Source organism: Microcebus murinus, chromosome 6, assembly GCF_040939455.1.
Source record: "Microcebus murinus isolate Inina chromosome 6, M.murinus_Inina_mat1.0, whole genome shotgun sequence".
NCBI lineage: Eukaryota > Metazoa > Chordata > Mammalia > Primates > Cheirogaleidae > Microcebus > Microcebus murinus.
Window position 1 is genome coordinate 101013234 of NC_134109.1, and position 71537 is coordinate 101084770.

Below are 71537 nucleotides of genomic sequence, written 5' to 3' on the forward strand. Positions count from 1 at the left end.
TGAGGCAGCCAGCAGGGACAGGAAGTGTGAGACAAGATCACAGAGGTGGGCTGGGGCCGGGCCCTGGGCATTGCAGGCCAGGTGGGGTATCGGTCTCCCACCTACAAGCTGGGAAAGCTGTTGAAGGGTGACACATGGGAGAGTGATATGAACAGATGTGCAACTTAAAGATCGCTTTGGCTGCTGTGTGGATGGCCCCGCCAGATGCTGAGTCAGGACTGGGAGGGCTGGGAGCCTCCCGTCTGCAGTCCCTCCCCACCCCAGGAGACTCTCCCACACAGGCTCAAACCAGCTGCAACCTTGGCCTTGCACCTCCCTGCCTGGGACTCCAGCCTGGGTTTGTGCCTCCTACATGCGACCTCCTCGGCCCCTCCTCCCAGGCACAGGAGGTCCTGCCCTTTTTTTTTTTTTTTTTTTTAACATGTAAGAGATTTATTAAAAGAAACATCTGTGAGGGATAAGAGGGAAGGGATCAGAGTAAGGTGGGAGAGCCTGAAGACCATGATACAAGTACTAAACCTATGAAGGACAGGGAAAAGAAAGGACTGGGTGGGCAGTTTCTTAGACTGCAGAACAGTTCTAAGGAAGTTTTAGCTGAGTTGATGGTAGTCCTTAAGCCAAACTTGCCTATTATAGGAGTCCCAAATTATGCAGTATTAGTACTCTTGCCTTGCTCAGTCATTTGGCCAGAACCAGTCAGTTAGTATTTCTTGAGAGGTTTGCAAGAATTGATGCCAGTTAAACCTTCCAATATCCTCGAGTTAAAAATCTTTGTTATTTAAAAATATTCAGGGAAGAAGGCACTTATTCATCACAAATAAGAGAAAAAGCAGTGAACAATTTGAATCTGGGATCCTGAGCTCTGGGTCATCAGGTCTGAAACCTGTACTGGGCGAGGGAGCCAAGAAAGCATTGGTAAAATGACCTTATTAACCATGCAGAAACTTGAAGCCTCTTGTTTTTTTTGCTTTTTGTTTTTGAGACAGAGTCTAGCTTTGTTGCCCTGGCTAGAGTGAGTGCCATGGCGTCAGCCTAGCTCACAGCAACCTCAAACTCCTGAGCTCGAGCGATCCTACTGCCTCAGCCTCCCGGGTAGCTGGAACTACAGGCATGCGCCACCATGCCGGCTAATTTTTTCTATATATATATTAGTTGGCCAATTAATTTCTTTCTATTTATAGTAGAAACAGGGTCTCGCTCTTGCTCAGGCTGGTTTCGAACTCCTGACCTCAAGCAATCCACGCGTCTCGGCCTCCCAGAGTGCTAGGATTACAGGAGTGAGCCACTGCGCCCGGCCCGAAGACTCTTATATACTAAAACCCACCACCAACTTTGTTCCATAAATGAGCCAAGTTGGCTGAAGCGAATGGATTCTCCTATGGCACCGGCTCACTGCAGCTCACCAATCACTACCAAGGTCCTAGAGCCCTGAATAGGGTGTGGGGAAGAAAACCTCTCCAGCATGAAGAAAGGGAATGGTGCTAAATTCTACCAGGTGGAGACCATGGAGGAAATGGGACCTACATGCTTTGGCTGGGATTATGGGAGCCAACGAGGGACATATCAAATCAGGGTTCAGACAGTTCAACTCTGTGCAAGCTCTCCCAGTTGGGGACCTCTTATGCTGCTCCCTCCTGGTGAGCCGTCCTGCTTCCCCTTCCTTCAGTGAACCTCTAAATGTGGTGTCCCCCGGCTCAGTTCTCAGACTTTTTTTTCTATTTTCTGTCCCTACATGATCTCATCCATTCACTTGGCTTTAAAATACCCTTTATTTGCTAATATCCTCCAAATTGTATCTTGACCCAGACCCTTCTCCTAGAGCCCAACCATCTCCAGAGGCAAATGATAAAAGAAATCTGTTGCATGCCCACGCCCACCCCCAAATCTGTCCCTGGCCCAGGCCACCCCAGCTACTCAGCGCTCCCACTGGGAATGTCCTAGCCATCCCAGATTTCTCCCTGTCTCTCATGCCGTATATCTAAACTGCCAGCAAGTCTTCTTGTTCAGGTCTCAAAATTTCTCTCGCATCTGTGCACTCCCCTCCATCTCTATCATTGGTTGCCATAGCCATGGCATCTCACTGGGAGGGCTGCGCCAGCTGCCAGTGGCCTAGCAACTCCAGCTTCTGCTCTCACCCGCCTCTCTGTCCCTTCTCACAGCAGCCCGGGTGATTTTTAAAAAACAAATTAGATTGGGTTGCAGGTTTTTGAACAGCTTTATTGTGGTATAGTTGCCATGCAATTAATTGCACACTTAACATGTACAATTTGCTAAATTTGTTTTTTGGGTTTTTTTTGAGACAGAGTCTTCTTTCTGTCACCTAAGCTAGTGTGTCATCATAGCTCACTGCAACCTCAAACTCCGGGGCTCAAGCCATCCTCCTGCCTCAGCCTCCTAAGTAGCTACAACTACAGATGCACACCACCATGCCCAGCTAATTTAAAGTTTTCCCAGGCTGCTCTCCAACTCCTGGCCTCAAGTGATCTTCTTGCCTTGGCCTCCCAAAGTGCTGGGATTAGAGGTGTGAGGTAAGGCGCCCAGCCAATTTGCTAAGTTTTGACATACATGTACACCCATGAAATCATCAGTACAATAAAGATAAGAAACATGTCTATGTCCCTCCCAAATTTCCTCACACTCCTTTGAAATCCAACTCCCTCCCCTACCTCTCATCCCTAGGCAATAACTGATCTGCTTTCTGTTACTGTGGAGTAGTTTGCATTTTTAGAATTTTATATAAATGGAATAATATAGTATGTACTATTTTTTATATGGCTTAATACCTTTGAGAGTCATTCATGTTGTTCATTTTATCAGTGATTCATTCCTTTTTATTGCTGAGTAATAAATATTCCATTGTAGGACATTTGGATTGTCTGGTTTTTAGCTATTATATACAAAGTTGCTATAACCATTCACATATAAGTCTCTGTATGGGTTTCTACTGTCATTTTTCTTGGGCAAATACCTAGGAAAGGAATGACTGGGTCATATGGAAGGTGTATTTTAACTTTTTGAGAAATTGCCAAACTGTTTTCCAAAGTGTTTATAACTATTTTACATTCCCACCACTAGTGTGGAACAGTTTTAGTTGTTATACATTCTTGGCAACACTTGGTATGGTCAGTTTTTTAATTTTAGCTTTTTAAGTGGGTGTGCAGTGGTATCTCATTGTGTTTTAGTTTACATTTCCCTGATAACCAAGGAGCATCTTTTTAAATTTTAATTTTAATTTATTTATTTTAGAGACAGCGTCTCACTCAGTTACCCAGGCTAGAATACAGTGGCACAATGATAGCTCACTCTAGCCTTGAACTTCTGGGCTCAAGTGATCCTCCTACCTCAGCCTCCTAAGTAGCTTTTTTTTTTTTTTTTTTCAGAGGCAGGGTAATTTGTTACAGCAAACTTTCTTGCTGTTTTGCCCAGGCTGGTCTTGAAATCCTGGGCTCAAGTGATCTCCGATCCTCCATGTAGCTGGGATTACAGTTGCAAGCCAATGCCAGGAGCATCTTTTCATGTGCCCATTTGCCATTTATGTGTCTTCTTTGGCAAACCTTGTCTGTTCAAATTTTTTGTTCATTTTTTAAAATTTGTTTTTTTGTCTTCTTATTGAGTTGTATATATTTTTACATATTCCAGATTCCAGATATAAGCCCTCTGTTCTTTTTATATTCTAAGTATATACAGAAGTTTTTTTAAAAATATATTCTAGATACAAGTACTCTGTTGGATTTATGTTTTGCAAATATTTTATCCCACTAGTGGTTGTCTTTTCATTTTGCTGATGGTATCTTCAGAGAGCAAAATTTAAAATTTTAATGAATTGAAATTTATCAAGTTTTTCATTTATTGTTTTTTTTTTTATTTGAGACAGAGTCTTGCTCTGTCACCCAGGCTAGAGTGCTATGGTGTCAGCCTAGCTCATAGTAACCTCAAACTCCTGGGCTCAAGCAATCCTGCCTCCTGCCTCCTGCCTCCCAAGTAGCTGGGATTATAGGTGCATGCCACCACACCTGGCTAATATTTCTATTTTTAGTAGAGGCAGGGTCTGACTCTTGCTCAGGCTGGACTCAAACTCCAGACGTCAAGCTATCCTCCTGCCTTGGCCTCTCAGAGTGGTAGGATTACAGGTGTGAGCCACCTTGCCTGGCCTTTCATTTATTGTTAATTCTTTTTGTGTCATATCTAAGAACTCTTGGCCCAGGCTGGGCACTTCTTGAATAGAAGTGGTAAGAACAAATACTTCACTTCCTGCTGCATTCCCAGGCTTGGAGTGAACACATTCAATGTTTAACCATTAAGTATGAAGTTAGTGGTAGGGTTCTCAAGCATGCCAGTTATCAGGTTGAGGGAGTTCCCTTCTTTTCCTACTTTCCTGAGGCTTTTGTTGTTTCTTAAATCAGGAATGAACTTTAGATTTTGTCAAATATTTTTCCTGCGTTATTGAGGTGACCATATATTTTTTTCAGTTTGTGAATATGTGAATTACATTAATTGGTTTTCAAACATTACTCCAACCTGGTATTTCTGGGTATACACCACTTGATCGTGAAAAATTATTTTATGTATTGCTGGATTTTGTTTGCATTTATGTTCATGAAGGATGTTGGTCCATAAATTGTCTTTTCTTAGAATGTCTTTGTCTGGTTTTGGTATCAGGGTAAGCTGGCCTCGTAGGATGAGTTGGGAACTAGTCCCTCCTTGGTGTTATTTCTTCCTTAAATATTTGGTAGAGTTCACCAGTGAAAGCATCTGGGCCTGGAGTTTTCTTTGTAGGAAGGTTTTAAACTATAAATTCCATCATCTATTTCTTCTTGCATGTGTGTCATATTGCTGCTTAAAGCCCTCAGGGTCTTCCTCTCATTCTTCCCTAAATCCTCACTAAGGCTCACAAGGCCCTGCCTGGCCTGCTCCCACCCTCCTCTCCAACCCTTCCACACACTGCCTTCCCCTCACTGCCCACACTCCAGCCGCATGGGTCTCCCAAGTCTTCCAAGATTATTCCAAGCTCTTCCCTACGTCAAGCCCTGGGCAGTGCCTTTCTCTCTATCTGGAAAGCACTTCCACAGGCTCTTTGCATGGTCGTTTCTCAATCTCCATCCCCGGGTCTTGGGGAGGTCCTCCCTGACCGTTGTATCCGGGGAAGGGCTGCTGAGTACTGTCACCCACAGAATCCCATTTACTCCTTCGTAACATATCGTATGCAGATCACACTCCATCACTGTTTCACTTACTTCAGCTCCCTAAGAGCAGGGGTCTTGCCCACCCTATTTATGGCTGTACCCCTGTACCCAGCACAAGACCTGGCACAACGAGGCATTTATGGCTAAATTAGCTGGTTGGCCTATTGGTCAGTCAGGCTGCGCATCAGGAAGCAGTAAGTCTTCTGTGAGCCTGTCGGCCAGTCTGAGGTTTCTGGTCAGCGGGAGTAGGCTAGGCAGCCACTGAGTGTGCCAGCTGCTCTGTGGGGTAGGTCTGTGTGACTTAAGAGCCAGCTGTGAAGTCAGCCCAGGATTTTGAGGGACTCAAAGAAGTGAAAGCCCCAGGCCTGCCCCCAAGAAGCTTCTGGCCCACCTTTCCAGCTGGAATCCCACTGCTCCCCGGTCCTGGGCCAGGAAGAGCAGCAGGGTGGTCTGGAGCGAGTGAGGAGGATGCAGAGCCTGTCCCACCCTCTGGCAGCTGCTCCTCAGCAGTTCTGCTGCAAGATGTTCAAACCCCATAAAAGCCTCACCTGGTGGCTGTAGTCCTCAGGAAGAGCCTGTGGAGGTGGCACAGAGAGGGCTTTGTGGCTTCTTCCCCACCCACCTCCTAACCTCCCCCGACCTGAGCTCTCTGCTCACGGAAATTCCCCCACTGGACCTGGCTGCCTGGCCCCAGGAGACGGGCTGTGGTGCACGTTGCCACCATCTGCTCTTCACAGGGGCAAGACATCAGCCTGTCCTGGTAGGGGCTACTCCTTAGAACTGAACCCACCTTAGGTGTCCCTCTCCACAGACCAGGGGAGCCCCAGCTCTCTGGTGGAGGGGAGAGGCCTTGCATGAAAGCTGAGCACCGGGACACTCAATCCCAGGTTTCCTCAGGAACACCCGCTGTAGGGTCATGCACGTGGCTGGAGTCCCAACAAGTATGTGTAGGAGGGTGTCAGAGCCGCTTGTATGGAAGCAGCTGTTTGCAATAACCGGGCAGCAGCGCCGGGCTGCCAGCAATCACTAAGCTTCCATCCTGCTCACTGACAAACCCCATGTCTAGGAGGCCCCTCTTGTGGTGACATCATCCCCCTTGCACACTGCTAAGGGAAATGAGCTCAGAGCCGCCATCGGAGGCGGCCTGTTTACTTACAGAGACCCTGGCCGTCAGAAGCTCTTTGACCAGACATTCCCTGTCTTGGCCAATATGAAGCAGAAATTTCCTTAAACACATTACTTTGGCCACAACCCATCACTTGTTCCCTTGCTTTTAATTTTTTTCAGGAGGAAAATTCCCAGTTCTGGCCCCAAACAGAGCAGCCCAGGTATGATGAGGAGAGGTCACAGTGACCTCCAGGGGGCCTTTGGCAGCCAAAGTTATTCCCACCTCCCTGGTAATTCCTGCAGCTGGGAGATCATCAAACCAATTCTCCGAGACCCATGCATAAAGGGGTAGGGTCGGTGGGAAGCTGACAGCCAGCACGGTCTCTAGACAGACCCTCTCCCTGCCTCCCTCAGGGCCGCGGCCACACACAGCCAGCTTGCAGAGCATTTCCCCACTCAGCAACCCTGGCTGCACCCTCAGCCCTCCCTCCTTCCCTCCAGGTCAGGGATATTTCAGGAGGGCACAGGAGCTGCCAGTTTTAACAGGCTCCAGGGGATTCCCGATATGGTCACCCCCACTAACGCTGGCTGAGGAGCGCTATCTCCTGCCCTCCCCCAGCTCTCTCTGTGTTGTGCCTGCTAGAACTCAGCCATTCCAGAGGCCTTGAGGGGACAACGCTCCTCAGTCTCCTGGGTGCTGCAGCTCTCTAAGGCCACCTGTGCCAGGAGCAGAGCAATGCCTTCCCAGGAGTACCAATCATGGGAGACAGATGTCCTCCTCCTGGCTGGCTGTGCCCACTACTAGGGCTGGTCAGTGAGGCATGGATGTGTCGGGGAGCCTGAGGACTTACCGGACCCTTACCGATCCCCACTGTGGCCTGATCCTACTTCGCTCAGCATCCTGCAGCACCAGGGAGGGGCTCAAGAGCAGACTCAGATGAGAAGAGGGCGCTGAACCTGTGCTTCAGGGTACTTATGCATACATGAGACTGAGAAAATGTCAAAGGTCCACATCAGAGAATGGGGTGGGGGCAGCGGCCCACACAGACCGGAGTTGGCAACCTCTTAGAAGGCATTGAAAAAGGGCTGGGTTTCTCCCCTGCTGTCCCCACCCCTGACCACCACAGGGCCAGAACTCCCTAAACATATGTTTGAAATGAATTCACTTAGTCAACATGTCTACTGAACCCAAAGTCTGTAGAGTAGGAAAGCTGGGAAGTCTCTAGATAAGGACAGAAACTGATAGCTATGGAACAGCTACAGCGTGCCTGGCGTCACACTCAACACTTTACACACTTTATTGTATTTCATCCCGAGGAAGGCTAAGTAACTCTAAAGGACACTAAGCCCATATATGGCAGAGCCAGGATTCATTCCCAGTTCAGTACAAACCCAGAGCTTCTACAATTAGACATCTCCCAGTTTGACCTCTGAAAAGTAATTAACTCAGGAATCAAGTATATTCCTGTACACCAAACACGGCCTATACAGCTAATGTGTAGGTGACTCAACCCCTCCATTCTACAGACGGAAACTGAGGCCAGATTACAAAGTGAATCTGAGCTGTGCATAGAACCAGCACCTTGGACTCTTGGTGGGAGGTCAGCGTCCTCCCACTACCCCACCCGTCTCAGGCCTAGGTCAATCCAGGCAAGGGAAAGGATGGCAGGAAAGCTGTCAGTTCTGCCCTCTAGGAGACTGAGACAAATGAAAATGAGCAACCAGAGACACACACATGGACAGTCACACATGCAGACACGCAGAGATGCATACACATAGGCAATGACACAGGCACTTAGACCGGTGTACTGTAATGCTCTTATCTCTCTACTTGCCACAGTTTATTTCCATAAGGAAACAGGTGAGAAGGGCCCTTGTACTGGGCCAACTCTTTAGATGGGCACACTGTGGCTCTACTCTGGCCACAGCCACCCCTCTAAATTCCCAGTGCCAGTGTAGGGCCGGTCATAGAGCAAGCACTTTGAACATGTTTGTTGAGTCGATGAGCAAATCACTTTGGAATGAATCAATGAATGAGTGCTTCTGCACTCATAAATAGGCATACACGCTTTCAGAAGCTCACCAACATATTATTGGCAAATATATGCACACACTCCTAAAGACACACATGCCTAAATTTACATCTAGAAGACAAACTCGGGCCAGGCGCTGTGGCTCACGCCTGTAATCCTAGCTCTTGGGAGGCCGAGGCGGGCGGATTGCTCAAGGTCAGGAGTTCAAAACCAGCCTGAGCAAGAGCGAGACCCCGTCTCTACTATAAATAGAAAGAAATTAATTGGCCAACTGATATATATATAAAAAATTAGCCGGGCATGGTGGCGCATGCCTGTAGTCCCAGCTACCCGGGAGGCTGAGGCAGAAGGATCACTCAAGCCCAGGAGTTTGAGGTTGCTGTGAGCTAGGCTGACGCCACGGCACTCACTCTAGCCAGGGCAACAAAGCGAGACTCTGTCTCAAAAAAAAAATAAATAAATAAATAAATAGAAGACAAACTCATATTTATACCAAAGTAACCTCACATGCACACTCCCACAGACACAGATAGACAGAAATAGATCCATGCATCTGTGCAAAGACAGAGAGGCCCTCAAAGATACCCACATACTCGGGCTTACACAAATGTGAATGCTTACACACATGCAGGGAAACACACAAGTACACACTTTCCACCAAGGAGCTCAGTTCCCAACAGAAATACAGCCACCTACATGTGCAAACCCGGAATAGTCACAGAAACTCGCACTGATAAACTCAGCTGGACAAAGGCAAAGCTGTAGGCCCCAGACAGACGGGGAGTGGGACACCTGTCCACAGAGACCCCTGGGCTTCCCCTGGCTCCCACGCTGTCTGCCTCCCTCGCCCTCCTGTCTGCGGCCAGAGGGGGCTCCTGGAGGAATTCCTTTTGCAGACTGGCTGAGAGAAGCTCCTCCTCCTCCTCCCCCGTAGTCCCAGGCGAGAGAGTCCTCGGGCGGGGAAGCAGATGGTGTGGGGGGCTCTCCCTTCCCAAGGACTCTGCCCTCGGTTCCGGCTGCCTCCCAAAGCCCGACTGAGCCCAGGCTGGGCGCTGGACCCTGGACAGTGGCAGAGCCCATTCAGGTCCCGCCGCCCCAGCTCTACTCCCGACACGTGATTTAGGAGCACCTAGTGAACAGCACTTTTCCAGAAGCCTTGCTTCCTCAGGAAACAGCCCAACCACGAGCCTGATCTTCAAAACAGGCCTAGGATGAAAACACTGCTGCTCCTCTCCAAAAACATGGGCAGCTCCTCCTGCCCAGAGCCCCTAACACCGTTCCAGCAGAGCCTTCGCAGCATCCCAAGGCCGTAAGGCATTAAAGGCCAGAGTTCCAGTCCTGCTTCTGCTTCAACTCTCTGCATCCACTTCTATAAAATGAGCCATTTGGGTTTGACGACTTCAGATCTAGCTGGAATGATATAAGAGTCTCAGATTCCTCAGGAGCCCCTGAGCAGGGGTGGGGAGGGGCTCTGACCCCAGGGACAGCGGCCCAGTGGGGGCCTCCTCTTAACTGAGTTGTCATAAACACAGGCCATATGCTGGAATGGCTTGAGGCTGAGGTGTCTGGTGCTGGGGCAAAATGGTGACTCAGAGGAGAAATGTCCTGTCCAGCCTGAAGACAGACAGTGACCACCAATCTCCCTCCCAGCTGCTCGCCAGGTCCCCAGGCCTCTGCTGGAGGTAGACACAGGGCTACAGCCCCACCCAGCCAGGCGGGCAGAGAGACAGGAATGCTGCTCAGCACAGCTGGCCGGACAGGGGAGGCTGTTTATTCTCTGATGTCGGGAACATCTCAGACAATCAGGGGGATTTGGCTGCCGGCAGCCCCTGGATGCGAGGTCTCAAAGAACTTAATCAGAGCAGGCTGATGGCTCGAGCAGGCAGTGGGCTGGAAGGGAGAGGCTGTTCCTGCCCTGCCCCAGATGTGTGCCTCTGGGCTCACCTCCTGGGTCTGCAGTGACAGGGCTGGAAAGGTGACTGGAGACGAGCCCCAAGCTTTGGCTGACAGAATGGGCTCCAGGGTTAAGGGGACTTCCATGGTATCCACTTTTGGCATTGCAGGTGCCCCTGCTCATAAAACAGAGCAGAGCTCATGACCCCAGCCTGGAAAGGGAACCCACTTTCTGTCCACTGGGCCTGGTGTTGGCTCTCCAGCTACCCTAGGACACCAGACCAGGTCATCTTTGCTCAGACAGCCCCTGTGCTGTGGCCTGGTGCCCATCTGCCTTTATCATTCCAGCTCTGGAGTCAGCTCTGGTTCTACCTCCTTCTGGCCTTTTCACCTTAGGCAAGTCATCACTCCAAGCTTGTTTCTTCTGTAAAATAAACATAATAGTATCTGCCTTGCAGGGATACTGTGAGGATTAAAGAGATAATTCTTCCAATACACACAGCATGCAGGAGGCACTTGATACACAGCAGTGCCCTTTCCCCTCTTCCCTTCTCCTATTGCTACGGACCCCACTTCTGAGCTTCTTGGACTGGGCCCCTCTGGTGTAGTTTATGATCCCAACCCTGGTCACACCTACCCATTGCTGCTTCCAGACCGTGGAGGGCCCTGGGGTTTCCTGGGCCCGAAGCCTTTCTGGAGAAGAGTCCAAGCTGATCCGAGGAGGCATTTTGCTAGTGAGGCTGCAGAGGCCCCCCAAAATAGTGGCTTTTTGTGTTTTGTCCATTTCTAGTTTTGCACAAGTTTGAGCACCTCATGGGGATGATCCAGGGGTCAGGACAAACTTCATCTGTCCGAACTCACTAGTTTGGAATTTACACCTTTCCATAGTTAATAAAGAATTTACATAAAATATAATGAAGCACCAGGATGGATGGGTACCAGTGAAGACCCAGCCACCTTTATTCCCAACAGGACCCAATTTGAACTCTGGTAAATAAAGAGGAATTTATCGGTTACCTAAGTGGAAAGTCTGGTGTTAAGCATGACTAGATTTGGTACGCAAACAACATCACCAGGACTCAGTGGCTCTGCTTTCCACTGTGTTGACATCAGTCTGAGACTTTATGTGGCAGCTAGATGGCAGCAGAAAGGCCAGCGTCTCACATGCAAGACCAGTGGAAATGTCTCTTTCCCAGGAAACCCAGCAAAACTCATGGTTCATGTTGCTGAGATACTGTCATCTGATTGGGTCACATAGCCATGTCTGAAGCAGTCACTGAGACCAGGGGAATGCAACTACCAAGTGGCTTGGACCTGGCACTGCTCTACTCCTAGAGGGTGTGGGTGGAGGGGGAAGCTGGTCAACTTTACCAAGATCCACCGAGAGTTGGCTTCCCAGAGAGAAAGCTGGGGTAGAGTATCAAGAGGGTGAATGGACCCTGGGTGACAAGAACAACCGATGGCCTTATCTAAAGGAAGTCAATGGTCAAAGAACTTAGTGGACAAATACTTTTCAAGTAACCCTCAAGCCCTTTAAAAATATAATTGATGTCCTAGTTTTAACTCCGTATAAGCCTGTGATAGGCAATATGTTATGGAGCCATTTGGCACAGCCTGTACTTGCTCACGAACAGCAAAACCACATCTTTAACCCAGGCTGCAATCCATACTTCCAATAATTCAGACTGGCCTTGTCTCCTTCCTCCCTCACTAATGGACAGTTTGACTGAACTGAACAATGTCACCTGGGCTGGCTGGAAGGGCCTGGCAGCACCACATGCTGTTTTCATTGGGGTCCTCCTTTGGCCAAATGGGGATAGAACAAAGTTTGACTCCAGCAACCCTACCCTGTGAGCTGGCCCTAAAGCTCCTCTTACCCCTGAATCTCCAGGGATTTCTTTCACCACGATCCCCCCTCAACTCATTCCTGAAACTTGCTCTCAGGAAAGGCTTTATCATCTGTCATTTGCACATGTGTATGAATAAGCATCAAATCGATAGTTTACCCTCTCTCAGGACCATCTGCATTTTCTTTCTTTTCTCCTGCCTTAGGATGCATGGGTTGCCTGGAAGTGTGTGTAGTTAAATACTATGAGGCCGGGCGCAGTGGCTCACGCCTGTAATCCTAGCTCTCTGGGAGGCCAAGGCGGGCGGATCGTTTGAGCTTGAGGTCAGGAGTTCGAGACCAGCCTGAGCAAGAGTGAGACCCCGTCTCTACTATAAATAGAAACAAATTAATTGCCCACCTAATATATATAGAAAAAATTAGCCGGGCATGGTGGTGCATGCCTGTAGTCCCAGCTACTCGGGAGGCTGAGGCAGCAGGATTGCTTGAGCCCAGGAGTTTGAGGTTGCTGTGAGCTAGGCTGATGCCACGGCACTCACTCTAGCCTGGGCAACAAAGTGAGACTCTGTCTCAGATAAATAAATAAATAAATACTCTGAAACCACTCTCAACTAATAGAGATAATTTTTCTCTCTTTCTTCCAATGGTAGGGATGGACTCCTGAGCTAATTTGATGAAACATCACAGGTGGCCCACCCGAATAAAAAGCTCTGGTGGCTAGTAACAAACACCAACTTGCTATCTCATCATTGGAGTGTTTTCTCATTTCCCTGTTTTGTTTCTCAACTTCTACTCTCTGGGATCATTTCTCAAATCTGCATGCCAAACTTTCCCTCAGTCTTGGCTTTCAGGAACTTCAGACAAGACAGTAAATGAGACCTAGAACAATTGATACATTGAAAGTCTTTATTAAATGTAATTGACTCAAGCTCTATAATATGATAAATATTAAGAGACTAGTTTCTAAGCTTTTTAATTTTACTGATAAATTTTACTTCAGCACCACACGTGCACGTGAGAAAAATAAAAAAAAATTTTACTGATAACTTTTTTAAAAAATAAGGGACTAATATAGCATTGGCAACTTTTCAAAAACAAATATGAACATTTAAAAACAAAACAATCATCTTCTTACCATCCATCCTAGGCCCTAAAATTCTGCCTATATCTGAGTGTAAGGAATGCCACTTGCTAGGGCACTGGGCAAGTTATTAGGACCTTAGGCAAGTTATTATTACCCAGTTCTTATTACCCAAGTTCTTATTACCCAGGATTTCCATGTAAATTTCTGTCCCCTTAGACCTAGAGCATCCAAATATAAGAACACATCTATTCTGCATGGGAACAAGATACAGGGTTAAAATTGTATGGTTTCCTGTTCCACAAATGTTCCTAAGCTTCATGTGTGAGTTCAGGCATAAACCTAATTCTAGTAATAGACACGAAACCAGTACAGTTGTCTCTCCATATCCATGGGGAATTGCTTCCCAGACCGCCCCCGCAGATGCCAAAATTCAATGCTCAAGTCCCTTACATAAAATGGCACCATATTTGTGTATAACCTACATGCTCCCATATACTTTAAATCATCTCTAGATTGGCCGGGTGCGGTGGCTCACGCCTGTAATCCTAGCACTCTGGGAGGCCAAGGTGGGCGGATTGATTGAGGTCAGGAGTTCGAAACCAGCCTGAGCAAGAGCGAGACCCCGTCTCTACTATAAATAGAAAGAAATTAATTGGCCAACTAATATATATAGAAAAAATTAGCCAGGCATGGTGGCGCATGCCTGTAGTCCCAGCTACTCGGGAGGCTGAGGCAGTAGGATCGCTTGAGCCCAGGAGTTTGAGATTGCTGTGAGCTAGGCTGATGCCATGGCACTCGCTCTAGCCTGGGCAACAAAGCGAGACTCTGTCTCAAAAAATAAATAAATAGGCCGGGCGCTGTGGCTCACGCCTGTAATCCTAGCTCTTGGGAGGCCGAGGCGGGCGGATTGCTCAAGGTCAGGAGTTCAAAACCAGCCTGAGCAAGAGCGAGACCCCGTCTCTACTATAAATAGAAAGAAATTAATTGGCCAACTGATATATATAGAAATAATTAGCCGGGCATGGTGGCGCATGCCTGTAGTCCCAGCTACCCGGGAGGCTGAGGCAGAAGGATCACTCGAGCCCAGGAGTTTAAGGTTGCTGTGAGCTAGGCTGACGCCACGGCACTCACTCTAGCCTGGGCAACAAAGTGAGACTCTGTCTCAAAAAAAAAAATAAAAAAAAAATAAATAAATAAATAAATAAAGATTAAAAAAAAATCATCTCTAGATTACTTAAAACACCTAACACAATGTAAACGCTGTGTAAATAGCTGTTATATTGTGGTTTTTATTTTCAATATTTTTATTGTTGGTTTTGGTTGGTTTTTTAAAATATTTTTGATCCACAGTGGGTTGAATCCACAGATGGGGAACCTATGGATTCGAAGGGCCAACTAACTGTATGAAGCTTTTGCCAAGTGTCAGCTTCATTCTTCTACTGACCTCCTGTTACTCTCTTCAGTATGAGAATAACATTTCCCTTGGGTGGTTTTATTAATAAGTATTACACAAAGTAATGAAGGTATATGGCTTAGAGCCCAATTCATGGTTTATAAAGTATACACACATACACACAAAGCCATTTTAACAATGCAACAATAATTTACTCCATACCTAGCCATAAACTGCTGGATGTTAAGACTCCAACAGGAGCCTTGCCTGGGTAAGGAATGTTGTTGGGTCACTAACGTCTTCCATGGGCATTTGATTTTTGTGCCACTCATTTGCTGGATTTCACACTTCACTTGTGAGTGCCTGAGTACCTGGCCACTCCTCCTCTTGTAGACCTGCCCTCCAGCCAAGGTAACTTAGTTTACCTGCCAGCTTCCCTTCAGTTAATCAAACGCACTTCCCTGCCCTTTCCACTCCCAACAGTGGCTGCTTAAGACCCACAGTGAAAGGATTAGAATGGCTGTGATAATCCAAGTAGCTGACTTTGCTCATCTACTGTTTATCTATTTTGGGCAAAGTGGATCCACACAAAAGTAGTCTCTAAACAGCAATACAATTCCACCAGACACTCTAATTCCTATTCTAACATTTCAGTAAAGCTTCTCTAACCTGAAGAAGCCATCCTTCAATTATCTACAATTCAAAATTTTTCCAGGGTATCTATATTTGCTTTCCAGAATTGACATAAGGCTGATAATGTATAAACAAATAATTTGCACCTATTGTACCTGGGCCTTGCAAAAGAAACTGGAAGAGCAATACGACTCCAACTCCACATCACCTATGCTATTTTCTAAAGTACACTAAATATACTTTTCATTTTGATGAGTTACTTAGCAGGACTTGCTTACTCAAACAGTCAGACTTACTGAAAAATGTTCAAAATTCCTACCATTTTTGTATTATACTGGAAAAAAGAAACAATTTAAAAAAAAAAAGAAGAAGAAAAATTCCTACCATTTCAATGGTTCTTACTGTATCTAGTGTATATTTTCAAAATTCACAGAAATTATATGTATCAGATTTTTCTAAGTAAAATGTGTAGCCATGAGCCATATTCATGTAGCCATGAATATTTTCTATTATTTGGGGAACAGTTATTACTAAATAATAACTATCTAGTTGTCTTTACAGAGAACAAGTAAGAGATGAAGGAACAAACAATTCAAATAATTGAAACACTGAGAATAAAAAATCTATTTTTAAATTATTCTTGGTTATCAATGTGAAGGTCTTAAATGGGTTTTAATTATTGAAAACAAAAATATTATTGTCTGAGGCTGTTTGTGCTGCTATAACAAAACACTTGATGCTAGGTAATTAATAAACAATAGAAATTTATTCCTGACAGTTGTAGAGACTGGGAAGTCCAAGATCAAGGCGCCAGCAGGTTTGATAGCTGGTAAAGGCCTGCTCCTCAAAGATGCACCATCTAGGTGTTCTCATATGGCAGGGGGATGGAAAAGGCAAAAGGGGATGAACGCTGTGTCTTCACATGGAAAAGACCATCTGCACGTTAAAGCAAACAGACAGCTCTGCCCTCCCCACCCCACTAACCCCAAAAGGTACTTCTAGAGACGGAGCAAATGGGACTTCCTAAAATCAAGCAACAAATGTCCACACCCTCTCTGAAACCCCTACCAATTCACAATGCCTTGCCAATGCATTTTTTTCTCAAGTCTAACTTTAATCTCCTTTTACTGACATTCATTCAACCATTACCTTTCATTATGGCAGGGAAATTTCCTTTCCTTCATTTATTCACTCAACAAACTTTTCTTGAGCATGCATCATATCTTAGATATCTGGATATACAAAGACAACCCATGACCTGCCCTCAAGCAGCTTGCAGTTGAATTTTTTTTTTTTTTTGAAACAAGGTCTTGCTTTGTCACCCAGGGAGGAGTGCATGGCACAACCATCTCACTGCACTCTCGAACTTCTGAGCTTAAGTGATCCTGCTGCCTCAGTCTCCCAAGTAGCTAGGACTATATATGTGCACACTACCACACTCTGCTTATTTTTAGATTTTTTGTAGAGACAGGCTCTCACTATGTTGCCCAGGCTGGTCTTGAACTCCTGGCCTCAAGCAATCTTCCCGCCTCAAGTGCAGGGATTACAAATGTAAGCCACTGCACCCAGCCTGCAGTTAAATCTTAATGCAGGAAAGCAGCTGTTAAGCCTAGCCCAGCGGCTGGTATAAAGTTTAAGTACTCAGTAAATGCTGCTTCCCCTTTTCAGGGCTGCAGTATATGAACACTGCAGTGGAACACTGGAAATTTTCAAAAAACCCTTTCCAAGGTAGACAAGGGCGCCAGCCAGAGTGGGTGGAGATGGTGGCGTCTATCTTACTTCGGAATGTCGAGACTTGTTTTGGATGTTCCAAATGTCAGGTTGGAGATGCATGCGAAGGAGAGGGGCTTATTCTAACCAGATCAGGGCTAGAGGCAGCCCAGGACACTGTCTCCATGGTGCACAGCCCCAGACAGTTTGGAAACAAACAGAAACCCATCCAGAGGGGGAGAATGACAAAGGCAAAAACAAACAAAGGCCAAAAGATGGAAAACTCATGAGGTGGGGCATGGTGGAGAAGAGGGGAGTGGGAAGCCAGACGGTGGGGCCCGTGGAGGGGGGTTAGGGAGGGGCCCGGTCCTGTTTTTATGTGAGGAGCTAAATCGGCCCCAGGGCCTAAGAATCACCATGGCAACGGGGAGGGTGAGTGCGGCTGACTCCTCGCCAATACAAACCTCTTGGGCTTAACAGCAGGAATGGGCTCAGATGTGATGGGGCCACGTTCTAAAGAAAAATATCTGAATTGGGCTCTATAAATCACAAACTCCCCACCCCTCCCCTGGTTTTGTAGGCAATCAGTGTCTAATGAATTAATCAAAATGACATTGAACCACATTCCCAATTCCGCCTTTCATATGCACATGTATACTTATCTGAAACCACATAGAGTAAAAAAACTCTTTTCCTTAGTGGTAGAAACTGACAGTTAATAGGATGCTGGATACTTCCCACTCACCACTCTTCCCAAAGCTGTCCCCCTGGAATGGCATTAATGACAGACGGCCGATGGAGTTGCTTTTCACGAGACTGAGGCAGCTGGGGCCCTAAGTGGGGTGGCTCCAACTGAACCTCTATCTGACCTCCTCTGCCATTTGACCACCTGGTGAAGCTCTTGGCCCCGTGGGCGTTTGTTAGCAGGGAGACTGCTTTTCCTCCTCCATGGAGGGGAAGTGCTGCCTGCAGCATGAGCCTCCCTGGCCCCAGCACCCCAAATCGGCTCTTTCCAGGACCTGCTTGGCCTATGCAATCTGCCTTAGATTTAGGGTTGGTGCTAAACAGAACTGCAAGTCTTGTTTAGGGTTTGTCCCAGGTACCCAGAAGTCTCACGCTATCCCCATGACCCTAGTCCAGGGCTGACTCATCCATTAGACACAGTAGGCACAGTGCCTAAGACAAACATTGCAACAATGTTTTAAAATTTCTTTTAAACTCAGAAGGAAAAAAATAAACTTTTAAGTGGAAGAAAATGTTTTAGTAATATTAATATATTTATCTTTATACCAATGCAGCCATAGAATATAATTTTAAATACTTTTTTCATGGAGGAAGAGGGAGCCCACAAAGGCAAAAGTGCCCAGGGCCCATGGAAGTCATAATGTAGCTCCTGTCCCCTCAAACCCTCTAGACTCCAGGGATTTCCTTCCCCCATATCCAAATGTACCTGTCTAATGTCCCTCTACTAGGGCCTGGAGCCCCTGCAGGGCAGGACCTTTTTTTTTTTTTTTCTTTTTTTTGAGACAGAGTCTCACTGTGTTGCCTAGGCTAGAGTGCCGTGGCATCAGCCTAGCTCACAGCAACCTCAAACTCCTGGGCTCAAGCAATCTTTCTGCCTCAGCCTCCCGAGTAGCTGGGAATACAGGCATGTGCCACTATGCTCAGCTAATTTTTTCTATATATATTTTTAGTTGTCCAATTAATTTCTTTCTATTTTTAGTAGAGACAGGGTCTCCCTCTTGCTCAGGCTGGTTTTGAACTCCTGACCTTAAGCAATCTGCCTGTCTTGGCCTCCTAGAGTGCTAGGATTATGGGCGTGAGCCACCGCGCCTGGCCGGGACCATTCTTTATTTATCCTCATGTCTCCGCAATCACATCGGGTATTGTGCTGCCATTTTTTCTTTTTTGGCGGGGGAGAGGGTGTACGGTGGAACAGAAAACGTAGGAAAAAAAGACAGGGTCAAGTTTGAAATAAATATTGCCTAAATGAAAGAGACCCACTCCTCAGCCCAGTTCTCCAGCAGTGAGCTAATGTGACAGCCAGGTCTCAGGGCACCGAGAATTTCTGGAAACCATGCAAAAACGTCACTTCCGTGCAGTCTGATTTGTCCACATCCCTTACACTGAACTCTACTGACCGTTCCCGCTGAGTCTGCCCGTCATCTCCAGCTCAGTAAATCCAAGACACTTCTCAGGTTTAATCCTGATTTCTCAGCAGCCTGCGACGCTGCTCGTTAGCCCTCCTTTTTGGCTTCCACGGCACTTTGCTATCTTGGTTTTCTCCTATTTCTGATACTCCTGCTGCGTCTCCTTTGCAGGTGCTGTGCTCTGCTGGGCCACTGAAAACAGACAATAATATAATAGCAGCAGCTTATCCACCCTGGACTGGGCACTGTTGTAAGTATCAGCTCTTTTAATCCTCAAAATAATCCTAAATCCATTCTCCAACCACCAGCCAGAGTGATTTTTCTGAAAACTAAATTTCAGGTTTCCTTAAAACCTTCCCCTGGCTCTCCCCTGCCCACAGCTTTTAAGGTCTTTCAAGATCTGGCCCTGCCCACCCTTCGAGCCTGATCCCTCACTACTGCCTCTTCCTTTCTGATCATCCTTGTTTTTAGTTTCTACGAGAACTCTAGGTCGTTATATGTGCTGTTCCCACTGAAACACTTTTCTTCTACCTCTTAGCTTAAAACCAATTCCTCTGGAGGGGAGAGGGCTGGTTATGAGATTGACACCAAAACCAGCCTGCCAGGTTCAACTTCCAGCCATTTCTCCGCCATATAACCTTGGGCGAACTATTCACACCATCGAATGCTGACCTCACTCCCAAAACATCTGTCCAAATGCCCACCTCGCCAGACCGTCAGCTCTGTGGGGCAGGGGCATTTTTGACTTTGATCCTGCTCATAGTTCTAGTGCCTGGCACACAGTAGGTGCTCACGTTTGTTAAACCGGTGACTGGAAATCCAAAACCTACTAGATATCCTGGTGATACATGCTCGCCCCCAAACAGCCACCTCAAACAAGGAAGGAAAGGGAGCATAAGATTTCTAAAGACATGGCACACACAGCAGACTCAGGCAGAAAGCAGTCACAAAGGTGACTTGGTAATTAGGAAAATATCTTTATTATTTTTTCAGTGTTCCAATATTCAATGTATAAACTGTGATAGTGGCTTTTCACAATTTTACAAATTATAGAAAAATGATGTTTTTCCCCTTCTTTACAGAAATCTCACCCCCAAATCATACAGGGCCCCATTGTGGCTGAACCCCAGCAGGAAGAAAGGAGAGGAGAATACAAGGAGGGCCGCAGCTGTCCGGGTGGCCAGAGGTCTTTCCTACATGTTACAGCCCAGAACGAGTCCCACAGACATGCAGCCCCTCTGAACGAGGCTCCACTGTGCAGTGCTGTGGCACACTGGGCCAGGCCTCTGTCTCAAAGGCCAGCAGCCCACCAAAGGCCTGCAGCGTGGCACTGGCGGCTGGCAGGCCACAGTCAAGGCAACTCCGTGAGAATGAGAACAGGAGGCGAGCCTACCGCTCAAATCCCTTTCTCTAAAGCACAGCCAGGAAAGAGGCTATGGACACTGGCCAAATAGTGCTCTAGGTTTAGAAATTTCCCCTTTTACTCGGCTCACAAAGACTAATTTGTCAAACAGCTATTAAAAAAAAAAAAAATCAGAAAACAAATATTTGGTTCCATTTCAGCTATAATCAGTAGTTGGTAATTTTTAGCAACAGATGACTTGAGTTGCTCATTATTAAGTCTGTATTTTTTATCAGGCCCCTGACTCCTTTCTTATCCACGGTTTGTCAGAAAACAGGGGGGACGAGGGGGAGGTACGGCTGTAGCAGGAGGCTGTTTGTTGATTTGAGAAAACTGTTAAAATGTTTTGCACTCACGTACAAAGGCTGATGGAATTCAAAAATGATCCCAATGATTTTTATGAGAAACACGACTGTTCCTCTTGGGTGTCTCAAGTCAAAACAAGGCAACCGCCTAGTAATTTATAGTCCCCACATTTTCCGCCTTCCAAAAGGCATTAGAGAAAGAGCCAACCTCCGCCAGGAGCGATTGTAAACACACCACTGACAGCTTGGACACTTTGTTTTCAAATGCAGCAGGACGTTTTCCTTTGGCCCTGGCTGAAAAGCCAACTCCCTAAGACTGGTTAGGAAGGGGCGGACGGGAGGGCTCCCCCAAAACTGAAGAGTGAGGGACCAGTGGTCCCTGTCGACTGGAGTGTGGCTGTGAGCATTGTCAAAGGCAATCAATACATTTATGGCATACGAAATTGACCTGTGGTGCCCCAACTGGCCCCAGGCTCCACCTGGCTGGACATGAGGCACAGGAGGTACACAACAAGTCGTCATAAGGCACACAGTTGAGGTGGCCCCCACACCAGGCCCAGAAAGATTATCTCTTCGCACGATTCCAAAAGTGTTGGAAAGCAGAGGAGTTGATGACACTCACTATGAGCAGCAGCAGCAGATACAAGGATATCATGACCGTAAACCAATGGCTGGAAAACCAGGAGAGCTGGCTTGAAGCCCTGCTAAAGAGGGAAAAAAGAGTGATGTTGGCAAACATAGAAAAACATTTTTTTTTCAAGTGTATGCAACAAGTCTGGCTCAGAGAAGACAAAATGATGAATTCCATCCTCTGCGTGAGCCATGAAATGAAGCTTCTTGCTCCTCTGCTCAAGAAATCTGGGGCTGTTTGCCCTGGCACTGACACACCTTTCAACAGAACATTTTCTAAATGCACAAAGACAGCTATGCAATGAGCTCATGCCGATCTTCCCTTCTCTGGCTCCTCTTTTACCTTTTATAACCCATCTTTTCTTAAGCAAGACTTTGGTATCTAGAAGAATGACCTAGCTTGGGGTCTCTGCCCAGATGGTGGCAGGTGGCAGGTTATTTGACGAAGGTCTTTTCACTTTTAGACACTGTACAGATATAAATCCAAGCTGGGGAAATCCTCTTTGGCCCACTAGGAGGTAATCCAAACTAGCCCAGTGTGCTCTTAAAGAGACACTCCAGGGAGGGGTGGGAAAGGAATAGAATGTTCAAGCATAAAAAAATAATTTTAAACCAAAGGATAATGTTCCCCACAACTCTATTTAGACTTCCCAAATTTGGGCATGAAGCAGGGATGGTGGTGGGTGGATTTTACTGGTTTATGAAATATGGAAGTGTGGAAACCACTGGTGTGTAAAAGCAGGAGTGGAGATTATTAAGAGTGATGCCTTTTCCTGTCGTACCTGCTCATCCCCTACAAGAAGCTCCACGTGGATTTCAATAATGCGACAAGATCTCAGGGTGACCCTCAACCCTGGAGAAGCCTGCACATACGCACACTACCACGCTGCGGAGGTGGGACCAGGCACCGCCATGGCCCTCACGGGCTGAAAGCTCTTGTCTGCTGTTGTGTTCAACACGCTCATGTTAGAGAGAAAGATGAAGGATCTCAGGTCCAGAGAGGAGCGGGCAGTGGCTGCACAACCACCAGGGGAAGTGACCCGGCAGGCTGCACACAATCCCAGCAGTGTCCAATCACTGCCCTGCCTCTCCATTTACCCTATCTGTGGTTTCAGACTGCAGTCCCAGGCCTAGTGGCTAAGGGGCCACTCTGTCTGGGGCAGGCAATTTGGCTTCCATCTGTCCTTCATGCTATTTGTGTTTACAAAGCTATCTTGTCACTAGAATATACTGTCCTCTTAGGGTGAGAACCACATCTTCTCCGACTCCTACCCTCCTCACCCCTCACCACGGGCAGCACATGCTTTGTATACACTGTACCTAGCAGAGAGCTGCGGCTCGGGGTGGGGAGGCGGACGATTGCGCCTTTGGCTGTTCTCCTGGACCTCATGCAGGGACCGTCCTTCTTACCTCTTGGGCTGCTTCTGTGAATACACCAGCAGGTACTTCACTCGCAGCAGCTGGTTATTGGTGACCACAAAGTACTTCGGAGGGATGTCCCCCCCTTCGCTATGTTTGATCCTTGCTCTTCTGCGGTCTATCTCCTTGGAATCTGAAAGAAGAGAGTAAGGCGCACCTTTACTGGGGGGGATATGATGACCAAAGCAGCAAATTACAAACAGAGACGAGTCAAGCCTCCTAGTCCTGAGGGCAGAGAAATTCCAGCAGGCTGGGGAACAGGCCTGTGTGTACGTGAAGCAGCTGGAAGAAAACAGGAGAACCTCACAGGCAGGCAGGCAGAAGGGAAAAGGAATAGATGAATACAAGGGATACAAGGAAGGAAAAGCAAAACAAAACTCAACGGAGTGGGGAGAGCAGAGGGAAGGAGGAAACTGGTGGCCATCACAAAAAGTGCTCTGGGGCTAGGAACAGGAGCAGGACTTGACCTGAAACAAGTCTCCTAGTAGGCGTTTTAAACACACACTGCTGGATTTGAGCTTCTTTGAACATTTACCTTCCAGGCTTGTTTACAAAACAACAAAACATGGGACCTCAAATTAGTCCAAAAGAATTTGGAGACACCTCAAAGAGCTAAAAATAGAAATACCATTCAATCCAGCAATAGCATTATTAGGCATCTACCCCAAAGAGCAAAAGACATTCCATAATAAAGACATCTGCACCTGAATGTTTATGGCAGCACAATTCACTATTGCAAGGATCTGAAAACAATCCAAGTGCCCGTCAATTCATGAGTGGGTTATTAAAATTTGGTATATGTATACAAAAACTACTCAATAATAAGAAACGACAGTGATCTAGCACCTCTTATATTTTCCTGCATAGAGCTTGAGCCCATTATCTGAAGTGAGGTATCACAAGATTGGAAGAATGGGTTCCACATATACTCGCCATCAAATTGGCACTGACTGATCAACACTATGGTGCTCACATGGTAGTAATATTATCCAAGGAATAGGGGATTGGGAGAGGGGTAAACTCACAATTAATGGATGCAGTGAGCATTGTTGAGGGAAGGGCATGCCTCTAATCCTCGCTTGGGTGAGGCAAAAACATAAAATATAACCGAAATGTTTGTACCCTCATAATATCCTAAAATAAAAATAAAAGCAATAAAGCAAAATAAAAACCTTTTCTTTTAATATTTTCATTTAATAACATGAAAAAACTCTACCAAAACAAAACAAAACAAAACAAACAAAAAAAAGGGCCAAGGGTGCATGACAGCAGAGGCTTCCAGGTTTTGTTTTGATGTTTAATGTCACGCTTTACACACTTCCTAAAAATTATAAATGCAAATATCCATGCCATCTGGTTTGGGAGGGTGGTGTCAGGCCTGGACCTGTTTCTCAGAATTCCAGTTGTTTTACATTAGAGGTCAGAACAGTCAGTTTTCTGAATTTTCCTTTTCTCAGGGGAGCCAACAGGTCAGCTCTGGAGACTGGAACGGCAGCACTGTGTTCTCTACTGCCTTTGGGGGGGGCAGCACAGCGGGGGCACAGGGCAAATGCTCTCAGGGACACAGCAGAGCTACAGCATGAGATGCAGCTCGTCATAGCTTGGTGGAGAGCCCAGGATTTACTGCCCGTGGCCCCAGTTTCCCCCCCGTGGGCTCCGGCATGCCCGAGTAGATCAGAGGGTCTGGACCCAGTGTCCTTAGCCTCAGTTTAGCAAATATTTATTGAATGTCAGGTACGTACCAGGCTCTCTGCTAACACCAGATGCCCAGGAATGAATGAGGCCTCGTTACTACCCTCAAGAAGCCCATGCTCTGGCCTCACCAATCTTTTTTTTTTTTTCTTAAATCAAATCTCACCATCCCCAAAAGCTTTCCCTGACCACTTGGACCCACCAAGATCGCTCCTTGCCCTGAGCTGCCCCTGAGGACCTTGTCGGTCCCTCACCGGGCTCCCCCCTACCTACCAGCTAGTGCTAAGTGATCTTTTCCATTGCGTGTTCAATCCCTGAGAAGACTGTCACACCGTGAAGGTGGGCCCCTGTCCTGCATTGCTCTGCATCACCCAGCCCATGCCCTGGCATGCAATGGGCGCTCCACCCGACAGCTGGGCCAGCAAAAGCCTGTACCCCCAATAGAGTCCTGCAGTCCAGGTCTGGGCCAAGTGCTCACTCACCCTTCTTCTTGGTTTGGCACTTGACGTCTGGATGGTCAATGACCTCACACACGGCCACACAGCTGAGGATGGGGCCGAGGAGGCTACGCTGCCACCCGTGGCCATGGGGGCTGTAAATGAGGGCCAGGCTCAAGTCACTGGTGAGGTAGGTCCCCTCTCCGAACAAGGATGTCTGCAGTGGCAGAGGCCAACAGAAAACAAACACAGATGGGTGAACATAGAGTTGGCACAGCAAGACGATACAGGTTTTTCTTCAACAGAGTTGTAAACACAAAATTTTCAAGCCCCCTTTTTCCCCAGCAAGACACAGGATCAAACAATCCTGTGACCTCATCATAGGATTATTACCATCTGACAACAGTTTAACTGATTGTTGATTTGGTCATCTAACCTGGCAAAGTAACAGTTCCTTGTGGTCAAGGTTAAGTGAGAAGAAAATAGGTGTAAGAGCCCAGACAGAGTTTGAATTCTGCAACGAGCTAGTGTTATATAAATTCTCTGTGTCTCAGTTTCTGTATCTACAAAACAGCGTCAGTAGTACCTCCTTTAGGAGGTCGTGAGGATTAAATGAGATAATATGCATAAAACATAAAGCAGGACACGTGGCACGTGAGAGATGGTAAATAACAGTGGGTGCTCCAACACAGGCTCTTATGTTACAATGTATATAGTAGTTCCTGCTATGTGATTGCCTAAAGCATGGTTACACTAATGAGCCTATCAAAGCAAAGTCACACCCTCATGTACAGGGAGGGGTTCGCACCTGAGGGTGGAAGTACTCTGAGTCATTACTTTGAAAAGAAATGAGTCTCTCAGACCAGAAACTGTAACCAAAGGAGGGGGCCTACGTGAAGGGCAGGGTACTCTTTGTATTGGTGTTGACCAAGAAAATGTCTAAAAACCTAGGAGGCATCTCCCTGGTGGTGGGTGCTAACCTTGAATGCTCCATGAGGAAACATGCCAGGTGAAGTCCCTGCAAGTCGAGGCTACAGCAGACATGGCAAACACATCCTTTGCCCATGGTAGACATCTCTAATCAACCACAATGGCCAACATGATAATATCTATCATGGCGCTTACTCCTAATGACTCAAGAATCCTTCTCAACATAGTGTTCCAGCTGCTACCAAGGGATGGGCATTCAAGTTGAAACTCAAATGTTATTCCTGGGCCATGCCATCAGTATCTCAAGATGATGAGCGAACTTGAATAGCTCACTGAAGAACATCCTATGCTCTGGAACTAAGAAATGGCCTATCCGGTGGCACCAGCCTTCTACAATTTTAAGCCTGTTAAGTGAAGCTTAGGGGAAATGAAACAAACCTTTGGCCTTTAGGAAGCTCCTTGCCAGGTTAGGCAGTGTCCCCATCTCTCAAAAGTTGACACGGATCTTCTCCAAGGATGCTGGATGCCCTCTGCTCTGACCCCTCACTCACGCTCCACTTATGCCTACCACAAGTTCACCCTTCCCTAGACGTGAGAATCTCTAGCAAGGCTGCTGTGAGCAGAGGTGCTTGTGAGCGGGAAGCTTGGGGGTCTCTCCATCCTGAAGACAATCTCACAGCTCCAACTGGAAGATAGGCTCCCTCAAGCAAGCCCTTCACTGAAAGCCCAGGCCTCTAAGCAGCAAGCTCCCTGGGGCACTGAAATGAAGGTCTGGTGTACAAGAGTGTAATCTGCGAGCAACTTCTCCAGGCTGGCTCTGGTGTAAAGCAGAGGCCCCCTGGGTTCCAGTAGCCCGGCCATAATAGTAAGCTGACAGCCAGTGTGAACCGAGCGCCAGTGTAAACAAGCCCATTATTCCCAGCAAAACTCAACAGCACTAATCAGATGCAGCAAGGTTGGGAAACGTCTCAGAACTGCAGCAGCCACAGCTGAGCCCACGGCCCCTGGAGCCAGCCCCTCACAGACAAGGCAGATGCTGCCACGACGCGGGAAAGGCCTGCTGCTCCCCTGCTACCCCAGATGACCTCGCCATCAGCCTGCGAAAGCGGCTGCTGCTTCCCTGGTACTCTGTACATGGAGAACCCTTTGTATACATGAACTGTTTCAATCCTCTCACATATCAGAAGGAGGGCAATGGTGTCCTATTTCAGAGATGGGGAAACTGAGGCTCAGAGAGTTTAATTTGCCCACGGCCACAGGGCTTTGCTAAGTCTGTTTAGCTTCAGGGCCTATGTGTAATCTTCCTTCCTCACGTTGCTGAGGGGTAAAATAAGTGCCAGCAGAGAAGGGGTGGTGGGCACTGTTTTAACTCCTAAACATGGGAGGAAAGAAGCTCAAGGAGGGAGGTACAGGATCTCTCCTTGGAGCATATCGGCACATCCCTCAATTTCTCCAGTATCTGCCTCTGTTGGAGCGTCCCCTAAGGAAGTGCTTCTCAAACTTCAGTGTGCACACGAATCACCTGAGGACCTTGTGAAAGGGTGTTTGGGGATCAGATGGTCTGGGGCTGGCCTGAGAGTCCACATTTCCAACAGCTCCCATGCGGATGCCGCTGGCCCAGGGAGCAGTGAGGGCTGGCCACACGCTGGGATGGCCTGGAGAGCTTTCAAAGCAACTGATATCCGGGTCCCACTCACAGAGATTCTGATTTACTTGGTGTGGGATGCAGCCAGGCATTTGGGATTTTTCAAAGTTCCCCAAGTGATTCTAAATGTGCAGCCAAGGTTGGGAACCATTCTTAAATGGATGCTTCTCGAACTATCATCAGCGTAAGAATCACCTGGAGATCTTATGCAGGTTCTGATTTAGAAGGTCTAGGGTGGTTCCAAGAGTCTGCGTTTTCACAGGCTCCCAGGGAGGCTGTTACACTGGTGTGCAGACCACACTTGGCACAGTAAGGCCTTGGTGAACCACCCACCGCCCCCCACTCCCCACCAGCCAGCTCCTCAGCGTTCTGGACCCCCACCCCACCCCTGCTGCCCTGAGACCCCACCTTGTTCAGGTGGCAGTGCAGGCCATTGTGGATGATGGAATGGAAGTTTTCTAGGCGGCTACCATGGAAGGCATAGATAAGCTCTCGTTCTCCTTTGGTCTCATAGAATTTGGCATTGGCTGGGTCGAAGTACTCGATTTCAAACAGGAAGTCCGGAGCAGGAACAGGCGTGTGAGGGGCACCAGTCAGCTTTTGGATCTTTTCAAACTTGAAAACGAAAGGAGCCGCAATTTTATTTGGGAAGCTGGAAAAATGTGCTGCAAAAAGTGGCTTCTTAAAACCTTGGGATTGACTCCCATGGGCTCTGCTCAGGAGAATAACAAGTTTCATGAGGATAGAGACATTAATTTGTAAGCAAACTGAGAGCTTATAGCTCAAGACTGCTTTCCTCTAATAACATTTCTCCCTGCAGTAAATAAATTGCTCCTTCTACACTTCTAATTTTCTTAACGGTTTCACATCTATTTCCTGCATTCCATCTTTACAATAATCTCATGAAGAAAGGTAGGATAAATTGCAAAAATAGCCACAAATTTTCCCTCCCATACACCCCTCTGCAATATGATTTTGCAGGTGGGATTCTACCAAGATGCCATCAAGAGATGGGACCTATTTCTCCACACCTCCAATATGCACTTGGCCACATGACTTGCTTTGGCCCAATGGACAGTAGCATACATATGGCAGACAGAGACTTGCAAAGGGTTCACCCTTCCTTGTTTGCTGCTGAGAACACTTCACCCTTGTCCCGGGCTGGCCCCCTCACAAAGAAAAGCCTCAGCCATGGTGGCCACCCCAGCTGAAGGTCCGGAAAAGCGAGGCTACACTAGCTCATCCAGCCCCAGCCAATCCACAGAATCATGAGAAGCAATCAGCATTTGTCTTTTTTTTTTTGGAGATAGATTCTCACTCTGTTGCCTAGGCTAGAGTGAGTGCCATGGCATCAGCCCAGCTCACAGCAACCTCAAACTCCTGGGCTCAAGGGATCCTCCTGCCTCAGCCTCCCAATTAGCTGGGACTACAGGCATGCACCACCATGCCCGGCTAATTTTTTTTTTTTTGTATATATATTTTTAGTTGGTCCATTAATTTCTTTCTATTTTTAGTAGAGACAGGGTCTCGCTCTTGCTCAGGCTGGTTTCGAACTCCTCAGCTTGAGCAATCCTTCCACCTGGGCTTCCCAGACTGCTAGGACTACAGGCATGTGCCACGATGCCCAGCTGATTTTTATATATTTTTTTCAGTTGTCCAGAGAATTTCTTTCTGTTTTTTTTTTTAGTAGAGACAGGGTCTCGCTCTTGCTTGGGCTGGTCTCGAACGCCTGACCTCGAGTGATCCACCCACCTCGGCCTCCCAGAGTGCTAGGATTACAGGGGTGGTTTGTTATTCAGCAAAAGCTAATTGATACAGAAGAGCAAACTTTTTTTCTCAAGGATGATAATCCTTTTTTTAAATTTTTGTTAATGTTCGATTTACTTATTTATTTATTTATTTATTTATTTTTAACCAAAGGACTATAATCCTTTTCAGGGCAGAGACTATGTGATTTCAGTGGTTTTCAAACAGTAGGTGATACGGTTTGGATATTTGTCTCCTCTAAATCTCTCCTTGAAATTCGATCTCCATGTTGGAGGTGGGGCCTGGTGAGAGGTGCCTGGGTCAGGGGGGCAGATCCCTCATGAATGGGCTGGTGCCCTTCCCCCATAAAGACTGTGTTCTCTCTCTTAGCTCACAGCCAGAGCTGGTTGGTTAAAAGAGCCAGACACCCCTCCCTCCTTCTCTCTGTTGCTCCTCCGTTGCCACGTGACATGCCTACTCCACCTTCACCTTCCACCATGAGTGGAGACGTGCTTACTGTACAGCCTGCAGAACCATGAGCCCAAATAAACCTCTTTTCTGTATAAATTACCCGGCCTTGGGCATTCCCTTATAGCAGCGCAAGATGAAATAAGACAGTTGATCACAGACCAAAGCCAGTCTGTGGCAGTCCTCTCTGGATTTGGATTGAATGAGAAAAATAAGGGCAACGTAACAGATGTATTTATATCGATAGACGGTTGTTATGACCCTTTCTTTGGAGACAATGTCCTTTATTCTGAGGTCAAGACCATTCTCTTTTTTTTTTAGTATTACAGTATCCTTTTATAAAATAGGATATATAGGCCGGGCGCGGTGGCTCACGCCTGTAATCCTAGCTCTCTGGGAGGCCGAGGCGGGCGGATTGCTCAAGGTCAGGAGTTCAAAACCAGCCTGAGCAAGAGCGAGACCCAGTCTCTACTATAAAAATAGAAAGAAATTAATTGGCTAACTGATATATATATAAAAAAATTAGCCGGGCATGGTGGCGCATGCCTGTAGTCCCAGCTACTCGGGAGGCTGAGGCAGAAGGATCGCTCGAGCCCAGGAGTTTGAGGTTGTTGTGAGCTAGGCTGACGCCACGGCACTCACTCTAGCCTGGGCAACAAAGCGAGACTCTGTCTCAAAAAAAAATAAAATAAAATAAAATAAAAAAATAAATAAAATAGGATATATACAGTTGACAAAAGCAAAACCCAAATATTATCTAGGAATTAGCAGCCCAGCCTAGACTTGAATACAGATCTCCTGACTCCCACTCCAGGGCTCCTTATGTTAACATTCCTTACACATGGGTGTCCCTTAGACTCCAGAATCCAAGGTATCAAATTCCACACCACTTAGGGAAGATTTTTGTCTTTAGCAGAAACTGTAAGACTGAACACTCTCAACTGAAATTGATTAGTTAAGTTTAGAATGGTACAGATATACCTGCCACCACTCAAAGGAAGGAGCCCCAGATCAGAAATCAAGTCCTGTAATCTGGTACTTGTCATCCCAGCCTGTCCCTGGGAGACCCCAGCCAGGCAAGGTGAACCAAATTATGGAATGTCTGACTTGTGCCAGAAGGGTACCCATATTCTATTGCAGCCCCACTTTGAGGTAACTATTAATATTCTCAATTTACAAATCAACTATTAATATTCTCAATTTACTAAAATGGAGACCTAATATCTGATGAAAATGGGATTTGAACACAAACCACAAGGTTTTCCACTACTTTGGGCTCAGCCTCTATGTTTCCTGACAACTGGACTAGGCCAGTGTTTCTTAAGGTATGATCAAGGTCACCCTTATCAGGCCGGGCTAGGTGGCTCACCGCCTGTAATCCTAGCACCCTAGGCCGAGGCAGGTGGATTGCTCAAGGTCAGGAGTTTGAAAACAAGGTCACCCGTATCAGAATTACCTGCAGTGCTTGTCTGCAGTGCTTGTTAAATAAAGTGATACTAAACTTTTACCAAGCCCTTAGTATATGCCCGTAGGCATTATTCTAAGTGTGAAAATCCACAGCCAGTTCCTCAATGGAAGCATACTATTACCCCACTTTACAGATGAGGAAACTGAGTTACTAAAATGTACCGAGTAAACTACTCAAGGTTTCTAGTTAGTAGGAGGCAGAACCCAGCTTTCCACTGCCAGTGTGAGTTCCTGGGCCCAACTCCAGTCACAGAATCAGGATCTGAGGGCGAAGTCCAGGAATCTGCATTTTAAACAAGCTGCCCAGGTCGTTCTGGTACACAGGGAGGTCTCAGAGCCGCTGGTGCTGCGCTGCCCCAGAGCCCTTCGGCCTAGGAATCTGTGTTCCTGCAGACCATCTTACCTCTGCCTTCCCTGCACTGTGGATTGTCAGGACCTTTGAGGATAAAATCCAGCTCACCAGGTCCAAGGCCCGTTTGTCTTTGTCTCCGGAGGACTGGAGAAGTTCTTTCAGGTTAGGTAACTTGCTGGCGTCTGCAAGCTAAAGAGAGGCAGAAACCTTCATTAGCAAAGACCCTGGGCAAAATGATGGCCGGGGGCCCTCTAGCGGTAAGGCAGGCAACTTCTTCTCCTGCCCGGCCTCAAGATTCCCCTGAGAGGAGAAATTCACAGGTCTACAATCCCCCTTTCCAAATAATACCAAACTTGAAAAGCTCTCAACTCTGAAAGGTTGTTTTCTGGTTTTTTGGTGTCACACCTGACCTGAGCTGAGCGGAGCTGAGCTGATGTGAAGTTTGTTTAGTCTTCATTTATCCCACTTGCTGTTATGATTGATGCATTTTGCTGCAGGAATATTAATGTGCCTGAGTATGGGATGTCACCCTTACTGGATGTGTTACTGAGTATATGATGCATGTGAAGGGTCATGTTATAATGCCTTTTCCCTTCTTTTTTTTTTTTTTTTTTTTTTTTTTTATAAGAGACGGGGTCTCGCTATGTTGCCCAGGCTGGAGTGCAGTGGCTATTCACAGGCGCGATCCCACTACTGATCAGCACGGGAGTTTTGACCTGCTCCGTTTCCGACCTGGGCCGGTTCACCCCTCCTTAGGCAACCTGGTGGTCCCCCGCTCCCGGGAGGTCACCATATTGATGCCGAACTTAGTGCGGACACCCGATCGGCATAGCGCACTACAGCCCAGAACTCCTGGGCTCAAGCGATCCTCCCATCTCAGCCTCCCGAGTAGCTGGGACTACAGGCGCGCGCCACCGCGTCCGGCTGCCTTTTCCCTTCTGCATGAGCATCGGTTAACCTGTTAACCTGTTCCCCTGAAGACCGGATAAAGGTAGTATGACAACTACATAAAATAACCAGGGAACACCGCTTATGGTAGAAGTGACCTAGAATGGTACAGTACATCTGGACTGGGAGGAACTGTAAACGGGGAATACATGGCTCTGGGTTTCCCTGAGTGTGACGATGTTTTGTAGGGACCTGGCACCTATGTGTACGACATTCTCACAAGAAAGATCAGCCCCCAAGGGAAATGGGGGGCTTCACTTTGGCCAGAGCAATTCCTGCACCCACCCAACGTGGGCCTCATCTCTTTGCCCCTGAGCTGTCATTTTGGGGGCCAAAGAGTAGCTCTTGGGCCTCTACATGGACTGCTACAAGGACCTCCACAGAAACAGAACACCTGAGGCTACCTAGCTGCAAGCTGTGAGCCACCCTAGAGCCGTGGGATTTAGGCTGGTGCCCCGAGTGTGCCCTGTGGTGGGAGAACCTTACCACCATTCTAAAACCAGGAAGAATCTGATTCTTATTTGGTACCAGGATTTCTGATAAGGGACTGGAGACCTGGACTAAAGACAGTGACAAGGTCTGTAGCTTTTGCTCAGAAGTTATAGAGGTCAAACCTCTCCAGCACGGCACTGAAGACACCCCAGCCTAATCTCAACCCCTCTCCCTCCCCTCCACCACAGATGGGCATGACTTGTTCTCAGCCTTTGCTCACTCAGTTGCCTGAAATGCCCCTTCCCTCACCTCTACCAACCTGGGCACCCCTGGCCCAACAGACCACTCTCTCCTCTAACCCCCAAAGTCCCCACACCCAATACTTCCCCCACTATGACCAGACTCCTGGAGGTCAAGAACTGTCTTGTGTTTTTTAACTCTCCTCTTTCATGAAGGTAGAATAACGAGTGTGAGCCCTGGAATCAGACCTTGGTTTGAATCCCTGTTCCTTAGGCAAGGCACCAAATCTGGCTGAGCCTCTACCTCCCAACACAGGAACCTCACTACCTCCACGTGGAACTGGCGGGAAGTTAAAGAAGGTGACAGACTCTCGGGGTCTGGTCTATTCACATCCATTTCTTTTCTTCCCATTTATATTTCTCTTCAGACAACAACCCTCAACCCAGCAACCTTTCCCTCTGCTTTGCTAGGGATATAGTTAGCACTTAGGAATACCAGTGGGTTCTTTTCCATTTTTCTAGAAAAATGACTGTTGATGACTTTCGGGCTTTTTCTTAGTTTCATAGTTGAAAATTAGAAACATTTCAGGGCTGCTTTAATTTCTATCTCTATATCAAAAGATTCAATCAATAGCCTCATACCTCTAGTAAAACTATCTCTACATACCCCATGGAGTGCCAGTTTAATTTTTTTTAAAAAGAATGGATGTGTAGGCCGGATGTGGTGGCTCACGCCTATAATACTAGCACTCTGGGAGGCTGAGGCGGGAGGATCGCTCAAGCTCAGGAGTTTGAAATCAGCCTGAGCAAGAGTGGGAGACCCCGTCTCTACTAAAAATAGAAATTAATTGACCAACTAAAAATATATAGAAAAAAATGAGCCAGGCACGGTGGCGCATGCCTGTAGTTCCAGCTACTCAGGAGGCTGAGGCAGTAGGATTGCTTGAGCCCAAGAGTTTGAGGTTGATGTGAGCTAGGCTGATGCCACGGCACTCTAGCCTGGGCAACAGAGTAAGACTCTGTCTCAATAAATAAATAAATCTGCTCCAATAAGTTAACAGGACTCTTCCTCTTGTGACTGAAACCTGTTGCATTTTAGCAGGGAACTTTTGGGGACCAGGCACACAAGCGGGATTGCCATTTAAAATACAGTCTACTCAGTTAAATTTGAATTACAGATAAACAACAAAAATTTTAGTATAAATATAACCCATGCAATATTTGGGGCATATTTATACTAAAAAATATATTAGTTGTTCATCTGAAAGTCCAATTTAACCAGGTGGCTTATATTTTTATTTGTTAAATCTAGCAACCCTACCCTAAGGCCCTTGGGAATCTGGTCTGGCCCTCGGCCTAACAGCACCTCCTACCACCAACACCCTCCCAACCCGCAAGGCTGTTCTTCAAGTGACTTGTGTCTTTCCACCTCCGTGTTCCTGCAGCTGCCTAGCACGACACTACCACTCAGTCCTCAAGGCCAACCTCAAGTCACCTCCTATGTGAAGCCTTCTCTGACCATTCACAATCTCTGTGCTCAACAATTATGTGCTAAGTTCAACAGTTATGGCACAGCCCCACGTTGGTACCCGACCCTTTGAAGCCACCTCTAATCTGGTTGGGACAAACACTCCCTGAGCCCAGCAGACAGCCTAGAAGATGATAGTAACAGCTACTGTTTGAACTCTTATCACGTGCCAGGCACTGGACTAAATGCTCTACATGTGCTCATTTTACGCTCACAACAACCTATTCTGAAGATGAGACTGAGGCTTGAAGATGCTAAGCACCTTGCCCAGGATCACACAGCTATTCAGTGGCAAGGCAGAGATATGAAGCCAGGAAGCCTCACTGCAGAGTCCATTCTCCTCTCATGCCCCCTCCTACCAAATGAATGGAGAAATTTAGTCATGGACTGAATATATTAGCCCAAAGGAACAATCCCAGAAGAACCTTAAGAGGCTGTTTAGGAGGCTAATCAGGTATGTTGCTGGAATCCATCCTCCCCCCAAAATAATACAACCATGACAGCTACTGGCTATGCCTAACTCCGGTCAAAGGTAGGGAGTGGCCAGCTACAGTGGCTCACGCCTGTAATCCGAGCACTTTAGGAGGACAAGGCGGGAAGATTGCTTGAGGCTAGGAGTCCAAGACCAGCCTAAGCAAGATCAAGGCCCCATCTCTACAAAAAAAATAGAAAAATTAGCCATACTTGGTGGTGTGTGCCTGCAGTCCCAGCTACTCAGGAAGCTGAGGCAGGAGGATCGCTTGAGCCCAGGAGTTTGAGGTTACAGTGAGCTATGACGATACCACTGGTAGGGAGAAAGATGTGATGTATAGTAACGAGCAGGAGACAGAAAATCTCCATCTAGACAAGAGCTCTGAACCACAGCTGGTGATAGTAGAAGGCATTTACCAACAACTTGATTGAGGAAAGTAAGAGTTCAGGAGGAAGGCAGGCATTTCTGGGGCTGCAAGAGGCAGCGGAGGGAAGGGTTCCCACAGCAGGTAGGATGGAGTGGACACGCAGTGATGACAGAATCTGAGAGGCAGAGCAGAGGGCACTCTGGAAGGGAAAGAACCAGGCAGATAGGCAGAGAAGTGAGCAGTGCAGTCCCAAAAAGTGGGTCCTGGGCTCAAATGCCAGAGAGGTAAAGAAAATGAGTAAGCGGGGAGTCTGGGAAAGAGTAGGGAGGGCTATGTTGAACTGGAGTCACTGCCCTTGGCCTCAAAAAGGGCCCAGCTAATCCCTGGCTCCAGCAGGTTCCTACCCAAGGGCAACCTCCACCAAGGCTGGGGTCTCAGATTCTTTTTTTCCTTGAAAAAGAAATTAGCAAGCTGTATTTCTTTAATTTCCCAACTTCTAAAAAGCCATAGGACAAACAAAACCTGCCAGCCCACAGACCATGCCTGTGTTGGCCTCTGCTACAGGGAGTTTGGAAGGATACAGCCAGGGAGACCGCTGGGGTGTCCAGGGCAAGCCTGAGTGGTGGGCAGAGCTGACAGCACCTGGGGCTTGAGAATGGAAGTCTCTGGAAAGAGGTAGTTTTTGAGTGACAGCCTCACAGAGGAGAGGATCAATGAGCTAGAAGGAGACAACTCAACCTCCTCACCATAAGCAGGAGGTGACAGGACAGCCGGGGAGACACTTTGCAACCACTCAGATCACAAGCTCCTGGGGAGCAGGTGGCTCAGGAATCTTGTATGGCAATGTTGCCACAGGTGATTCTTATCACCAGGAAAAGTTATAGACACCCAGGTTTAGATGTTGGACAGTGGTATCTTAGAAGGGTGTGGTAGAAAGAAAGAACAAACATCCGGAAAATATACTTGTCTAGGAAAGTGCCAGAGGTCACAGTTACTAGATGTGGGTGAATCGGCTAAGAAGGAAATGAACCAAAGGTCTACCCAAAGTCACCAGCCTCTGGGACCAGAGCAACACCTGGAACACTGGGGTGGGTGGAGCTGGTGAGCTGCTGAGAGGAAGGCTGAAGAGGAGGACACCACAATTACACGCAGGTACACTTTGCTTTGCACAAACCTAATATGAAAGTCCACATTTTCTACAACTGACTGGGGGTTCAGAGCGTATTTTACACAAGGTTTCATCACGGGGGCCCTTAAAGCAGTGGTTCTCCACGTTGGCACCAGCAGGGAGCAATAGAGTGGCGTGCCACCAGCACATTTAGTGATTAGCTGATGACCACAGGGATAACAACAGAACCTACAACACTGAGTTGCTTGGGAGATTACACGAGTGACATGTGCAAACAGCTCAGGACAGTGCTGGGCAAGTAGTAAATGCTATTAATATGGTGTGTTAGGTGCTACATTATTAATATCTATCTAATGCCCCTCTCTACTATTCACCAATCTGCTGAGAAAAGGCCTGGCTTTCTGGGATGGCTGGAAAGGAGGAAGTGATTGGTACTGGAAGGATGGACCCTACCCCTCCATCCGCCACATCCCCATCCCATAGGCTGAGACATCTTTCTAGCCACACACCTACTCACCAACAGTTAACATCTCATTACACATATCTATGTCTGTATCTTTTCAGAGCCGTGTACATTTCCCCCCACTCTTCAGATGCCATCTTTGAGAGCAGCAGGGAAATAAATGGGTAATCTGAGGGACTGAGAATCTTACCTTGAGATATCAAGTATGGATCTAAATGGGTACTTTTATTAGACCAGACTAAATGTGTTATCATTCCTTTCTACCCAGCAGGTAGGTGCTCATGAAAATGATCCAATCGGTTAATAGGAAAATAAAAAAGCCACATATTCTCTGCAAACAAACAAAACAATTCCAATGCCCAGGCTGCACCTCAAACCAATTAAATCAGAATCTCTAAGGATGGGGCTCAAAAATTAGTATTTTTTTAAGATTCCCAGGTGAGTTCAATTCAAGCCAAGGCTGTGAACATCATAAAGAATGCTCTCCCATAAATGTCAATATCCAACTTCCAATCTGGAAATAAGCATCAAAAGCCTGCCTTAGAAAGGTCTGTTAGCCTTTGAACCACTGATTTCACCTCTCAGAATTTACCTCAAGAAAATAATGAGAGATGTAAACAATGATTAATGTGGAAGAAAGTTTATCACCACATTATTTGTAAGAGCAAATAAGAAAATTGTGAAGGAACTCAGAGGAAGGACTGCTAGCCGCTAGGGGATGGAGGCACAGACTACAGTAAGGTTTCGGTGCATCTTAAAGGATGAGGGCGAGTTTGCCTGGATGAAGAGAGAGGTGGCATTGGAGAGAGGTGCTAACACGTGTTTTAAGCCAGACACTGGGGAGTCATCTTGTCTAGACAGCGCAAGCCAGACACCAGAAAGAAAAGGAAAAAGAAGCATCCTTACTCCTCCAAGGTCAGGAGACCCAATGAGAGCAGTTAGGGTCCCAGAACAGGAACAGGGTAGGCTTAATGCAGTGCTTTTCAGACTTCACCACATACATAGATCACCGGGGATCTTGTTAAAATGCAGATCCCAATTGGTAGGTCTGGGGTGGGCCCTGACATGCTGCTAACATGCTAACACGTGCTAACAAGCCCCACGTGATGCTAATGCTGCTGGTCCCTGGCCAACTTGAGAGGGCCTGGAGTTAACACAAAGGAGCCATTCCCACCCGCCCCCCACTCCCAGGAAGGAGCTGCAGGCTAACGGAGAACCAGATCATGGTATTTTCTAGGGGAAAAACAAAGCAAAAAACTTTATAGCTGTGACATCAGTGACAAGATTCTGTGTGAAGTGACAAACCTGAAGCTTGGGGGTCAAGGGCTATAGGAAATCCCAAGAAAGCTCCAGATTCTCTAGCCTGAAAAGGCTTATCCAACCCTTTTCCCAAGGAACAAGGTCAGAACCCCCAGCCTGGGCAACCAGCACATACCCAGTCTGATTCCACAAACATTCGGTAAGTCCCTCCCAGGCCAGGTGCTGGGAATACATAGAGCTCCCGGTGTAAAACTGAAAGGCTGACTCAGCATAGAAATGTTCTCAAAACAAGACACTTAAGAGATAATTTGGGACTTGGGGGACAGTGACAAGATAATGCCAGGCCCTGTCTGAAGTCCAGAGCTTGGTTCAGTAGGGTGCATTCTCAGGAAAGCAACAATCAATAAAGTTAATTCAAGTCAGAGCTCTAATTTTTGGAAACTGCAACACATATGTTATAGGTGTGTAATACTATAATTTTCTCCACACTCATAGTGCGGAGAAAATTAATTAAAAATGGCTGAAAATGGTAAACTGTTTCACATTACTTCCAAGTGCTTTTATTAATAGCTAAACCAGCTCACGCCTGTAATCCTAGCTCTTGGGAGGCCGAGGCGGGCGGATTGCTCAAGGTCAGGAGTTCAAAACCAGCCTGAGCAAGAGCGAGACCCCGTCTCTACTACAAATAGAAAGAAATTAATTGGCCAACTGATATATATATAAAAAAAATTAGCCGGGCATGGTGGCGCATGCCTGTAGTCCCAGCTACCCGGGAGGCTGAGGCAGAAGGATCACTCGAGCCCAGGAGTGTGAGGTTGCTGTGAGCTAGGCTGACGCCACGGCACTCACTCTAGCCTGGGCAACAAAGCGAGACTGTCTCAAAAAAAAAAAAAAAAAAATAGCTAAACCAATGAAAGTGAGAGACCTTTTAACAGCTCTATACTTTCTTCAGGTAACCACAAAATGATCCAGACAGTCAAGTTCAGATCTGATTTTCTTTTCTTTAAAAGTCGGACTTTGTGGCAGATGCAGGTCCAGATGCCAAGTTCTCTGCATCATTTCAGTAATACAAGTGACGTGGCAAAATGAAACCTAAAGTGTGTTTATCTAACAAAGTGTGCCTGCCCCAGAGACACTGCCAGGCCCGGCCTGGTAAATAGCCTTTTCCTAGGAAACTGCTGATGAAAGCCATGCCTACACACAGCCCAGGATCTGAGTAGCCGGGGTTATTTCCCCCAGCAATGTTGCCCAATAAAAAATATAGTAAACAAACTGGATGGTAGGAATCTGTCCATATTTCTCCAGTGGCCCTGAGAGAAAGGGTAACTGTCTGGACTGGCACAATAAGCCCCATGGGCAGGACAGTCTGGCCCTACAGAGGCGGTGGCTTTTGGGGGCTACCTCAGTTGCTGATGCTCTCCTAAGGGATTATAGGTATGGGGGAAGTGTAAGACCCAAACACAGCAACTGCTACCTTTAGGGAGGGATATGGCATAGGGGAGCTCTATCCGAGGTACTTTCACTTTCCTGGTATCATTTGGATTTTATATAATGTTGAATATATCCAAACATTACTTGCATAATTAAAAATAAAATTTCAAAAGCATGAACAAAACAGTTCCACCGCTTCCTTTGCATTTATCCCATATTCATCAAACACACTAGCCTGATGTCATTTGTCAAGACATTCCAGAAGGAATAGCTTAAGCATTCTAGTCTACCTGGAGGTGTATTTCTTGATAAAAAATAATTAATTGCATTGTAGGGCATGATCTCTGGTGAGTTTGGTCCCTCTGACCCCAATCCCTCCTCCTCCGTCTACTCCTCCTGAACAGATACCTCTCACCTGGCCACCACAGGGGTCTTTCAGAAATGCATTCTGGATCTCACCAATGCCGTCCCCTGCCCCAGGATAAAAATCTACACATCTAGACAAGACACGTGTAACTCTGTGAGCTGCTCACAACAGCCACACTACAGTACAGACTTGTCCTCTGTAAGCTCACCGCTCCTGGCTTTCTGCCCATCCTGCTACTCTGAAATACTCCTTTTCTCTTCTCTGCTCCTTGAAATCCTCCATATTCCTCAAGACTCAGCATAGCATCAGCCACAGCCCGTGGCTGGTATTCCCTGAGCCCGACCCACTGCTGAGAGCTGGGGTCCTTGCTCTGGGCTTACCCCACAGTAGAGTGAAACACAGTTAAGCTCTCCATGGGTCTTTAATTCTGCATCCTCACACCTGAGCCATAGTAGGAGCTCCATAAATATGTTGCCAAAACTGAAGGAAGTTGTATTCCCATGGCCCTAGTATCAGAAAACTCAAAAAATTGAGTATCTGAACTTGCAAGAACAAACCGTAAGGGAAGTCAGTCAGCTTGCCTTTCTCCAACCTCCCACTTCCTGTACCCTGAAACGCCCGCCCAAGGCGCCCTCGACATCATTATCCTGGGCTACAAGAACCAGGTGGGGCCAGGAGGCTCAGCCTTTGTCCCTCAACCTCCTAGGAATGATAGCAAAAAAGGAACCAAACACTAATGACCTCATCAGAGATAATGCTAAACATCTGTTGATTCTAAATATTTCCTCTAATCTGTCAGTGTGGTTCATTACATTAATTGATTGACTAATGTTGAACTAATTTTGCATTTCTGGGATTAATCCAACCTGGTCATGAGGAATTACTTTAACTTTATTTCAGATATTAAACTGATAAGAACAGATACATACACTTGATCTTAGCCACAAGGCCAGGGAGCAGGAGTTAGCCTTTTTTATTTTTTTTTATTTTTATTTTTTTTTTAGTCAGAATTTGACATGGGTATTGTTAGCCTTTTTTATACATTGCTAGATTCGGGATCCTAATATCTTGCAGAGAATTTTTGCATTTATACTCTTGAGTGACATAAACCTTTTCTTTTCTTATATACCCTTATCGGATTTAGTATCACAGTTATGCTAGCCTCTTTTTCAATACTCTGGAAGAATTTGTGTAAAATTGGAATTACTTATTCTCTCATTGATTGGAAGAACTCCCCAATGAAGCCAGCTAGGCTCAGAGTTTTCTCTGAGGGAAAATCTTTGACTATTAACTCAATGTCTTTAATGATCACAGGCTATTTTGCTTTTCTCATTTTTATTGAATCAATTTTGGTAAATTATATTTTTCTAGGTAATCTAAACATTTGGATTACAAAGACAACTGGTATCTGGAATGCTGACCCATAGGTGAACTCTGCAAGAAAGTGCATTGTGAATCTTCAGAGAAGTAACAGCTAACAGGTGTAACGTCTGTTACAGTTTATAAAAATACTTAAGACAAGGCCGGGCGCGGTGGCTCACGCCTGTAATCCTAGCACTTTGGGAGGCCGAGGCGGGCGGATTGCTCAAGGTCAGGAGTTCGAAACCAGCCTGAGCGAGACCCTGTCTCTACCAAAAATAGAAAGAAATTAATTGGCCAACTAAAAATATATATATATACAAAAAATTAGCCGGGCATGGTGGCGCATGCCTGTAGTCCCAGCTACTCGGGAGGCTGAGGCAGAAGGATCGCTGAGCCCCGGAGATTGAGGTTGCTGTGAGCCAGGCTGACGCCACGGCACTCACTCTAGCCTGGGCAACAAAGTGAGACTCTGTCTCAAAAAAAAAAAAAAAAAATACTTAAGACTGCCGTTTCCCCCCTGGTGGGGGTTTGGGAAAAAAAAATACTTAAGATGTGCAACGTTTGGGGGATGGACATGCTTGAAGCTCTTACTCGAGGAGGGAGTGGGGCATGGGCAATATATGTAACTTTAACACTTGTACCCCCATAATATGCTAAAATAAAATAAAAAATACTGCTCGTGTATTACCTTGTATGAAGATTAAGGTCTGGGTGGCTTTGGTGACTTTTGGTGTCTAATTATTTGCAAACGGATGGATAACGTCCTAAGTGATCAAAACAGCTGATTCAGATCAACACCCTATTGCTAGCCACGCTAGAATATTTTGTGGACGGCTATGCAACTATTAAATTCCTCACTTCGCTCCTGGGAGTCACTCGTCATTGACACAGGAAGCAGCCACCAAGTGCCCTGGGAGTGAGTGTTGACATGAGGGTGTCAGGAGCGTTCTCAGCTCATGGAAACCTTCCCCAAGGCTGGGCTGGGACTGGGAAGTCTGGTGGCTAGCGCGGGTGGAACCGCCTCTGCCTACGGTTCCAAGGGCCCCTCGGTCCAGCACGCAGTGGGCAGCGCCCGCCGGGACAAAGCACACTCACCAGGGCCTCAAAGTCCTTACAGTCGCGGCGGGCGTAGGACGCGGGGAAGGGCCGCAGCACCGAGTCGCGCTTGTAGCTCTGCAGGGCCGAGGCGAAGAGGCTGCAGCGGAGGTCTGCGGCCAGCACGTCACGGTTCGCCGCCTCCCTCGCGGCCGCCCAGGCTGAGGGCTGCATCCCGGGGCGCTGCGCGTTGCTGGGGGAGACGCGCCGGTCAGCGGCTGCGGTCAACGCGGGGACAATGGGCCGTCGGGGACCGGGGTTGCCAGGCCTGGGGTGGAGCCGGGCAGGGGAGAGAGATGGCAGGGGTGAGGACGCACTGCCGAGTGCCCTCGCCGGGGGTCCGGGCCGCGGCTGGCTGCCGAGGAGACTGGCCGGCGGCGGAGAGAGACCCGCCCCGGACCGCGGGTCAGCGCGGGGGTTGGGCGCAGGGATAATGGGGCCGGGGGTCCCAGGCCTGGGGGAGGGGCTATGACATGGGATGAGATGACAACGGCGGGAACGCGCTGACACGTGTCCTCTGCAGGGACCCGGGGCGGGAAGCAGCCCCTGGGGGGACGGAGGGCAGAGCCCCCTCCCCGCGCCGGGCGAGGCTGCCGCGCCGCCCGTGCCTTCCTGTCCCGCCTCCCGCCCGGCCGCCCTCGGCGCCGCCTGCGTCCCGGCCGCCGCGCTCCGCCCAGCCCCGCCGAGGCCCGCCCCTCCGCGCCCGGATGCGCCCCGCTACCCGCACCCGGCTCCTACCCGCCGCGAGACGTGCGGCCCCAGCGTGTGCCGGGCGGGGTGCCTGCACCGCTTCTCACCGCAGCCGCGAGCAGAAACTGACCCAGCGCCCTCTTGACACGACCCCGGACTTGCCTTTGTCCCAGCCCGGCGGGCTGAGTCTGCTTTACTCGCCTTGGGAAGTTGCTGCTAGGTATTGTCTCCGTCTTGAATCATTTTCCTCCAACGTTTCGCAGAAGGAACCATTGGACACCCAGGGAAACTGAGTCTCAGAGTGGTGCAGTGCTTGTCCAAGATCCCACAGCCAGGCGTGGAAACCAAAAGGCTTCTCCTCTGCCTTTCAGCCTCCACAATTCTCTGAATTGCTGGTCTCTGGCCTCAGAGGCCCCAAGAGTCTCCTTTGGAGGCCTCTCCCACAAGGAGCATTGATTTAACTCTGCAGGAGAGAAGAGGCTAGACTCCCAGCCCCTCCCCCTACTCAGATCCTCATCAGAGGAAACCCCACAGTTTGGCTCATGGTCACATGAAAATCGAATTCCTGGACCAGGAAGCCCCCTCAGCATACTACACACACCCAACCCTTCTAAGGGAGAAACTTCTCTCCCTTTCCACATCCAGGCTGTACTAGGCCCTGGGCTCAGAGGAAAAGTAGTCCATGCCATTGGATTGTATGTATGACTTTGGGGGCTGGGGCAAGACTGGACCCCCAGACACCACAGAGCTTCCCAGGCCAGGCAAGCGGTGTGGGCTGCTCCCAGGAGTCTACAGTAGATCTCTGCTTGCTGTGAGGCCTAGAACCACCACCAAGTGTCAGAGAGCCTGGTGGCCTCAGACAAGGCCTCTAGTGCCCCAAAGGTCCTGGGGGCCTCATGGAACCCTGGAACTCTAAGGTGGCTGCCAAAGCTCAGGCAGGAGACCTGGGAACCATCTCTCATTCTACCTCTTCTTCACTGCAAGCCCTTAGAGGAAAGCCACCACCTGATACTTCCTTGGCCCCAAGCATTGTTGCTTGGATGTATCAGTACTTCATTCCTTTTTATGGCAGAATCACGATCCATTGAATGGATATACCACATTTTGTTTATCCATTTATCAATGAATGGTCATTTGGGTTGTTTCTGTCTTTTGGCTATTATGAAAAATGCTGCCAAAAATGTTTGTGTACAAGTTTTTCTGTGGACATACGTTTTCATTTCTCTTGGACATAGACTTAGGAGTGCAATTGCTGAGTAATATAGTAACTCTATGTTTAATTAAATAAGGAAGTGCAAGACTGTTTTCAAAAGTTGCCGCACCATTTTACATTCCCACCAGCAGTGTACGGGTATTCCATTTTCTCCACCTGCTCAACAAAACTTGTTATTATATGATTTTTTATTCTAGCCATGCTAGTGGGTATGAAATGTTATCTTAGCGTGGGTTATGATTTGCATTTCCCTGATGACCAGTGATGTTAAACATCTTTTCATGTGCTCATTGGTCATTTGTATATCTGCCTTGGAGAGAAATGTCTATTCAGACCCTTTACCCATTTTTTAATTGGGTTGTTTGTCTTTTTGCTATAGAGTTATAAGAGTTCTTTATATATTCTACGTATAGTTCCTTTATCAGATATGTGATTTGCAAATATTTTCCCTCATTCTGTGTGATGTCTTTCACTTTCTTGACAACATTCTTTGAAACACAATGTTAATTTTGATGAAGTCCAATTTATATATTTTTTTCTTTTGTTGCTCATGTTTTTGGTATTATATCTAAGACTCCATTGCCAAATCTGAGGTCATGAAGATTTACCCGTGTTTTCTTCTAAGAGTTACAGTTTTAGCTCTTACATTTAGATCTTTGATCCATTGAGTTAATTTTTTGCATAAGGTGTGAGGTAAGGGTCCAACTTCATTCTTTTGCATGTGGGTATCCAGTTTTCCCAGCACCATTTATTGAGAGAACTTTTCTTTTCCCATGTAATGGTCTTAGCACCTTCGTTGGAAATCTATTGACCATAGGCATATGGTTTTATTTCTAGGCTCTCAATGCTATTCCATTGATCTATATGTATATCTTCATGCCAGTACCACATTGACTTGATTACCATTGCTTCATAGTAAATTTTGAAATCAGGAAGTGAGTCCTCCAACTTTGTTCTTTTTCTATATTGTTTTAGCTATTCTGGGTACCTTGCAATTCAATAGGAATCTTAGAGTTAGCTTGTCACTTTCTACAAATAAGTCAGATAGGATTCTGTACAGATTGTGTTGAATCCTTTTTTTTTTTTTTTTGGAGGGCGACTCGCAATTGTGGAGCAGGCAGCTTGAATTCATTAATGACTCCAAATAACTCTTTGGGGAAAGAAGAGCTGTCCTTCACTATTGGGCATTGACGATACTTAGTTGTGCATACTTTAATTAGCAAAGAGCTGGTAAACTGACTATCTTGTTTGAATAGAGAGGGTTTGGATCTTTCGCACATGACTGGAAAAATTTGGGACATATTTCATGCCTTATTTATTTATTTATTTATTTTTTTGAGACAGAGTCTCGCTTTGTTGCCCAGGCTAGAATGAGTGCTGTGGCATCAGCCTAGCTCACAGCAACCTCAAACTCCTGGGCTCAAGCAATCCTGCTACCTCAGCCTCCCAAGTAGCTGGGACTACAGGCGTGCGCCACCATGCCCGGCTAATTTTTTCTATATATATTAGTTGGCCAATTAATTTCTTTCTATTTATAGTAGAGACAGGGTCTCACTCTTGCTCAGGCTGGTTTTGAACTCCTGACCTCGAGTGATCCACCCACCTCGGCCTCCCAGAGTGCTAGGATTACAGGCGTGAGCCACCGCGCCCAGCCTTGATGCCTTTTTTAAAACTGCCCTTTGAACAGAAAAGCATGTTCTAATGTTAAAGACTTTTGATTCCTATGGAACTAGTTACAAGTTCAAATTTTCATGTCATCCCATGAGAGGTGATAGATTACTCAGTCTTATGCCTCCAATTAATTCCAGAAGGAACTGAATGTTGCCAGCTATGGTCAATGCTTGTGAAGTGAAAACTAGTCAATTTAGGTTTTTTCCCCATTCACAGGTACACCTGATTTTACAAGTAATTAAATGACCAGTATAAAATGTGCAGAAACAAGCTATTATAGATGTCACTCAAGGGATGTGTTGGTTTTGATATTTGTTTAATGTAATTATTTGTAATTTGCCTAACAACCTGTCTAAAGTATATTAAACTAGTGTTTACATGAATTTAAATAAATAAAGAGATTGTGTTGAAGCTATACATCAACTTGAGGAGTATTGCCATCTTAACAATATTAAGTCTTCTGATACATGAACATAGGGATGATTTTCCATTTACAGGCATACTTTGTTTAATCATACTTCACTTTATTGTGCCTTGCAGGTAGTATGTTTTCTACACATGGAATGTTTCTGACAACTCTGCATCAAACAAATCTATCAGTGCCATTTTTCCAATAGCGTGTACTCGTTTCATGTCTCTGTGTCAGCATTTTTTAGCAATAACTTATTTTTAATTAAGATATGTGCTTTTTAAAAATTAGCTGGGCATGGTGGCGCATGCCTGTAGTCCCAGCTACTCGTGAGGCTGAGGCAGGAGGATCATTTAACCCCAGGAGTCTGAGGTTGCTGTGAGCTAGGCTGACGCCACGGCACTCTATCCCGGGCAAAAGAGTGAGACTCTGTTTCAAAAAAAAAAAAGATATGTGTTTTTAAAATACATAATGTTATTACATACTTAATAGACTACAGTGTGGTGTAAATATAACTTTTATATGCACTGAGAAACCAAAAATTTTGTGTGACTCACCTTATTGCAATGTTTGCTTTAGTATGGTGGTCTGGAATTGAAACCACAATATCTCCAATGTATACCTGTATTTAGATCTTCTTTAATTTTTTTCAGCAATGTTTTGTAGTTTTCTGAAATAAATGTACTTCTTCTGTTAAACGTATTCCTAAGTATTTTATTATTTTTCATGTAAGTGGAATTGTCTTCAGATTGTTCATTGTGAGTGTATAGAAATACAATTCATTTTGGTATATACATTTGTATCCTGCAAACTTACTGAACTTGTTTGCTACTTCTAATAGTTTTGTAGTGGATTACTTAGGATTGTCTATATTCAAGATTGTGTCGGGGGAGGGGGAGCATGGGCAATATATGCAACCTTAACATTTGTACTCCCATAATATGCTGAAATTAAAAAAAATGGAAAAAAAAATCATGTCATCTGTGAATAGAGAATAGAGAATTATTTTACTTGTTTCTTTCCAGTCTGGATGCCTTTTATTATTTTTCTTGCCTACTTGCCCTGGCTGCAACTTTCACTACAATGTTGACTAGAAGTAGTGGCAGCAGACACCTTGTGTTCCTCTCACCGGGAAAGCATGGATGTCTTTTTTGAGTATGACATTAACTGTGGGTTTTTCAGATATGACCTTTGTCAGGATGGGGGATTTCCCTTCTGTTTCTAGTTTGTTGAATATTTTCGTCATGCAAGAGTGTAGGATTTTGTCACATGCTTTTTCTGCATCTATTGGGATGATAATGTGTTTTTTCTTTGTTTTTATATTCTAGTGATTTGGTTTTTACATTAATTGATTTTCAGATTGTTAAACCAACCTTTTTTTTTTTTTTTTTTTTTTTGAGACAGAGTCTTGCTTTGTTGCCCAGTGAGTGCCCGTGGCATCAGCCTAGCTCACAGCAACCTCAAACTCCTGGGCTCAACAATCCGTCTGCTTCAGCCTCCCCAGTAGCTGGGACTATAGGCATTCGCCACCATGCCCGGCTAAGTTTTTCAGTTGTCTGATTAATTTCTTTCTATTTTTGGTAGAGATAGGGTCTCGCTCTTGCTCAGGCTGATCTGGAACTCCTGAGCTCAAACAATCCTCCTGCCTCGGCCTCCCAGAGTGCTAGGATTACAGGCGTGAGCCACCACTCCCAGCCTTCTTTCTTTCATTTCTGATGAAAGATAGTTGAGTCTCCTATCTTTTTTCTTGGTCAGTCTAGCCAAAAGTTTGTTGATTTTGTTGATCTTTTCAAAGAACCAGCTTTGGGTTACATTGATTTTCTCTATTACTTTTCTGTTCTCTATTTCATTAAATTCTGCTCTAATATTTATTATTTCCTTCCCTCTGCTTACTTTAGGTTTATTTTTCTCTTTGTTTTTCCCATGTTTTGTTTTTGTTTTTTTTTCTTTTTTTAGAGATGGGGTCTCACTCTGTCATCCAGGCTGGAGTGCAGTGGCCCAATCTTAGCTCACTGCAGCCTTGAACACCTGGGCTTAAGCAATCTTCTTGCCTCAGTCTCCCAAACTGCAGGGGTTACAGGGATGAACACCTGGCCTTTCCACTGTATTAAGGTGAAAAAGTAGTTAATTATGTTGAGATCTTCTCAGTGGAAGCATTTATGTCTATAAATTTATAATGTCTATAAATCTATAAAGCAGTGTCTGTAAACACTGCTTTATCTGTATCCTGTAAGTTTTAATATGCTGTGTCTTCATTTTCATTCATCTCAAAGTATTTTCTAATTTCCCTTTTGATTTATTTTTGACCCATTGGTTATTTAGGATTGTGTTAATTTCTACCTATTTGTGAGTTTTTTTATTGATTTCTAATTTTATTTCATTGTGGTTCAAGAACATACTTTGTATTACTTCTGTCCTTTTACATTTGTTGAGGTTTGTTTATGGCCAAGCATAGGCCTATCCTGGATAATGTTCCATGTGAATATATATTCTGCTGCTGTTGTATTGAGTGTATCGAGCCTGTTAAGTCTGGTGGTCAATATTTTCTTCAAATCTTATAGTTTCCTGTCGATATTCTGTTTAGTTCTTTTATTCATTATTGAAAATGGGGTATTGAAGTCTCTGTGATGGTTACCTTTATGTGTCAACTTGGCAGGGCTAAGAGATGCCAGATAGCTGGTAAAACATTATTTCTGCGTGTGTCTGTGTGGGTGTTTCTGGAAGACATTAACATTTCAATCAGTAGTCTGAGTAAAGAAGATCCGCCCTCACCAGTGTGGGTGAGCATCATGCACTCCATTGAGGGCCCAAATAGAACAAAAAAGTGGAGGAAAGACAAATTTACTCTCTCTGCTTGAGCTGGGACATCCATCTTCTTTTGCCCTCAGACATCAGCACCCTTGGTTCTCCAGCCTTTGGACTCAGATCAGGACGTGCACCACTGGCTCCCTTGGTTTTCAGGCCTTCAAGCTTGGACTGGAACAACATCACCAGCTTTCCTGGACTTCCCAGCAGGTCATTAGACTTCTCAGCTTTTGTAATCATGTGTGCCAATCCTTCATAATACATTTAGTTCTGTATATCTATATACATATCGATATCCCGTTGATTCTGTTTCTCTGGAAAACCCTGAATAGTCTCCAACTATCATTGTTGAATTGTCTATTTCTCCATTTATTTGTGTCAGTTTTTTGTTTTTTTTTTTTTTAAAGATCATAAGGAAGCCTTTATTCAAGAAGGACCAGTGCCATGAGAGTTTTGCAAGAAGACAGAGATTGAGCTCAACTGTGTCAGTGCTTGCTTTATTTATTCTGGTGCTATCGCTTTTTTCTTCTTCTTCTTCTTTCTTTATTTTAGCGTATTATGGGGTCTGGTGCTCTCTTACTTAGCGCATATATGTTTATCATTGTTATGTCTTCCTAATGGATTAACCCTTTAAAAATTATAAAATAACTACTTTCCCCCCTCCTCACTACTGCACTTGACTAGTCTTAAAAAATAAAAAAGTAAATAAAAAATTATAAAATGTCCCTGTTTATCTCTAACAACATTTTTTTGTTTAAGGTCTATTTTGTCTGACATTAGTATAGCCATGCCATCTTTCTGTGGTTGCTTTTGCATAATATATCTTTTCCATTCTTTTTTTATTTTATTTTATTTATTTATTTTTGAGACAGAGTCTTGCTCTGTCACCCAGGGTGGAGTGCAGTGGCCTCATCATAGCTTATTGCAATCATGAACTCCAGGGCTCAAGCAACCCTCCTGCCTCGGCCTCCCAAGTAGCTGGGACTAGAGGTACATGCCACAATACCTGCCTGATTTTTCTATTTTTTGTAGAGACGGGGTCTTGCTCTTGTTCAGGTTGCTCTCAAACTCCTGGCATCAAGAGTTCCTTACGCCTTGGCCTCCCAAAGTGCTAGGATTACAGGCGTGAACCACTGCACCAGGCCTTCTTTTCCATTCTTTTATGTTCAGTGTATTTGTATCTTTTTTTTTTTTTTTTTTTTTTTTTTTTGAGACAGAGTCTCACTTTGTTGCCCAGGCTAGAGTGAGTGCCATGGCGTCAGCCTGGCTCACAGCAACCTCAATCTCCGGGGCTCAGCGATCCTACTGCCTCAGCCTCCCGAGTAGCTGGGACTACAGGCATGTGCCACCATGCCCGGCTAATTTTTTGTATATATATTTTTAGTTGGTCAATTAATTTATTTCTATTTTTGGTAGAGACGGGATCTCACTCATGCTGGTTTCAAACTCCTGACCTTGAGCAATCCGCCCGCCTCGGCCTCCCAAAGTGCTAGGATTACAGGCGTGAGCCACCACGCCCGGCTATAGTTGATTCTTGAACAATATGGGCTTGAACTACAGGGAAACAACTTATACGTGGGTTTTTTTTCAATAAAAATATTGGGAAATTTTGGGGAGATTAGCAGTAATTTGAAAAAACAAACCTAACTTAAAAATATTAAAAAAGAATAAAAAGTTAGGTATGTCATGAATGCATTATATATATATGTGTATATATATATACACACACACATCCATGTTATTACTACCATAAAATATACAAAAATCTATTATAAAAAGTTAAAATTTGTCAAAACTGATGCATGGAAACACCATATATGGTACCATTTGGAGTCAAAAAATATATAAACAAACATAAAGATGTAGTATTAAATCATGACTGCATAAAATTAACTGTAGTACATACTCCTGTATACACTTCCTGTTGCTATGATGAGCCACCTCCTGTTGCTGTGTGAGCTCAAGTGTTGTAAGTATCCACTTAAAATGCCATGTGGTGCTAATCATCTCCATGTAAGCAGTTCCTCTCTCGCCAATAAATTGCATATCATAGTAAAAAGTAGTCTCCTATGGTTCTTACATATTTTTCATCTTGTTTAGTGCAATACTACAAACCTTGGATAACACCATGGGACCCATATGAAGTGCCACTAATGATGCTGGATGTGCTCCCAAGAATCAGAGAAAATCATGACATTATGAGAAGAAGTTGAATTGCTTGATATGTACTGTAGATTGAGGTCTGCAGCTGCAGTTGCCTGCCATTTCAAGATAAAATCCATAATAGAAGACATGTGTGGTGGTGCACACCTGTGTAGTCTCAGCTACTCAAGAGGCTGAGCCCAGGAGTTCCAGGCCAGCCTGGACAATATAGTGAGACCATGTCTCTTAAAAAAGGCAAAACTACTGATGGAGGACAGATCCCTGGTTGTAAAGGATTACAAGTGGAAGGAAAGTACAACTACACAGGGACAGCATAAAGAAATTTTGGGGGGGCAATGAAACTATTTGGGATCCTGATTATGGTGGTGGTTATGCTATCTATATATGTGTTAGAAATCATAGATCTGCACACCTGAAAAAGTCAATTTTACTGTTAATTTGAAAAGTTAAATTTTAAAATAATCACATACAGACATTATTGACAACAGCCAAAAGGTGGGAACAACCCAGATGTCCCTCAGCTGATGAATGGATGAACAAAATGTGATATATCTATGTAACAGAATATTATTCATCCGTAAAAAGGAATAAGGCCAGGTGGGGTGGCTCATGACTGTAATCCAAGGGCTTTGGGAGGCTGAGAGCTTTGCTTGAGGATGGAAGTTCAAGACTAGCCTAGGCAACATAGTGAAATGTTGGAGACTAAGACCCTCCACATTACAACGACTTGTCCTGACTTGTCCTACACACGGGCCTCGCCCCGGAAAATAGCCTAAGACGAAAATAGCACCCAGCCCCCCAGCTATAGTTCCAAGAAGAATGCATTCCATGCCATGCTTGCTCCAGGGCATGCTACCTGCAATTGTTCCCAACCCCCTGCCAGGTTGGGGTTGAGTGATCCATCACAAAGAGCTTCCGGTGCCATTGGGATGCTGATTGGGGCTGATTAGCCCACAGGAAAGCCTCATCATTCCCCCATTCTATTTTTCTGTTTCTACTTCCTTGTTTTCTGTATATAAAACCTACCAAAAATCCAAGTAAAGTAGACCTTGACAACCATTCGCTTGGTCTCGTTTCTTTCTCTCGCCCATCTCTTTCAGGCACGGTCCCCCTCACCCCCGAGAGTAACAGAAGGTCCCGAGGGTCGGGACAGTGAAACCCTATCTTTAAAAAAAAACAAAAACATACCAGAATAAAATTCTGATGCATGTTACAACATGTATGAACCTGAAAGACATTATGCTAAGTGAGATAAACCAGAGACAAAAGGACAGAAAATAGAATGGTGGTCACCAGGGGCTAAGGGAGGAAAAATGGCGAGTGTTATTATTTAATGGACATAGAGTTTCAGTTTGGGATGATGAAAAAGTTCTGGAATTGGGCCGGGCGTGGTGGCTCACGCCTGTAATCCTAGCACTCTGGGAGGCCGAGGCGGGCCGATTGCTTGAGGTCAGGAGTTCGAAACCAGCCTGAGCAAGAGCGAGACCCCGTCTCTACTTAAAAATAGAAAGAAATTAGCTGGACAACTAATATATAGAGAAAAAAAATTAGCTGGGCATGGTAGTGCATGCCTGTCATCCCAGCTACTTGGGAGGCTTAGGCAGCAGGATTGCTTAAACCCAGGAGTTTGAGGTTGCTGTGAGCTAGGCTTACGCCATAGCACTCACTCTAGCCTGGGCAACAAAGCGAGACTCTGTCTCAAAAAAAAAAAAAAAAAAAAGTTCTGGAATTGGATAGTAGCAATGGTTGCACAACAGTATGAATATTAAATATGCCACTGAACTGTATACTTAAAAATGGTTAAAATGGTAAATTTTATTTGTGTATACTCTATCACAATGGAAAAAATGAAATGTAAAAAAACTGAAGAGGCCGGGCATGGTGGCTCACAGCCTGTAATTCTAGCACTCTGGGAGGCCGAGGTGGGAGGTCAGGAGTTCAAGATCAGCCTGAGCAAGAGCGAGACCCTGTCTCTACTAAAAATAGAACGAAATTAGCTGGACAACTAAAACATATATATATATATACAAAATTAGCCGGGCATGGTGGCACATGCCTGTAGTCCCAACTACTCAGGAGGCTGAGGCAGAAGGATTGCTTGAACCCTGGAGTTTGAGGTTGCTGTGAGCTAGGCTGACACCACGGCACTCACTCTAGCCTGGGCAACAAAGCGAGACTCTGTCTCAACAACAACAAAAAAGACTATGTGGTACTGTCATAGGATAAACATGCAGACAAATGGAACAGAATTCACCATCCAGAAATAAACCCTTATATTTATGATTCATTGATTTTCAACAAATGTGTGAAGGCAATTCGATGGGAAAAGGATAGAGCTAGGCTGACGCCACGGCACTCACTCTAGCCTGGGCAACAAAGCAAGACTCTGTCTCAAAAAAAAAAAAAAAAAAAAAAAAAAAGAGAAGTAAAAATGTTAGGCTTAAAGAATTCAAACCCCCCCCCCTCAAATTTCCAACCAAACCTCCTATAAAACCCATCCTTCTCCCCTTCCCATGGGTGTATTAGGCCAGTAGCCTTTGCCAGACCCTAGGGAGATAAGGAATGAAAAGCAAAAGGAGAACTTACTTTCCTTATTCCTCCTGATAAGGACTATGCTTATCCTTCCCCATTGTTCCCTGGGGAGATAAATGAATGGAATGCAAGAGGGGAACTTACTTTTCTCATCCCTCCTGGTCATTTGAAAAGAATTTATTTACTCCTCCCAGAAAAACCCTCTATAAAACCCAAGGCTCTTCCCTTTTCTCTCCAGGATGCCTTTTTCAGCCTCTACCCATCTGCACCTGCATGTTTAAAATAAAGAGCAAAAAAATAAATAAATAAAAAATAAGTGGCCAGGCACAGTGTCTCACACCTGTAATCCCAGCGTTTTGGGAGGCTGAGGCAGGAATCACTTGAGCCCAGGAGTTCAAGGCTGCAGTGAGCTATGATTTCACCACTGCACTCCTGCCTGGGCAACAGAGCAAGATCCTGTTTCTTTGTGGGGGAAAAATAAGGATAAGACTTGGAAAGGAAAAAAAGTTGTTAGTCTCAGATGATAGGCTCTCTGCATAGAATATCCAAGAGAATCTACTGACAATCTGTTAGAACTAAAGAGTTTAAGGTTGCTGAATGCAAGAGCAAGGCAATGCTGAATGCAAGAACTCAACTGCTTTACTAGATACCAATAATAAGCAATTATAAATTGCAATTTAAAAAATCTATACTCGCCACAAACCTACATGATATTAGGATTAAAATAAATTTAAGACAAAATCTTAATGGCATAATTATAAAACTATATATATATATTTTAGAGACAGGGTCTCACCATGTTGTCCAGGCTGGTCTTGAACTACTGGGCTCAAGCCATCCTCTCTCCCTCAGCCTCTCAAAGTGCTGGGATTAGAGGCTTTGGGCCACCGTGCCCAGCCTATGAAGCTATATTGAAAGACAGTTATAAGTAGACCTCAATAAAGGGGAAGGTTTACAATACAATATCCATGAATATATATTATATATTATAATAATATAAAAAATTGATTCAAATGCCAAAAAAGTTTTCCTTTTCAGGTTAAGTACATTTTTTATTAAATGTCAAGTGTTCATTAAAATGTATTAAGTAACTCTTTTTCTTTTATTTCTATTTTTCATTTTTTAAAATTCATTTTCCAAGAGACAAGCAGGTTCAACTCTTTTATTTTTTTATTTTTTTTATTTTTATTTTTTTTTTTATTAAGTAACTAACTCTTCAGCTGCATAGAAATGGGAGTGTGGCCACACAGTGGAGGGACCAACCACATTTTGGGACCAAACGTCCTTGAGGCTCTGTGACTTTCTCTGGAGTCTGGAATAGCTGAAACTCCAACAGTATCCTTATGCTCATTTCTTATTCTCCCCCTCTCCTTAGTGACCACTGCCCAGGTGGAGCAGAGCAAAGACCAGAAGGTGAATTTCCCCTAAAACCCAGAAGCAAAGAAACACTCTCTAAAGACGCAATGTTAGCAAAAGGTGGCAGGGCGAAAGGGTGCCTGGAGAATCACCCCTGGCCTTATTATAATATTATTTTTAGAGTGGTGGCTTCCCACCCCACTGGTCTTCTTAAAAATATCTTTAAAACTCTTCAGTATGTCTCACATACAACGTACATTCTGTATGCATCGTTCAAAGAAAAGTAATGAGATAAAACCCTGATGTGTCCCTTCCAGTTTAAGGCTATTGCCAACACCTTTGAAACCCTCAGTGGGTCCTTTTCCCCAGTCACACCCCTCACTCCACCGTGCCACTATCCGAATTCGTATTAACCGTTCCTTTGCCATTTAACGTCCCTCCCTGCCCCAACTATTGGAAAACTCCTTTACTTAAAATGAATCATATTCAAAGTCCCAGTGTACAAAAAGATAAAATCAGGATCTCTCAGGGTAACCAGGACGGAATTTAAGTCCCAGGCAGCAAGGTCTCCACTTCGCCCCCTAAAGGTGGCCCTAAGAGCACAGTGAATACTAACGCATTTCCGGAGTCCAAGGACGATTATTCAGGTTAATTTGCATACCCATAATACACTGCAAACGGTATAATAGTATTTCACAGAAAAACAAATTTCTGTAGTGCTCACCTTTTGTAAGGATGAGAATTTTTATTTGCAACACTTTTTATATAAACTTCTGTGGAAGGAAGTCTTTTGATGCGTAGGCACCATCAGTGTACATGGAGTTGCTGTTACCCGAGAGATGAGTAACAGGCACTGTAGGGTATACTCTGGTTTCTCTTCAGATCGTATAAATCTTTCGCCTTTTACTAAAGATTTCCGTGGAGAGGAACAATTCTGAGTTTTATACCAATTTTTTGAGGTCTTGCTTTAGCAAGACTCCACAAGCAGTTAAAAGATAGAAAAGCTTTGTTCGTGTTGGTAATGAAAAATATGGGAGTGTGTTGTTAGTTTCAATGGTGTTTTTTGGTTAATTTGTGTTGGAGGGAGGAACTTGTTTTATCATGACTTGCTCCCTAATGCGTGAAGTTTTGTTGGATATCTTTGTTTTGTGTTCTTCAAACTTGTTCATTTTGTAGTTTTTAGTTGTAGTGGGTTTGGTTTTACTGTACAAATATAATGTGAGGCACAGATGGAACTTTTAACTTTGTAAGCAGCCGCATTAAATAAATAAAATGAAACTCGTGAAATTGAGCTTAATAGTGTATTTAAATTAACCCAAAATGTTATTTGTATGTGTAGTTAATATAATTACTGAGATGTTTTACTTTTAGTTCATGCTGCAGTCTTTGCTTTGGTAGGATTTGTCTGTTTATTTAGAGATAGGGTCACGTTCTGTGGCCCAGTCTGGAGTGCATTGGTGTGATTATAGCTCACTGCAGCTTCCCATTCCTGGGCTCAAGTGATCCTCCTGCCTCAGCCTCCCGAGTAGTTGGGATGGGACTACAGGCAAGTGCCACCATGCCAGGCTAAGTTCTTATTTAATGAGAAACAACGCACTTTTCTTATCAGCTCTTTCTTTTCCAGGAGGCATTATTTGTTGGAGTCACTGCTCTGTTTCAGTTTATTTTCTTCGATTTTATGAATCTTTAGCTTTTATGCTATTTATTTTGGGGATAGTTATTAACTTTTCTGCAGCTAAAAGGTTCTGAATATACAGTTCCCTTATCAAAGGCCTGTGGGTAACCAGACTCTAGGACGCTGTCAGCACACACATCCCTGCCCCTTCCTGGCTGCAATCCCTTTTCTTGCCCTAATTAGGGTCAGACACTAATCTGACTTTGGTGGTAATCATTTTCTCACTTTCCTTTTCTTTTATGCTGCATTCCTAAACCAACAAATCTAATTTCTCGATTGGCAAAAATGCAATCATACTCTAAGTTATTTTGTAACTGCTTTTTTTCACTCAATGTTCTGTTTTTTTTTTTAAAGCAATTTGTCCAGCAATATAGTAAAGAACATGTGTCAGTGTTTTGTTTCAATTTACTGCAAGGAAAAGACCTTTAGGAGACCAATTCAATAATTCACTTCTTGGTTAGGACATTTTATAGGAAAAAATACTAGTTACATAGTTATTGTTGGACTAGATACACAGTAAATGAATGGTTAAAAGTCACTAACCACTCTGGGAGGCTGAGGCAGGAGGATGGTTTAAGCTCAGGAGTTCGAGACCAGCCTGAGCAAGAGGGAAACCCCATCTCTACTAAAAAAATAGAAAGAAATTAATCGGACAACTAAAAATATATAGACAAACTTAGCCGGGCGTGGTCACACGTGCCTGTAGTCCCAGCTACTTGGGAGGCTGATGCAGGAGGATTGCCAGAGCCCAGGAGTTTGAGGTTGCTGTGAGCTAGGCTGACGTCATGGCACTCTATTCAGGGCAACAGAGTGAGACTGTGACTCAAAAAAAAAAAAAAAAAAGCCACAGCAAATCTTATTGTAATAATAATGGAGAAAAATGCTCACTTAAATGCAAGTTTCCCTTTCAGGCAAAAATTTTGGAATAGATTTAGCTGAAATATATTTTTAAAATTCCTATTAGAAATAGCATATTTTAGGGCCGTGTGTGGTGGCTCACGCCTGTAATCTTAGCACTCTAGGAGGCCGAGGTGGGTGGATTGATCAAGGTCGGGAGTTCAAAACCAGCCGGAGCAAGAGCAAGACCCCGTCTCTACTAAAAATAGAAAGAAATTAATTGGCTAACTAAAAATATATAGAAAAACTTAGCCAGTCCTGGGGGCACATGCCTGTAGTCCCAGCTACTCAGGAGGCTGAGGCAGAAGGATGGCTTGAGCCCAGGAGTTTGGGATTGCTGTAAACTATGCTGACGCCATGGCACTCTAGCTTGGGCAACAGAGTGAGACTCTGTCTCTAAAATAAAGCATTTGCATCTATTTTGAGAAAGTAAGGAGACCAGGGAACAAATTCTTGTAAATTAAAAGATTTCCAACTCCTTAAAATTTTCAACAGAATTGAAGGAGGACTTAATCCACTTGTCACCTGTAGTGAGTAACATTGTTGAAATTCCTTCCATCTGCTGATTTATGAGAGCAGGAATAGGGTTTGGTTTCTCAGGTTACAGGTATTAAAAAAAATAGCATTAAATCTAAATAAACCCTGTCTCTTCTAGCAATAAGATGCATCCATCTAATTAAGAGATGCAATTCCAATAAAATTATATTTTTATGTTTAATAATTATCAAACTTTGTAATATATATGTTATATTGATCAAGTGTATGCTACTAATAATTGTAATGAAAAGTCAACCTGTGAGAAAAATATTAATAGAAATTTAACTTCAAAGGACATGGAAAAATTTTTGAATTCAATTAATGTATTTATTTTGTCTTAGAGAAAATATGATTAGGTAATTAATAAAATACAGGTATAAAAATATACTCTATTTGTATTAAATCCTTGGGGAAATAGATATGAAAGAACCAAGAAGAAAAAAGAATTATGTAAAAATTTTTAATTAAAAAAAAATCATGATAGTGGGCCAGGCATGGTGGCTCACGCCTGTAATCCTAGTACTCTGGGAGGCCCAGGTGGGGGGATCATTTGAGCTCAGGAGTTCGAGACCAGCCTGAGCAAGAGCGAGACCCCTGTCTCACTACTAAAAATAGAAAAGAAATTAGCTGGACAACTAAAAATATATAGAGAAAAAATTAGCATGCCTGTAGTCCCAGCTACTCAGGAGGCTGAGGCAGGAGGATTGCTTGAGCCCAGGAGTTTGAGGTTGCTGTGAGCTAGGCTGACGCCACGGCACTCTAGCCCAGGCAAGAGAGTGAAACTATGTCACAGACACACATACACACACACACACACACACACACACAATCATGATGGAGGATATCAAAATCTCTTGGGTGTTTGGCTTCCATTGATTATGTTTTTACTTTATTTATTTATTTATTTGAGATGGGGGTCTCCCTGTGTTGCCCACCCTGTTTGTCTCAAACTCCAGGGCTAAAGCTATTCTCTCACCTCAGCCTCCCAAATGATTACATATATTGGGCCAGGGCTCACGCCTGTAATCCTAGCACTCTGGGAGGCTGAGGCGGGTGGATTGCTCGAGGTCAGGAGGTCGAAACCAAATGATTACATATATACATATATTTTATATATATATTTATTTTTAATTTTGTCTTTTTTCTTTGAGCTTCTTTGGCAGGTGATACATATATTTTATATATTTTTATGTATACATATATTTTTCAGAGTCTTGCTCTGAGCCAGCTAAGAGTGCAGTGGCATCATCATAGCTCTCTGCAACTTCAAACTCCTGGGCTCAAGCGATCTTCCTGCCTCAGGCTCCCAAGTAGCTGGGACTACAGCAGACACCACCATACCTGGCTAATGTTTTGTTTTTGGTGGAGTGGAGACAAGGTCTCATTCTTGCTCAGGCTGGTCTTGAACTCCCGACCTCAAGCGATCCTCCAGATTCCAGCCTCGGCCTCTCACCAAAGTGTTAGGATTACAGGCACCTAGCACCTTGGGAGACTGCAGGCGGGAGGATCCCTTGAGGCCAGAAGTTGAAGGCCAGCCTGAGCAACATAGTGGGACCCTCTCTCTACAAAAAAGAAAAAAAAAAATTTTTTTTTTAATTAGGCAGCACAGTGGTGAGTGTCTGTAGTCATAGATACAGGGGAGGATCTCTGGAGCCCAGGAGTTCCGGTGACAAAAAAAAGTTGAGGTAACAATCAGTATTTACAACGCACATGATATTCATCCTTTGCATCTATGTTAACTTATGATCTCATAAATTGTTACAAGAAATTTGTGGATATGATCTTTAAAAATGTGTGCAAGGATTTAATGGGAGCAAGACATTCGTTTGACTCCGTGACCTTAACAGGTGGGCCTTGTAGCCAGAACTGAGCACTAAGGGAAGCAGCATCCTCTTGTGGCCATAATAGGCTCTGCAGCAGAAATAAGCAAGTAGTCCCAGAAAGGAGGTAAATCTTAGAGGCCTGGTCCACCTTCCACTGCAAAGCTTCAAAGTGTTGGAAGTTGTATCTATGTGAGGACCTGCCCTTTGTAGCTGGGATCCAGCCACAACAAAGAGGATCCAAAGAACAATCTACAAGAACAGGCAAGAATGATTTAACGGTGGCTCACGCCTGTAATCCTAGCACTCTGGGAGGCAGAGGCGGGCGGATTGCTCAAGGTCAGGAGTTCGAAACCAGCCTGAGCAAGAGCGAGACCCCATCTCTACTATAAATAGAAAGAAATTAAATGGCCAACTAATATATATAGAAAAAATTAGCCGGGCATGGTGGCGCATTCCTGTAGTCCCAGCTACTCGGGAGGCTGAGGGAGGCTGAGGCAGGAGGATTGCTTGAGCCTAGGAGACTGAGGTTGCTGTGAGCTAGGCTGATGCCACCGCACTCACTCTAGCCTGGGCAACAGAGTGAGACTGTCTCAAAAAAAGAAAAGAAAAGAAAAGAAAAGAATGATTTAACATTAATCTCTTAATATAGGTCTTCACTATGAGATTAGAGCAAAACCATTTGATAATCCCATTAATACAGAAAATGTATTTTTTAAACTCAAACACCCATTCTTTTTTTGGTTGGGAGGGGGAACAGAGTCTCTGTCACCCCAGCTGGAGTGCAGTGGCATCATCACAGCTCACTGCAACCTCAAACTCCTGGGCTCAAGCAATCCTCCTACCTCCTGACTAGCTGGGACTATAGGAGCGCGCTAGAATGCCTGGCTAATTTTTTGTAGAGACCAGGGGTGAAGGGTCTTGCTATGTTGCTCAGGCTGGTCTGGAACTCCTGGCCTCAAGCAATCGGTCCTCCCGCCTGGCCTCCCAAAGTGCTAGGATTATAGGCATGAGTCACCATGCCTGGCCTCCAATCATTTTGTATATATAGTATATATGTATTTCATATATTTATGTATTTTAATCTTATAATAGAAATAAAAGGGAATCTGCTTAATCTAATGAAGAATACTAACCAAACACCACACATTAACAGAAAATGTTGCAAGCTTTCCCTTTAGAGTCCAGAAGAAGACAAGAATGACAGTATCACTACTTCTATTCGGTTTGTACTCCAGGTCCTTCTCAGGAAAGTAAAATAAGAAAACGGGGAGAAGATATACGGACTGGAAAAAGAAAAACGAAATTACCGTTATTCTGAGTCCATATGATTATCTTCACGGAAGATCCAAAGGATCTGGCCATATGTGGCTATTGAATATTTGAAATATGGCCAGTCTAAACTGAGATGTATTGTGAGTGTAAAATACACACTGGATTTTGAAGACTTTGTATTTTAAAAAATAAATAATTTTTATATTGATTATTAAAATAATATTTTGAATGTATTTGGTTAAATAAAATATATTACTTAAGTAAATATAATTAACTTTAAAATAATAACAATATCTGTTAGTAAAATAGAATTATTTTTACCTATTTATTTTTACTTTATTAATGTGACTACTAGGAAATTTTAAATTATGTATGTGGCTCACATTATATTTATATTGTACATTATATTTATAATGCTGATTTAGATAATCCTTTGGAATTAAAACTACAGTTCAGCAAAGTTGTTGGCTACAAGACTGATAATATAGAAATAGATTGCATTTTAGACAAATAGTAAATCATTCAAATTATTAATATAATAATCCATTAAATTATTAATCTATCACTTATAACAGCAGCAAATACTCCTTGGATATTATGTACAAATATACAAAAAGACCTCTATGGAGTCAATTATATGGCTTTATAGAAAGATGTAAATAAATAAAAGATATAATTGGAAAGCTATGTCAACATCACTAACTGGTAGACTTGGTATCCTAAAGATGGGAAGTTCTTCCCAATATAATCTATAAACTCAAAGCAATTTCAATCAGAAATTCCAACAAAAGTTTTTATGATCCATATTTTTTGGTTTCTGGATTATTTCTTGAACTTTTAAATATTCACATGAGTTGTTGCTGGAAATGAAAGTGCAGGCCACACCACAAGCAATGGAACTGCTGTAGCCCCTCAAACTACACATTTACAATCAGGGGGGAGTGCACACTTTGGATTCAGAAGTCCTGGAAACTCCCTGACTGTCTACGAAGTCTGGCATGGATAAAAGCACGTTAACTTTCCTTGTGGTTCTCTGACCAGTGAAAGCTGCCCAAGACCCTTCCAGAGCAAAGGCAAGAAGATTAATGTCCCCTAAAACCTAGGAGTATAGAAACTCTCTCTCTCAGGTCTCACTGGGAGAAAGCTGGAAGTATTCACGACCCAGCCCTTTCCTGGCCCCTTAGCCGCTTGCTAAGACCTGTGAGGTGTAGCGATTATCACATGGTGGGAACTTTGCACGTCCATGGGTCTCTTTAACTTTCCATTACATTGTGAAATATAGCAAGCATGCAACAGTATCAAAACAGATGTGCGTGTGTATGAACCTTGCAAACATGCCAAGTGAAAGAAGCCAGTACAAAACGCCATACGTCATATGCTTCTGTTTATGTGAAATGTCCAGGATAGGCCCCTTAGAGCAGAAAGTAGATGAGTGGTTGGTTGCCAGAGGCTGGGGGGGTCAGGAAGACAGGAACCAACTGCTTATAGGTACTGAGTTCCTTTTCTTTGGGGGGTGAGGGGTGACAAAAATGTTCTAAAATTAGATTGTGGTGATGATTGCACAACTCTGCGAATATGCTAAAAACCACTGAATTGTGCTCTTTAAAATGGGTGAACTGGGCCAGGCGCGGGTGGCTCACGCCTGGGAGGCCGAGGCGGGCGGATTGCTCAAGGTCAGGAGTTCGAAACCAGCCTGAGCAAGAGCGAGACCCCGCCTCTACTAAAAATAGAAAAAAATCAATTGGCCAACTGAAATACATAGAAAAAATTAGCCGGGCTTGGTGGTGCATGCCTGTAGTTCCAGCTACTCGGGAGGCTGAGGCAGCAGGATTGCTTGAGCCCAGGAGTTTGAGGTTGCAGTGAGCTAGGCAGACGCCATGGCACTCACTCTAGTCTGGGCAACAAAGCGAGACTCTGTCTCAAAAATAAAATAAATAAATGAGTGAACTGCATGGCTTTTAAATTATATCCAATAAATCTATTTTTGAAATGTATTAGACAAATTTAAATCACATTGTCAAATACAATTGACTTGCTAGCAAAGGAACCAGCAAAGTGGGGGAGGGGGGAAAGTTGCAGTTCAGAGAAGGCGGGGACGTTGGGAGCCGGGATGTTTGCCCCGGGACAGGTGGAAAGTCACAGAGCCGGTTCCCTCCCCCCGGCGGCGGCGGACACAGGTGCGTGAGGAAGGAGCGCGTGCGGGCTGGTCGGGGAGCGCCGCCGGGAGAGGACGGCACATTTAAATGCATAGGCCGAGGACACAGGTGTGATTTCGTCCCCAGCGGTGGCATCCGGCGGGGCAGGGGCAGGAAACCTGGAACTGTTCGCGCAAGCTCTGATTTAAACAGGACGCTGCCAGGCTTTCTCAAACGGCAGACTAAAATGCAGAACGGTCCACGGTGTCCTAGAGTGCACGGTTAACGACACAACACGCGCGTGCTCACCGTGCAGTTTAAGGAAAAGGAAATTTCAAACTTTTAAATCGGACGTCGGAATATACAAAACATATTAATCACACCCGAGCGTGACCTGACGGCCTCCACACCGCCACTAGCCGCTGCGCCCCCTGCCGGGGGCCCAGAGGCACTGCGTGAATACGCCGGCTTTCCCCGGAGCCTATTTGCATACCCACAGTGCACTGCGGAAGGTACAAGTTTAAAATGGCAAAAATTAAAAATTTTGTTCCAAATATGTTTCGTGAAAATTAGGCTTTTCTTCACAGAACAATCTGAAATTTCTTTTTTGGGTGCAAAATAATCTTGTCATGAACTACAAACCATCACTAAACTAGGAGTTTCTGTTGCTCGAGAAGTGAGTTGGGGGAACTGAAACTTAATGCATTCGTTTTTATAGTCCTCAAGGTTTTTAAACAGGTGGCCAGTTTGCTGTTTTTCAGGTCATTGGAGAGTGTGGGGTGCTTTCCACACATGTGCACTGTGCGCCTGGGATCAGTAAGCTGTCAAATAAGACGGGCAGCGGTGGCAAAAATGTTCTCCGTGAGCAGTATTGTTGCCTGCGGTCTATGCTTTGAGGACTTAGTGGACTTTAATTGAAGTTCAATAAGCTAATTTTTTGAAGTCTTGTGTAGGCAAGGCTGATTTTATGTGTTAAAAATAAGACTTAATCGCGGTTAGAAGTTTTTGGCTAAATAGTGGTAAGTTTTAAGGATGGTTTCAGTAATATTGAAGAGTAAATGAAATATACTGTGTGGTTTATTTTTTTGTAGGTTAAATTTATAGTTATTTAAGTTTTGGCTAAGTAATGGTAAATTTTAGGGGGCTTTTTCAGTAATACTGAAGAGAAATTGATAGATACTGTGTGGGTTTTTGTGTGTGTGTGTGTGTGTGTTGTGGTTTTTTGCCCATTTGTTTTCTTAACCTTTGTCTACATTTTTAATGCAGATCCTGAGCTCAGAAGGATTTTTTTGTTTTGTTTTTTGTTTTTGAGACAGAGTCTCGCTTTGTTGCCCAGGCTAGAGTGAGTGCTGTAGCGTCAGCCTAGCTCACAGCAACCTCACACTCCTGGGCTCAAGCAATCCTCCTGCCTCAGCCTCCTGAGTAGCTGGGACTATAGGCATGTGCCACCATGCCCGGCTAATTTTTTCTGTATAGTTTTAGTTGTCCAACTAATTTCTTTCTACTTTTAGTAGAGACAGGGTCTCGTTTCTTGCTCAGGCTGGTCCTGAACTTCTTTTTTTTTTTTTTTTTTGAGACAGAGTCTTGCTTTGTTGCCCAGGCTAGAGTGAGTGCCGTGGAGTCAGCCTAGCTCACAGCAACCTCAAACTCCTGGGCTCAAGCAATCCTGCTGCCTCAGCCTCCCGAGTAGCTGGGACTACAGGCATGCGCCACCATGCCCGGCTAATTTTTTCCTATATATATTAGTTGGCCAATTAATTTCTATTTTTAGTAGAGACGGGGGTCTCACTCTTGCTCAGGCTGGTTTCGAACTCCTGACCTGGAGCCTCCTACCTTGGCTTCCTAAAGTGCTAGGGTTACAGGAGTGAGCCACCGCACCCACACTGGTCTTAATTTTAGTGTCAGGTTGATCTGGTTGTTTTCTGTTTGTTTTTGGTTGTGATTTGTTGCCGAGGTGGGCGGATCGTTTGAGTTCAGGAGTTCGAAACCAACCTGAGCAAGAGCGAGACCCCGTCTCTACTATAAATAGAAAGAAATTAATTGGCCAACTAATATATATACAAAAAAAATTAGCCAGGCATGGTGGCGCATGCCTGTAGTCCAGCTACTCGGGAGGCTGAGGCAGGAGGATCGCCTGACCCCAGGAGATTGAGGTTGCTGTGAGCTAGGCTGACGCCACTGCACTCACTCTAGCCTGGGCAGCAAAGTGAGACTCTGTCTCAAAAAAAAAAAAAGTTATTAAAGAAATTCAGTATCTTTTTAGGTTATATCTTTCATATTTAAGTCCTTGATTCATCTGGAACTTAATTGTGTGTAATGTGAAGTGTGGATCCATTTTTATTTTTCACCAAAATTATTGGGCAATCGTCTAGCACCACGTATTGAAAGGTATCTCCTTTTCCCACCCATCTGCAATGACAACTCTAACATATATCAACTTTCCTTATATGCATGCCAATGTTTTGGGGCTCTCTCTCTATTCGGTTCCATGAGTCTGTCTATCCCTGAGCTAATGTTGAACGTCTTAATTACTGTGGGTTTATGTTAAGGCTTGAAATTTGGTAGATATCATGCTTCTATTTGGGTTTTCAGGAATAACTTGGCTATCCTTTCTTCTTCCAAAAATCTTTAGCATTGCCTTGTCGAGTTTCATGAAAATCCTTATTGCATCTGAATTAAATCTGTAGATAAATTAGGAAGATTGAATCTTTATCTTATTCACAGATGTGATTTGTCTCTCCATTTGTTTAGGACTTCTTTATTATCTTTCAGTAAAGTGTTACCATTTTCTACTAAAAATCTTATACTTTTTATTAATTTTTAAATTTGCATTTCCTAACTGTAAGTTGTGTAGAAATGGAGTAGACTTGTTTAGGATCTTATATCTGGCAACCTTACTTTGACTCTCTCACATAATCTGTGCACAGATTATTTTGCGTTTTCTATCTATATGATTTTATTACCTGGAGGTTTTTTTCAAGTCTTCCTTTCTAATATTTATGATTTTTCTTATATTATTGAGCAGTTAGCATATGTGATGTTGATATTATACAATGTCAAGTAGAAATGATAGTGGTCATTTTTTCTTATGCTGGACTTTAAAAATATTTGTTTTAAGTTTTTCTCCAGGCCGGGCGCGGTGGCTCACGCCTGTAATCCTAGCACTCTGGGAGGCCAAGGTGGGTGGATTGCTCCAGGTCAGGAGTTCGAAACCAGCCTGAGGAAGAGCGAGACCCGTCTCTACTATAAATAGAAAGAAATTAATTGGCCAACTAATATATATAGAAAAAATTAGCCAGGCATGGTGGCGCATGCCTGTAGTCCCAGCTACTCAGGAGGCTGAGGCAGCAGGATTGCTTGAGCCCAGGAGTTTGAGGTTGCTGTGAGCTAGGCTGATGCCATGGCACTCACTCTAGCCTGGAAAACAAAGCGAGACTCTGTCTCAAAAAAAAAAAAAAAAAAAAAAAAAAGTTTTTCTCCATTGTGTATGATGTTTCCAGCAGGGTTTTATTTTATGTTTTGTTTTTTTTTTTCTCCAACCTTACCCCTCTGCAGGGTTTTTAGATATTTTTTATCTTTTTATAAAGCATGTTTGCTTGTATTTCCAATTTACTGAGTTTTTACTGCATTCATTGAAATAATCATATGATTTTTCTCTTTTAGTGTTTGTTTTGTTTTTGTTTTGAGACATGGTTTTGCTTTGTCACCTGGGCCAGAGTGCAGTGGCATCATCATAGCTCACAGCAACCTCAAACTCCTGGGCTCAAGCGATCCTTCTGCTTCAGCCTCCCGAGTAGCTGGGACTACAGGCATGTGCCACCATGCCCGGCTAATTTTTTTCGTATATTTTAATTTGTCCAGCTAACTTATTTCTATTTGTTAGTAGAGACAGAGGTCTCACTCTTGCTCAGGTTGGTCTTGAACTCCTGACCTTGAGCCATCCTCCCGCCTTGGTTTCCCAGAGTGCTAGGATTACAGGCGTGAGCCACCGCACTGGGCCTACTCAATTGATTTTTGACAAGGCAGCCGAGACAATTAAATAGAGAAAGAATGGCCTTTCGAACAAATGGTGCTGGGACACTGCCTTTCACCTCGCAGCCTGGCCCTCTTTTAGATTGTTAACATGGCGAACATCGAAGCCCCCCTGCCCAGCCAGTCCCTGCAGCCAGAACCGTGGACGCTGTTGGTCACTGTGCGTCACTGAGCAAACAGCACCGTCATGCGGGCAGCGGGGACCTGCACTCAGTGACGGCGCCTCACATCGGGTGTCCCAGTCTGTCTCAGGGTCGGGAAGGCAGCCCCAGGCTCGCACCTCTGGCAGCCTCCCTCGGGACCCAAATCAGCACCAGTTTGGGAGGAGTCACCTCCAATTGTATCCCTGGTCCCCCGGGGGTTCCCACACCAGCCAGGGCTGGTCACCTCTCCTTTCAAAGGCCTGAGATCCCTTTCCCATCCGGCCTTCCTAGGGGCAGCCCCAGGATGGTCTCCAGAACACGTGTGAATTCTAACTACACCCCCTTTCCAGGACAATTGAGTCTCTAAGTGAACCCCCTTCCCCCTCATAGAGAAGCCCCTTTATTTCCGCAAAGGTAAATTACCTCTTGAGGTGACCCTTTGTTTTGATGAAGAGAGCACACCCCTCAAGTTCGGTGTCTCCTGGGGCCCCTGCTTGCTTCCATCCTTCCTAAATCCCACAGACTTTCCCAAAACTTTCATCGAAGACACAGTTTATCCTTTTCTCATAACCCCACCTATTGAGAGCTCTGCCCACTGCATTTATCAAGCGAGGATTCATTCGCTTCTCATTTGTAATCCATCAAAAGTGTATTTGGCCACCTGCTGGAGTTCTGGTCTTCCGCACACCCGAGGGGAGGACCCCGTGTGACAACCCCGTGTGACAGGCGCAGAGAGGGCACAGCCGAGGGCACAGCCGAGGGCACGCGGGGGCAGCTCCCAGCTCCCTGACACCTTCTCCAGCCGCTGAGCATCTTCAGCCCCAGTCAGGGCGCCATTCCGGGACCAGCACTGGGCTTGTGGCAAGAGCGTGAAAGTGGGTGGGGACATGTGGGTTCTTTATTTTTTTTTGAGACAGAGTCTCACTCTGTTGCCCTGGCTAGAGTGAGTGCCGTGGCGTCAGCCTAGCTCACAGCAACCTCAAACTCCTGGGCTCAAGCAATCCTCCTGCCTCAGCCTCCCGAGTAGCTGGGACTACAGGCATGCGCCACCATGCCTGGCTAATTTTTTCTATATATATTAGTTGGCCAATTAATTTCTTTCTATTTATAGTAGAGATGGGGTCTCGCTCTTCCTCAGGCTGGTTTCGAACTCCTGACCTTGAGCGATCCTCCCGCCTCGGCCTCCCAGAGTGCTAGGATTACAGGCGTGAGCCACAGCGCCCGGCTGACATGTGGGTTCTTGCCCTAGCTCTGCCTCTAACTTGCTGGGTGACCTCCTGCAATAGTGAGTCTAGAACTTTCTCTGGGGCTAGCTCTTCTTTGAGTGTCAAGGAGTTAGATCATCTCCAAATGTCCCTCCAGGCTGTGACATTTTATGATGCTAAAGTCTGGGCTCAGGGGAGGGGAGATAAGAGCGTGACAGAGGCCAGGCGCTGTGGCTCACGCCTGTAATCCTAGCTCTTGGAAGGCCGAGGCGGGCGGATTGCTCAAGGTCAGGAGTTCAAAACCAGCCTGAGCAAGAGCGAGACCCCGTCTCTACTATAAATAGAAAGAAATTAATTGGCCAACTGATATATATATAAAAAATTAGCCGGGCATGGTGGCGCATACCTGTAGTCCCAGCTACCCGGGAGGCTGAGGCGGAAGGATCACTCGAGCCCAGGAGTTTGAGGTTGCTGTGAGCTAGGCTGACGCCACGGCACTCACTCTAGCCTGGGCAAAAAAGCGAGACTCTGTCTCAAAAAAAAAAAAAAAAAAAAGAGTGTGACAGAATGTGATAAGAACCGCCCCTGCCTGCAGTTACACAGGACCCCAGTGAGCCTGGCTGCCAGACCACCCAGTGGGGAAGAGAACAGCAGTGGGCCAGAGCAGGGCTGCAAGGTCCTGCAGACATGCCAAGATGGCCAGGCTGGACATGCTGACACGTGCTCACCCACACACCCACACATGCGTGCACACACACGCACACGCACCCTCATCACCTGTCTGCCCTAGGTCTTGGCTTCTGTCTGTGAAGCTGGGCATGGGGCCCCCTGCTGGCCCCTGTGGGGGCTGAGCCCACAGGCAGCAGGTGGGGCTGCAGGCCGTGCTCTGCAAACGCCCTGCCTGGGTCTCCACTGCCAGTCCCCATGTGCTAATATTTCATGAGCCTTAATCATCCTCCACCATCTGCCATAGATCCTGGAGACAGAGGTGGGCACCAAAGGGTTGTCACTGACGGGGTGGGAGAAGGGGAGAGTGGAAGTGAGAGGCACGGGTGGACAGACGGCAGGTTGGTGGCTGGAGCTGACTCATGTGGGCCTCCATGGCAAGAAGTGACACACACATGTGTATCCCAGCACTTCCCAGCAAGCCTGGCACTGCCCTGGCTCAAGAAATGCTTCTTGAAAGGATGAACCGATGCGTGACTAGATAGACGAGGGATTGGAGCAGAGTGGTGGATGGACGGATATAGGGGAAGGTGAGAGGAAAGAGGGCAGGTGAGGGAGGTAAGGAAATGAAGACAGAGGGAGGGGAAGCAGGGAGGGAGGGGGAGAGGGATAACAGAGGTGAGGGCAACGGGATGGCTGGAGGAGCTTCTTTTGACACCTTAATTGAAAAGGGGCTGCTAGACCAACACTTTAGAGTCTGGTGAGAACATTCAATTGTGAACATCACATTTGTTTTCCTTCCCATTTCCTCTTGAGATGACAATCTGTGAGTGAAAGCTGTCCCTATGATGCTGGGACCCTAGGCGACCCCTCTTTGAGACTCAATTTTCCCATCTGGAAGTTGGGACTTTCCTTCCCTCATGGAGTCATTGAGATGTCCAAGTGAAACGGAACAAGATAGCTTTAATGTAGGCGTAGCACCCCACCATGGGTAGAGGACTAATTACCACATTAAAGCTGAAAGAGCTGGGCGTGGTGGCCCGTGCCTGTAGTCCCAGCTACTCCAGAGGCTGAGGTGGGGGACAGCTTAAGCCCAGGAGTTTGAGGTTGCTGTGAGCTATGATGATGCCACTGCACTCTCGCCCCAGTGACACAGCAAGATCTTGTCTAAAAAAAAAAAAAAGCCAAAAGCATGGTCCAGTGGTCTATAGTGGTCAGCACCCAATCCTGGAGACACACAGCCTGATTCTGATCCCAGACGTTCCACCCCCCAGCTGTGTGATTCTGAGCAAGTGATTGTGGAGGGCAGAGGGAAAGAAGGAGAAAAAATCCAGTATACGCTGGAGTTGGGGAGAGAAAAAAGGCTTAGAGGTGAAGGCAGAGCCATGAAATGATAGGCAGAGAGACGGGTAAGGAGAATAATGACTCTTTAGTGTGACATGCAATGTAATTCATCCTTCGTTGAATCTTCCAGGCTATTCAGCAAAGACTAAATAATTTCTCACTTTAATTTTGGATGCTGACTTTTCTTTCAGATGTAAAACTGAGATTGAGATTGACCACAAGGCAGAATTTTGTTTGAGTTGCAATTTAATAATTTTTTTTTTTTTTTGAGACAGATTCTCACTCTGTTGCCCAGGCTAGAGTGAGTGCTGTGGCATCAGCCCAGCTCACAGCAACCTCAATCTCCTGGGC

The 71537-nt window shown here is 45.3% G+C and overlaps 1 protein-coding gene, 1 non-coding gene and 1 pseudogene across 4 annotated transcripts; 1 reads left to right on the forward strand and 2 right to left on the reverse strand.

Annotated features, from left to right (window-relative positions):
- Positions 1-19993: 19993 nt before the first annotated feature.
- On the reverse strand, positions 19994-43252 carry PARP16 (poly(ADP-ribose) polymerase family member 16). 3 transcript variants are annotated; one of them, XM_012758729.3, is made up of 6 exons: positions 42619-43252; positions 31634-31714; positions 27901-28107; positions 24963-25134; positions 22780-22921; positions 19994-21443 (listed from the first exon to the last, which is right to left on the reverse strand). In XM_012758729.3, the coding sequence occupies exons 1-6, from the start codon at positions 42790-42792 to the stop codon at positions 21305-21307; spliced, it is 915 nt and encodes a 304-aa protein (XP_012614183.2). In that variant the 5' UTR covers positions 42793-43252; the 3' UTR covers positions 19994-21304. The 3 variants fall into 3 exon arrangements, with proteins under 3 accessions (XP_012614183.2, XP_012614182.1, XP_012614181.1); XM_012758728.2 differs by having other exon boundaries at positions 19994-21440; positions 31577-31714; XM_012758727.2 differs by having other exon boundaries at positions 31577-31714; positions 42619-43250.
- Positions 41013-41122, reverse strand: LOC142871580 (uncharacterized; annotated as a pseudogene).
- A 13067-nt stretch (positions 43253-56319) lies between the features above and the next one.
- On the forward strand, positions 56320-56435 carry LOC142871603 (U5 spliceosomal RNA). The gene has a single exon (XR_012919841.1). It is a non-coding gene; the product is annotated as a U5 spliceosomal RNA (small nuclear RNA).
- The last annotated feature ends 15102 nt before the right edge of the window (positions 56436-71537 follow it).

Excerpts from the sequence above, each read along its gene's own strand:
- PARP16 (XM_012758727.2), bottom strand. The coding sequence starts at position 42,792 with ATGCAGCCCTCAGCCTGGGCGGCCGCGAGGGAGGCGGCGAACCGTGAC. Across the intron at positions 31,715-42,618 it reads GTAAGGACTTTGAGGCCCTG|CTTGCAGACGCCAGCAAGTT; the intron begins GTGAGTGTGCTT and ends GCCTCTCTTTAG. Across the intron at positions 22,922-24,962 it reads GTGCCAAACCAAGAAGAAGG|ATTCCAAGGAGATAGACCGC; the intron begins GTGAGTGAGCAC and ends CTCTTCTTTCAG.